At 39.5% G+C, this 72,089-nt stretch overlaps 3 long non-coding RNA genes across 3 annotated transcripts; all 3 read right to left on the bottom strand.

The window, feature by feature from the left end:
• Positions 1-24,711: 24,711 nt before the first annotated feature.
• Positions 24,712-26,480, bottom strand: LOC141598306 (uncharacterized). Its single transcript, XR_012523410.1, has 2 exons — positions 26,386-26,480; positions 24,712-24,910 (listed from the first exon to the last, which is right to left on the bottom strand). It is a non-coding gene; the product is annotated as an uncharacterized LOC141598306 (long non-coding RNA).
• Positions 26,481-31,044: 4,564 nt separating this feature from the next.
• On the bottom strand, positions 31,045-32,809 carry LOC141598305 (uncharacterized). The gene is made up of 2 exons (XR_012523409.1): positions 32,715-32,809; positions 31,045-31,243 (listed from the first exon to the last, which is right to left on the bottom strand). It is a non-coding gene; the product is annotated as an uncharacterized LOC141598305 (long non-coding RNA).
• A 6,331-nt stretch (positions 32,810-39,140) lies between these two features.
• LOC141598304 (uncharacterized) lies at positions 39,141-41,526 on the bottom strand. Its single transcript, XR_012523408.1, has 5 exons — positions 41,394-41,526; positions 40,689-40,983; positions 39,706-39,882; positions 39,526-39,585; positions 39,141-39,413 (listed from the first exon to the last, which is right to left on the bottom strand). It is a non-coding gene; the product is annotated as an uncharacterized LOC141598304 (long non-coding RNA).
• Between the last annotated feature and the right edge of the window lie 30,563 nt (positions 41,527-72,089).

Genomic DNA, 72,089 nt, shown 5'->3' with positions numbered 1-72,089 from the left:
GAAGTGATGATATTTTATTGCTCCTTTAAGGAAAATCCAAAATAACAATCCAATTGCATTCATGACATACATGGCCTTATGGCCAAACTTCCTCTCCTTAGCCTTAACCTGTTTGGGGAAGTTTAGTCACAAGGAACCCGAGTTAATTCAAATTAGCTATCCGAACAATAGAAAACATGCATCACTTAGTATAGTATAGATTGCATTCATATGTTATATATATCATATAGGACTTGCATTTAATTAAAGCATGCGTACATGTATTCATTCATTCATTCATTGCATTTGGATTTGTATTTCCTTTCAAGAACCTTAAAAATACAAAAAAAATGTCCTTATTTTTCAATAAAACTTATTTGAAAAACCAAAAACATGTTCTTTCCTTTTCAATTTCCAACTCCACTATGTACATTGAGAACAATGTCCAAAATAAGTGTGGGGATGAAAATATACATTCCTTAAAAACCATAAATATTAAAAATTTCGAAAAATGATAAAAATTTCAAAACACAAAAACATGTTCTTTACGTTTAGTAGTGTAAAAATTGTATGTCACATAGGGACTACACCACATTCGAGACATCTTTATGGGATATATGAAAACCGCATGGTATGATCGTTTCAATCTCCTTCCTCCCTACTCTTATGTTAATGACAATGTGGTGAATTTTTGATGATGCGGTTTATATCTATGTGATGTTAGGAGTATACATTAGATTAATTGTCATATAGTTAGTAGAAGCATATGCATTAGACTTGTATATATGTTAGTTGCATCATGGCACGTAGTTGCATTTAGGAAATATTTTGTGAAAATCCCTAACTGAGAAGCTTGACAAGTGTATATAAGGCTCTTGTAGATACTTTTTCTCCTTGAGACTTATTTGCTAGAATACGTTCAAGACACCCAAGGTTGTGTCATACTAGTATCTTTTGTCCCATGAGCTAAGGCCTAGTCAAGGTTTTCATGTAAGTCATCTATCTAACCCTATGATGTGAACGGATTTGGTTAACTTTTCTAGGGGCTTGATTGACTTGGTGGTTTGGCAACCCAAAAATCATTTTCATTAATAAGTTTGAAGTGCTCATTTCAAAAGTTTTGTGATGTGGAATCGTTTTTATTGCCAAAGAAACCTCAAGGGTTTTGAATTGTTGAATTGCCAAGAAATTTGATGGAGGCGTACCACTTCGATGTGCTTTGGAGAGGGATCCAATGAATTTGGCCCCCACCTGGTTGTGAATTCAACCACCCAAAGACAGAGTGACTATCACCCCGAAAAGCTATTGTTTAGAGATTAACCAGTTGCCTAATAAGCAATTGGCGAAAGCAAAGGACATTAACAAGAAAGGAACAAACCCATCTTAAATTTTGAAATGTGAAATGCGGAAGTTGAAATGAGGTCAAATGAGAATGCTAGTCAAATCCACTTTTGTTTAAATGACTTGAGCACTTCACTCCCAAAAACTTTTTGCTATGCCACCTTGTTGAGCTTGGGACGATCCCTGGCCTTTACACTTGTAGAGAATCCGAGATTTGTCATGTCATATGCCACTAACATCATAAAGATCATCATTCCACCCCATCCGATCGCCCTTGACGAATGCATTTAGCGATTGTGGACGAAAGTGGCCTTGTTTAATACCACTTGGAGGTGACTTGTTTGTATCCACTTAGACTTAGTGGCTTGGAGAACTAGTATCTATGATGGAGTGTGTACCCTTATATTGCTTCCCTTTTAGTTGATTTCCACCACTTAGATGAGGAAAGTGGTGATTCGTTTTGTAGATTCATCCTTTGTCTTGTTTATGTGCTTCATGTTGGATGCATCGCCATTTTGGCAAACCCCACCTTACCTTGCAAGAAGGCATTATACCTCATGAATGTCTTATTGTGAATTGAAGGGGCGGAGTGAGATCCACTAATTGTCTCATATCGGATATGCTATTAGGTCCAGTTTAAATAAGGGTCTTGGTTTTGATCACCTATTTACTCGGGACGAGTAAAGGTTTGGTTTTGGGATATTTGATGTGGTCGTAAATAGCGCACTTTTAACTCCTAATTGAATCTCGTTTCGCATGCTTTCTTGCACTTATTAGGGTAATTTCGGCGTCTTTCGCTTCCTATTTGCTTTTTATTGGATTTTAGCTCTTTTGTAGGAAAGGAAGCAAAATGGGCAAAAATCGTGCATAAACGAAGCATTTAGGAGCCTAATTGACGGTACTAATGACCAAGCATGAAGAGGAGATGGAAACAAAAGACTCATATCAAGTCTTTAAGGAAAATTAGACCAAGTATTCCCCCCCCCCTACCTAGAAGGATCCCCACGGATTCAGAGGTAGCAAAAGAAGAACAAGGCCAAAACAACCGAACTTGGGCGGGCTGATAAAGGACCCGGGCGGATTCAGGCAATTCGGGCGAGCTCCTGGAGAATCCGGACGGATTCCACGGCAAGGATCACCAAGTGCAAATCCAATCCGGTTGGCTCCTTGGGCAATTTGGGCGGCTCCCTCAGACGACCTCCTTGCCCTCCAAGCTTAAAAATATCTAATTAGCCTCTAATTCTTGTATTAGTATAAATACCCGTCATTCCCCATTACGGAGAAGATACTTTATTTAGAGGGTTAATTAGGATTCATTTACCTTAATCTTTCCTTAATTATTTTTTAATCTTTCCACATTCAAGCTTAGATCTAGTCTTATTGTTGAATAATTCTTGGGTTGTATTTGAAGAAGGTGATAATTCTTCATTAATCAAAGGGTTTCTTCTTTATTTCCTTCATTATTATTTTTCATCTCCTTAAGTTGCTATAATTCTTTACTCTTTTACTTAATTACTTGTTAATCCTTGTTAATTACTTTACTTTGTTCATAATGTTTCCTCTTGCTTTGATGTTTGACACCATTAATTGCATGATCTCCATGATAATGAGTGAGTAATCCTCTAGCTAGGGTTAATGGGGGATTAGGGGATAGTTAAAGGGTAGATTCATTTTTCAATGAGTTTATTTGGTTGATTAAATTGTGTTATTGTAGTTCTAGCTTTAGTGCACATGTTATGATTGATGAAATGCATGATTGACGACCTTGCATGATTTTTACATTTTTAACAATCCTTGTAAGATATAAACCAACTCGAGGATTCTTAGACCATGCATTAAGACTAGTAGAGAGATCGGGTATACGGCATAAGCTAACCCAACTCGACTTATGTGTCGTAGGACCAAAACTTCCGGCCCTAGTCTACCATGACTTTGACCAAAATAACCACTCTCATTCCCTTGGATATATTACTTGATTAACCCTATGATCACATGTGTTGGGGCTGGTGTCCTCTACAGTTAGTGCAAGGACTTATAAATCTCTAAAAGGACCAAAGGGTATACTTTTGTATTATCATCAGTTGGTCCACGTTTATCAATAACGGTTGGCTTGCTAGATAAGTTTGACGTTATTGTCATACAGATGGCGGTGATCAACTGGTCCCTAAAAGTCACACCTATAGGATACGTTTGAGAGATGTGACGGTATGAAAATACAGTCATGTTGATGCCAAAGTTGATTAAGCAGTTAGTCGGAGTTATTGACTAATAATTAGTCAAAACGCGATGTTGAGATATTTTATTTAATACGGATTAAATAAAATTGGCTAAGGCGAATTAAACAGTTAATTCGTAAATTAAATATAAACGGTTATATTTAATTAATGTATATTGACTTAATTATAAAATATTGTCTTTGTCGGACATGTATTAATATATCGGCTAATCCTTGTTACTAGACGATGTTTTAATAACCGATAACCGATGACGATTTATAATAAAACCGCGTCATATACATTTAGCAATTTCGACTCGGGCCTCGAGTTAAAATTAAGAGGAAATGAAAGCCCATTTCCCCTCTAGGCTCACGGTTTGGCCGAATGAAGGAACAAAAGGAGAGCCTCTCCTCATTTGTAACCGAATCATTTTTCATTTGCAAAGATATTAGGGTTTTGGAGGCATTTTTCCTCTGAAATTTCTAGATCTCACATCGTAAAATTCACAACAATTCTCTCAATATTGCAAGGCAATTAGAGAATACATTTCTAGCACAAGGGCATAGTCTCAGACGGTCTTGGGTGTATCGATTAGGAGGAAATCTACTTTGATTTCTGTTCTTAGGCCGCATCTCAAAGGACCCAAGGTTATTTCTTATGCTTTATCGTTTCTTTGTTGTTTTTCGTTTATGACAATAAATCACATATTAAATTTATGTTATAGTCCTATAATTTAAGGGTTTTATACGGATATTAACCCACAAGTGGTATCAGAGCGAGGCCACGTAAATTTTTCTATGTGATTTTCATCAAACGAATTTGAATCGATAAATTTTTGTTGCATAAAACCCACACGGCTGATTTTTTTTTGCACGGCTGAAATTTTTTTTTTGCACGGTTGTCATTTTTTTCTTGAAAACCGTGTCTTGATTTTACACGGCTGTTTTTCTTGAATTCCGTGCCATGTCTATTTTGTTGTTTTTGTAAACCGTGCTAATCAGACGATGTTTGGTATTCGATTTGTTCTTTGCATATTGTTCTTGTAATCGATATTCATAACAATATGTTAAAGATTCATCAATTGTGGTTTCAATTCTATACGGATTAGGTTAAATTGCAATTGGTTTTTAACCAATCGATTTTGTTTTTCTTGTTGAGGCTCTCGTTTTTTTGTGTACCGCTGGAATTTTTTTTTTTTGCCTTTTGAGCTCTCGGCATTTCAGCTCCAAAATAAAAAAAAAAAAAAATTTTTTGGGTAATGTTCACGGCCTGACGTGAAGAAAAAAAAAAGTTTTATTTTTTTGGCCTTAACATGTGCATAATACGGATTTTATGCATTCGCTTGATAGTGAAACGGTTCACTCACGTACCATTTAGTTATTTTAAAGCGATTTAAAGTAACGGATTGTAATGAATTAAAATTAAGTTGATTAAAGCGGTTTTATCACATAATTTTAATTGTCTTTGGTGGTTTGGATAAATTTAACATAATTACGGAATTATGTCACGAATAAATTTTATTTAGTTGATGCATTTTATTTATCGTTATTTTGTATGTTTTGAATGCTTTTATTACGTATTTTTTTACAAACGGTTGTAACTTAGTGTGGCCTTAGTAGAACGTGTTACCGTAATGATGGAACACGGTCTTGGTTGTATTTTGAGATCTCGTATCTCCATTTTGATTTTTCCCTTGTAATTACAGTTTTTATTTAGAATGTAAATAGGTTTATTTTTGTAAATTTTAATTGTAATTTTGAGAAGACCAAAGATGGAGATCGGATGCTCACTCCTTTGCATGGACAAAGATGGAACATCAAGACAAGCTTCTCGGGTCCAACAGTGGATTCCAAAGTTGTATTATGTTCTTTTTACTAGGATAGGCCACACTAGGAATTTTTATTTACGTTTTGCATTCTTTTATTTATTTTTCGTAACGATAGATTGCATCATATTCCGCCTAAAAACCAAACCACCTAATAATTGCATGAAAACTGACTCATATAGAGGTCACGCGTTAGTTTTCTATGACATTCTTATGTCACACGATCAAGTTTAAGCCATCACCTAATATAATTCATTCACGTAATGCTAGTTATTCGTTCACTTAAAATGAATTAAAACTAAGTTGATGGGATCTTCCTCGTATAAACAAAAATTGAGAACAGTCTTTATAGGTCAAACTCCAATGAATCCCTTCTTCGTCGGTAGGCATAATATGACCCCTTCTACGTCGGGTAAGTTGGAACTGATTGACTTATTTTATCTCAACACTATGGTCACTCGTACGATCCTGTGATCATGGTGGACTATAGATAGGATTTACGGAAATCTATCGACCAAGAGTTCTTACGGAAGAACTAGCTAAACAGTTGGCTTATCAATTTACGGAAATTGAGTCTTGGGATCACTTGTATTATTCTTGAGGGAGATCAATTATGCAAGTGCAATGAGTCTACACGATTAAAATGAATTTTAAATAGACTTAAATCACCTCGATGAGTTGCTTATTTCGTTTTTGTTTTTCTTTCTTTTTCAGCGTAGATCACTTTTTAAAACTCCTAATAACATAATGGCTTTCATCCTCGATGACCCAATGCCAAGTGCCACATTGGACCGTGAGTCCTGGCTTCGGATCTTTATGAATCAGATGAATCAGTCTACTAGACTGAAGAATGATGGATCAAACTTCGCGGAATGGGAGGCGGCATTACGGGTGCCGCCACCGCCGACGGGAAGCTCAAGTATCTGACTGAGCCCCTCCCGCCAGCCTCAGGCCCCACGGCTCGAGTTAACGAGGTCTCCACGTATAGCGACTTCGTCATGGAAGCGGGTGCGATTAAAAACGTACTCATTGTTGCAATGGAATCAAATTTGCAGAAACGCTTCATAGCCCAAGGTGCAAACAAGATTTTCACCACGCTCACTAAGGAATTCTCGAAAGCACCGAGAATCGTGACCTATGAGCATACCACTCGCTTCTTTGATGCGAGACTCCAGAAGGGCCAACCGGTTAGCCCACACATTCTCAGCATGATTGAGAATGTCGAGAGACTGGAGGCGCTTGATTGTAAAATCAGCGAGAACATCGTGATTGACCGCATGCTTCATTCACTCCACGATGGTTTTGCGCTCTTTAGAGCGAATTACTATATGAATGATTTGAAGAAAAGTCCTCATGAACTACACTCCCTTCTCGTACAGACCGAGAAGGACATGAAGTTCAGTGGGAGCTTGAAACAGGATGTTCTCGTTGTGTCAAACAAGGGCAAGGGTAAGGGCAAAGCTCAGACAGACCTAGCAGTAGGCAAACCGAAGTTCAAGAAGTCAGGGTCAGGTAAGAGTGGGCCTGGTGAGGCAAGTAACTCATCAGGCGCGACAAAGAGCAAGACCGAAAACATGGAATGCCATCATTGCCACAAGACTGGGCATTGGAGGCGTACATGTGATTGAGATTAACCACGGAAGTTTCGGAACTTGGGTACTAGATACCGGTTGTGGTTCTCATCTGTGTAATCATGTGCAAGGGCTCCGAAACATCGAACCCCTCGTAAAGGGTGAGGTGGACCTGCGTGTCGGGAATGGAGCACGAGTGGCTGCCGTCTCGAGGGGAACATACGTGATCCAGCTTCCTAGCGGATTTGAGTTATTTTTATATAACTGCTATTATGTACCCACTCTTTCGAAAAACATTATTTCAGTTTCTGCACTTGACAAACTTGGTTTTTCATTTGTAATAGAGAATAATACTTGCATTTTCTCATTACACGATATTATTTATGGCAAGGCAGTCTCCATGAACGGAATTTATGTTCTAGATCAGACCACCGAAATATTACACGTAATGAATAAGAAGTTAAAGGTTGGTGACAAAGATCAAACGTATCTATGGCACTGCCGTATGGGACACATTAATGAGAAACGCGTAAAACAGCTCATAAAGAATGGAGCTATCTCGGCCTTTGATTTTCAATCATTTGGCACGTGTGAATCATGTCTCATCGGTAAAATGACTCGAATTTCCTTCAAAGGTGTTGGAATGCGCGCTGCTGACCTATTAGGACTCATACATACGGATGTGTGTGGGCCTATGTCAATCACGGCACGAGAAGGCTATAGGTAATTCATCACTTTCACGGACGATTTAAGTAGATATGGCTATGTCTACTTAATGAAGCACAAAAGTGAATCCTTTGAGAAATTCAAAGAATACCAGAATCGGGTACAGAACCTACTGGGTAGAAAGATTAAAACATTACGTTCAGATCGTGGTGGCGAGTATCTTTCTAACGAGTTTGATCAACACCTTAAGGACTGTGGGATTGCCCTACAGTTAACTCCACCTGGAACACCTCAGTTGAATGGTGTGTCCGAACGGAGAAATCGAACACTACTTGATATGGTTCGATCCATGATGAGTCACACCGTGTTGCCTGACTCATTATGGGGTTATGCTCTTCTGTCAGTTGCTCTAATACTTAACCGAAGTCCGTCTAAAGCTGTTGACAAGACTCCATATGAATTATGGAAGGGAACGGTCCCTAACTTGTCCTTTATACGTGTTTGGGGCTGCGAGGCTTATGTCAAGTGGAGACACGAGGATAAGCTCGGCCCGCGATCGGTCAAGACATACTTTATAGGTTATCCTAAAGGAACACTTGGTCATTACTTTTATTCGCCAACCGAACAACGTGTTTTTGTTGTGGCTAGTGCGACATTCTTAGAGAAGGAATTTCTCGAGAATGCAAAGAGTGATAGAACTTTCGAGTTGTCGGAGGTTCCAGAACCAAATACCGAGCAACCATTGGAGGAACCAATTCCTTCAATCCCGGCTGCGGTGAATATTCCTGAGGAACCTATGAGGTCGGGAAGAGTCTCTATTCCTCCGGACAGATACATTGGTATGGTTGAGGAACATGACATAGATGACATTCTACTCTTAACGAGTAGTGAACCCGCAACCTATAAAGGTGCCATGACTAGTTCTGACTCAAAGCTATGGCTTGAGGCCATGCAATCCGAGATGGACTCTATGTATAAGAACAACGTATGGGATCTTGTTGACTTACCTGCTAAGGTTCGTCCCCTTCAATGCAAATGGCTTTACAAGATAAAGCATTCTGTGGAAGGTCAACAAGATATCTATAAAGCACGACTAGTTGCTAAAGGTTTCACCCAAGTGCCAGGTTTGCACTACGATGAAATTTTTGCACCCGTAGTCATGTTGCGTTCCATTCGGATTATCTTAGCGATTGCCGCTTTTCATGACTATGAAATTTGGCAGATGGATGTGAAAACCGCCTTCTTAAACGGTTTTTTGGAGGAAGAGTTGTACATGGTATAACCCGAAGGTTTCATCGATCCAGAACATCCTAAGAAAGTGTGCAAGCTTAAGCGTTCTGACACGTCTGTCGCGTACCTGTCAAAAATAAACCTAACGGTCTCAACTAAAAATGTAGTAGAGGCAGTCGAGTATCGAATCCTCAGGGAGGTAATGCAACTACAGCTATCTATTTCTAATCCTAAGGTAACAATTGGGTTTGATTAATTTTTGGTTCTAAACTACGGAGTGGAAAGGAAGAGAAATAAGGCAAGAGCAGTAAAGCAAGAAGATGATTTAAAACTATCAATAAGAGGGAGACATGTCGGGAATTCGGTTCACTACGGTAGTTCAACAACTTGGCAAGAAATGACTCGGATTTAACTAATGTGAGACGGATATTAGAAGGTCCTTTCGGTCCACTTCCCACCCTAAAATACCACTAACTTAACTTTCGTCCTCATTAGGGTAGTCTACTGTTTATAGCAGGCCTATTTAGTCCAATCTTTCGATCCAGGATTAATTGTAGCCAGATTAATGGGTGACATAGAAGCGTGCACTCAACTAGGTCGAGAATTACAGTTATATTGCTATAGTGACAGAGTCTCTTATGTCAATTCGTCTAATTCATTCACTACGTCGTCATTATTCTACCGCAGATCCCCTAATCCCAACATGAAAGGGTTTAGCTACTCATATTCGTAATAAAACTAACAGCAGACAAGATTCAAAGCAGAAGACATGACGAAATAATAGTAGAATTCAATAACGGAAATTAGGGCAGAAAAGATCAATAACATAACAAGAATTAAAACAACAAAAAGGTTAATTATTATTAAGAGTAGAAAGGAGATTACAATCTAAGCGATTCCGGCGTAAAGAACAACCGAGTCCGAGTGAAATAATCCCAAGATGCAAATAACAGTGAAGGAGAAGAGTAACGTAGGGAAGAGTAGCAGTAGTTCTAATGTGAAAATAGTAAAAGAGATAGTAAAAGGAATAGTAATCTAGATGACTAATAACCTAGTAAAAACATAGGTTAAATAGCAAAACCCCTAAGTGTTTATGCGGAAATAATAAAACACGGACTGATTAAGCCCACGAAGTCAAAATCCTCTCGATCGAGTAGGCTTAACCACTCGATCGACCAATGTCTCAGCAGAAGGCCCTCGATCGACCAACAGTCACTCGATCGAGGCTCGGATCATGTGCATCGTACTCGATCGAGGAAGGAACCTCTCGATCGAGCCTCTGGGAGCCTTGGAACTACTCGATCGTCCACCAAACAGCTCGATAGACCACTTGGGTCTTCAATTCAGCTCACGTCTTCACCCAAATGCTTCGTAATGCGTGCAACGACACTTCCAAGTGCAGCATCTCACTCTGGGGCAATCCCGTCTCCTCTAAATGCATGCAAAAAGGACGAAATGGAGCATGGTTCCGCTACTTTCGCGATCATTCCTATAAAAAGGACAAAATACACCAAAGTAGCCAATTCGGGGCAAAGTACTATAAAAATAGTATAGAAATGCATAGAAATACGTGCTGAAATAGGCCAAAAAGACTATACATTAGGCACGTATCAAATCTCCCCAAACCAAACCTTTACTCGCCCTCGAGTAAACTCAAAACTAAACTAATGGAACGGAAATGATAACTCAGAGCTAGCTTAACTTGTCTACTTGAACCACTTTAATGCAAAAGAAATCAACAGTTAAAGCTAGGCAAATCAATACGCAAACGAATTATAAGTCGTTCGTAAATAAAGCCGACTTATCGACCTTGCAAGACCAACAAAATCGGACTCTCACGTGGTCACTCTTCTCTCATGAAGCAAAGGGCAAATGTCATATGTAAAAGAGAGAAGAAAAGACAGTCACTCGCCTAACTGCGACCTACATAGCATGCATGCAACAAAAATGAAAGACAATTCAAGTACTAATGCACACACTCCAACCAATAATGTCCGTCACAGCCGAGGGCTTACAAATAATAATATGGGAATAGTGAGGTTCAGGTGAGAAAAGGCAAGACAAGTTATGGAAATGTGGAGGTAAAAGCGTCAAGCTAGTTCCTAACAGGACCATGATAAACCATCCGAATCTCAACTGTCTGAAAGACTAAACACAGGTGCCCTTCACTTGGCACAAAACTCACTAGTCTGAAAGCACAATCTCCTCAAAAAATATAGAATAAGAGTGGAGGAGCTAGACGGTCACAAAGTTCCCTTTTTTAAACACCGTCTGAGACAACTAACTGGAACAACCAACCCTCTCGTCGATTGTACATCTTCGAACATCTTCTCAACTCTGACAAGAGGGTCCAACTTTTTCACAACTTCTTCTTTCTTTTGTACGTGAATCTCAACATTTTTCATTTTTTTTTCTCTTTTTTTTTTTTCTTTTTTTTTTTTCTTTCACGCTTCTCTGTTTTTTTTTTTCTTTTTCAATATTTTTTTTTCTTTTCCACTTCCTCCTTCCTTAATACAAACACCAACTCCAAACGGGAATTACGGACCAAACTGCAACGGAAAACATACCACAAAAGGACAGACTAACTAGCTTGACTGGGCAGGCTTAGTTTGGAATGTGGCTAATGGGTCAAAAAGGCAAGTTTTGGTCAATGTGGAGCTAAATGGGTGAAAGATGTAAAGAAGGGGGAATTTGCAAGACCCTCCCTGCATGTGACACCAACCGCAGACCCGAATATGTGCATTTAACAAGAAATTGAATGTCATAAATGTGCAAATGAGACGAACATGCTATGCAAGGAGTACTATTCTCAAAATTCCTAATGAACTGGTCATGAATGGCACCAGTTATGGCTCTAAAACTCAGAATTTTTAAGTAGTTTGCCAATTTATCAGGTCAAGTCTAAACAGTCAGCTATTATTTGAACAGAAATTCGTAGACTATGCGTATGACAAAGCTAATAACTATCAATGAAAGTGCAAGGCTTAAGCAAAAAGACAAGTTAAGTGCAATTTCATCACGGGAATCTACCGTTCCGACTCAACCTAAATGCAAAAATAAACGTGAAATTTTTGAGTTTTTTGGAATTTTCTAATTTTTTTTTTTTTTTTTTTTTTTTTTTTTTTTTTTTAAAACAACAAATGCAAACTGAAAAATTAAACATGAATGCAAAACAAATGCAGATGCAGACTCAAAAGGATGCAATACCCTCCCCAAACCAAAACGGACAACGCCCTCGTTGTCCTCCAGCATACACCAGCAGAAAAATGGGGGATGGGGGTATACAACCAATAAAATAAAAATAAAAATAAAGGAGACGAAATAAAAGGAGTGAGAGGACATACAAAACACGAACTTCCCCAAACCAGCCAGAAAACTGGGGAAGTGAGTAGACCAGTAGCTACTCGTCGTCGGCACCGCCGTCTCTCAGGTACTCCGACTCAACAAAACGGTTTCCCCAAACCAGCAACAAACAAGGGGGAGACTCAGTCGTCATCTCCATCCTGATCCTCCGGACCGGGTACGAACGGAGGGTCACTCTCCTCCTCTCTGGCAGCTCTCGCTGCCGCCTGCTCTGCCCGTAACCACACCTCTCGTGCTACCGCTGTCTCCTCCGGCTCCTCCTCTGAGTCAGAAGGTAGTGGAGGGTACCCGTCCGCTGGGTATCGGTAGAAGGAAGGATGCGGCCACCCCTCTGGAATCGGTCGCCGGGCTCGGATGTGGAACTCGTAGAGCGGGAATACAGCCAAAGCCATATCCCGTCTCATCTCAGTAACGTACCTGCACAGATCCGAAAGCGCGGCATCACGACGCCCTTGGTCCATGACCTCGGGCGCCTCTAAAGCAGGAGGGCAAACAAAATTGGCCGGAAAAACCGAACCAGAAGAAGGGTCAAGTGGTGGTGGAGTATGAGTCTGAGTGTGTGAGGGTGTAGGCTGAGGCGTGGGGGTCAGTCCAGCCTGGGCCTGAGTCTGAGCCTGAGAGCTAGAAGATGCTCCGGCCTCCCGCTTCCTCTTCTTAGAAGAAGAGGGAGGGGTGAAGGTAAGGTGGTAGGTAGGTGGAGGTGGCCTCGCCCCCTCAGCAGCAGATGAGAGCGGTGAAAGTGGGGGAAGGGTAGAGCACGGCAAGGTAACAGACGTGGAGCCACAGATCTTCCACGTCCTCGCACTCCCCTTCGCCTTTGGGAACCAAGTCAAGACAGCCATGGCCTCCAGGTCAAGATGAGCCATCTGATCAGGTGCAGTGAGTCCGGGCTCACTGGGGTAAAGGTGGCGGGCAATCCTAGTCACCAGCCCGCCGCAGACAACTGCGGTCTTGACCCGAGTCCCAATTCCGTTCCAATGCTGAGCTACCAGATAGGCAATGTTTAGAACAAACGGGGTACCGTAGTCAATGTTGAGGTACCCCGCGAGAATCGCTAGCTCAGTGTTGGTCACGTTATTGGGCTCAGGGCGCCCAAAAATGGTCTCTCCTAACAGACGCAAGTAATAACGGGGCGCAGGTAAGTGAACGTGAGCTCCCTTCCGTGTCTGGAAGGGGGTGTGAGAAAGAGCAGCCCAAAGTGGCTGAAGGAGCTCTCGAGGTGGGGCAGTGGGACCGTCACTAACTAGTCCCAAAACCTGCCCAAACTTGGCCACGGTCCAGTGGTGCGACTCATTGCGGAGTCGAAAGTGAATGCAGGAACTGGAGTGGTCAGCAGTGTAAGAGTCGGTGTCAAAGGAATAGGAGCTAAAGAACTCGTACGTAAGGGTACGAATGGTAGCCTCCTGCATGGTAATCAAACCCGACATACCCGTCCCGTTCAACAAACTACAGACCTCCTCGTAAATGCCTAAGGTCTCTAAGTCAGTCCGCGCAAGGAAACGGGTGGAGGAGAGAGGGCAACGAAGTAAGGCGGCTAACCGTTTCCGGTGAGCCTCTGAAGTGAAACGTACCGTGGGCATCTTCGGTAGAGGTGTGAGTGCGCTCTCCCCTGTAGCAACAGCCTCAGAAGGGCTGGAAGTGACGGCTAACTGGCTAGCCTGCGGGTGTGGCCTCGGTGGTACCATACCAAGCTGCGGGAAACGGGGGATGAATCCGCAGTCCAGCCAAGAGAAAGGCCTGGTGGAAGTAGTGCTAGAAGCAGGAACTGTAGTGGTTACCAGGGCAGTAGTGGTTACAGCAGGGACCACTAACTCGTTCCCGGACGAGCTGGACGAGCTGGAGGACGTACTGGTAGAAGGCAAAGAACTCGCGTCCATCCTGCAAAGTATCAAAAGGCACGAATAAGAAAGGATGCTGCTAACCGTGGCTAAAACAACCGCTAACCAACATGTGACAGCATAAAGAATGGCCCTATTAGTCGAAAAATTCGACTTCCAGAATGCAAAACCCAACAATTCCTCAAACCTCGAATTACAGCATGTGAGTGGTGATAAAGTGACAAAATATGACCGCTAAGAAAGACTGAAATCAGCAAGGAACAGCATGCGGCAACATACAGTCTACTAGCAAGCGAAAAGCACTCACGGAACAAAAGTCCCAATAATTCACAGCGTATACGGGCGTTAGGGGACGGCAACAGCAGTTAACAACAGCAGTAAGTAGGCATGGACTGAAGTTAAGCAAGCAAGGCAACATAGAGGCCGTCTAACAGTCGAAACACTCGACTTACAGGAACCCTAATCGCGGAATTTGCGCAAAATTCGAATTAAACATGTAGACATAGCGAGGAATTGCGAAAAGATCATCAACAAGCAAATTAAGGGCATATAAACACGATCAAATCGAAACAATTCGACTAGACATGGAATTTTCGAGCCCTAATTCAAAATCACCTCAAAAATTCGAATTAAATCAAGAGAAATTGCAAAGAGTGTGATAGAAACACTTACTTGATGATGATTATCCTAAAACAAGCAATTAAACTTCAAAAACAAGCAAGCAAGGCGGATTTTTTATCGAAAACCCGCGGAACCCTAATCCCTCTTAAAAACCGTGAAAACGAACACAAAATAAGGGGAAAACAAGGGGCTATTGAAGAATTAAGTGCTAGTAGTAGAATGTAGGTGGTGGATTTGATAATTTTGGGCAAAAATTGGGGATTTGGGGGAAATGGGAATCGCAATTAAGAGGGAGTTAGGAGAGATTAGGGATAAAAATTAGAAATGAAACTGAAATAAGGAGTTAAGTATAGAAAAACTCCCGTCTACTGTTCATTTCACTCGATCGAGTGATTTTAAGTCACTCGATCGAGTACTTTTTGATGTCCCTCTGATCGATCGAGTAACAGTCCCCTCGATCGACCTGTTCCACTTTGGCCTTCCTCGATCGAGTAGCCAGCAGACTCGATCGAATCAATTTCCATTCGATCGAGTACAAAAGTACTCGATCGAGGACTTCCTCGTGTAGACTTCTTTGAATTTCCGTCTTTACTTCCTCGAAATGCGTGCATTTCCCCAAACCTGCGTAAAACATATCCAAACACATCCCAAATACCAAATACGCAGCAACACAGTCTATAGTCTTAGTCTATGCTAAAAATTGTCTAAACTAATTGTCCTAATTAAAAACATAATAAATAAATTCAAACGAAATTCAAACGAATATCTATTACAATTTGTTACACGGGGCATTTCCCCGTTTAATTCCCATTAACCTTCAGTAGCCCCTTCGTGGGCTTCTGACTGGAGGACGTCACTTCAGCGATACTGACTGTCCTCTTTGATTTCCATGAGCTTGAATTACTGTTCGCAAGAGGAGGTGGAACATAGTTCCAGTCTATGTAGGTGCGAACTGTCTTCGTTCTCGCCCCTCTGTCATCTTCTTTGGCATCCTTGGCTCCAGTTTGATTGATAATGGTTGTACCACGTCCTTTGACAACTCCTTTCTTGCCTTCATCTGTACCTGCAGTAAGGAAAACAGACGAATGTTCCTCCTTTTTGCTCTCAGTATGAGGCGGAGGGTTAGCAATAATAGCAATATTCTCCAAATTTTCATCCGGAGTGTCAATAATAGGGTCAACAGAAGAAAGGGCATTGCAAGGCTGAGCTTGCATGGGAGCCCTCCGGAACTTGGACTGATGAAAAGTCAGCTCCTCGTCCCCTACCTGGAAGGTCAAAGTCTTCCCCCCGACGTCTATTACTGCACGGGCAGTGGACAAAAATGGTCTCCCTAAAATGATAGGGGTGTGCACATCTTCGGGGATATCTAGGACGACAAAATCGATGGGAATAAAGAACTTCCCGATCCGAACAGGTACGTCTTCCGCTACACCTAGTGGCCGTGATAGACTACGGTCGGCCATCTGGACAGTCATGTTGGTGCAACTCAGTTTTGTCACACCAAGTCTCTTAGCTAGAGACAAAGGTAAAACACTTACGCTAGCGCCTAAATCGCATAGCGCATTATCAATCAATTGCATACCTATGTGACAAGGGATCGAAAAACTTCCCGGGTCTGATTGCTTAATAGGTAGCTTATTTTGAGACAGGGTTGACCCCATCTCAGTCAAAGCTACGGTCTCATTATCATTAATGGTCCTCTTACGTGCTAAAATCTCTTTCATAAATTTTAAATAAGAGGGTACCTTGGTTAGCAATTCAGTGAACGGCACGGAAACTTCCAAACTCTTCAAAAGCTCAACAAATTTGCCAAACTGTTGATTGATCCTGGTATTCTGCAGCCGCCTCGGGAAGGGAACAGTAATTGGAATCTCGAGTCCCTTATTCCTCGCTTCCAAAGTGTCTTCCGGAGCAAGTTCGGTATCCTTTGGGCGCTTCTTTCCTCTCGAACGAGGCCTTTCTGGTAATTCCTCGCTTAAACGAGCACTAGCAGGCTCTCGAATAAGCTTCCCGTCATCAATATCACTCGATCGAGCAATGTGTACACTCGATCGAGCACCTTTTTCAGCAACTTCAGTCCATCTTCAGCTTCCAGTTCACTCGATCGAGCAGGAAGACTACTCGATCGAGGGCTTTCCTCACCAATTCCACTCGATCGAACACCTGATTTCAGTCGATCGAGTAACTGCTTTGTCGTGAGCCCTTTTTTCTTAACAGGACACTGTTCATCATCAGTTACAGCATTTTCCAGGTCTGATTTCTTCATTTCTGGTCCCTCATAAGAAAGACCGCTTCTCAACTCTATCAAATGTACCGTCTCGTTTGGGTTCTTCTCATTTTGAGTCGGTAAATGACCCGGCTTCCTCGAAGATTGATTCGCGGCGAGTTGGGCAACTTGCGTCTCAAGTGCCTTTATGGACGCGTCTCGCTGTTGATCACTTGTGCTTCTTTGTTGATCACTCGCATGAAGCTGCTTTGTAATAGCTTGCATCATAGATTTTAACTCGCCCATTTCACTCACCCCACTTGAAGATGAACCGTGGTTAGGAGGGTTAAAAGACGGAGGCTTCTGATAGCCTTGTTGCTTCTGATGTGGAGGGATATATGGTTGTTGCGACTAATTTGGAGGGGCGGTGGGATTGAGTACGTTGTTCTGATTGCTCCACCTCAAATTGGGGTGGATATTTGGCTCGTAATGAGTGTTGTTTTGCCTGTAGTGTTGAAAGGCAGCACATTGCTCATAAGGACTTGGACAATATTCAGCGACATGTCCTTCTACCCCACACCTCGTACAGACGAAAGGACCGTCTGTCATAGCATTAACCTGGTACATCCCTGGCTTGAGAGCTCCCCCTAGTTCATACTTGTCGAACCTAGCAGTAAGGGCTTCTAATGCGGCCACTGAAGAGGATTCAACGGCTCTCCTTTGGTTTCCTCTTGAATTCCCGTATTCAGCCCTATGAGTGGCTAAATCATCTATGATTTTCCATCCCTTAGTCGGCCCCAAGTTGTCAGAAAATCGACCGTTGGCTGCCGCATCTAGTATAGCCCTCTGATCATCATATAAACCATTGTAGAAATGGTTGCACAGACTCCATTTTTCGAAACCGTGGTGCGGTATGGTTCGCACTAGTTTCTTAAATCGAAGCCATGCCTCGTGGAAATTCTCGTCGGGCCCTTGTTTGAAACTGGTTATCTGAGCTCTGATGGCTATGGTTCTCGAAGCAGAGAAATACTTCTTATAAAACGCTAATGCTAGCGTATTCCAATCCGTTATGCCGTGAGCAGCTCGGTCTAAATCCCTGTACCACTCCCTTGCAGCATCGCGGAGTGAGAAGATGAACATAGTTTCCTTGATCGATCTGTCACGCCAAAGTGGGGGAGGTATGGAGCAGCGATAATCAATGAAGGTCTCCATATGCCGAGCCGCATCTTCCTTCGCAGACTCCCGAACCGGTTTTTCTCGACCATGCTAATGTAAGACGGCTTCGGTTCGAACTTCCTAGCATCTCCTGCATTCGAACCCTTTATAAAGATTGTCATTTTGTGGGCTCGGAGTGACTAGCAATGGTTGCTTCCTCAGCCATTTCGGGAAATTCTGGGAAAGTGATAGACTCAAGTGATAAATCGGAAACTGGAGAAGACGGCGGGTTGTCTTCGAAAAGCTCGTTCTCGTAAAAGTTACCACGAGAACTAGGCTCTTCCTCTGCCTGTTGCTCTTGAAATAGTCTCCTTTTTACGCGCAGAGATCCCTCAATCTCGGGATCAAAAGGTAGTAGTGGACCACCTTGCGACCTGCGCATAAGACGAAACTACAGACAAGATATGAGAATAGTCTAAGGAACGATGTTCCTTAAACTACAAAAAGAATTAAAAATAAAACAGCTAGTAATTAAACAATTGCCTCCCCGGCAACGGCGCCAAAATTTGACACGTCTGTCGCGTACCTGTCAAAAATAAACCTAACGGTCTCAACTAAAAATGTAGTAGAGGCAGTCGAGTATCGAATCCTCAGGGAGGTAATGCAACTACAGCTATCTATTTCTAATCCTAAGGTAACAATTGGGTTTGATTAATTTTTGGTTCTAAACTACGGAGTGGAAAGGAAGAGAAATAAGGCAAGAGCAGTAAAGCAAGAAGATGATTTAAAACTATCAATAAGAGGGAGACATGTCGGGAATTCGGTTCACTACGGTAGTTCAACAACTTGGCAGTAAATGACTCAGACGAACTAATGTGAGACGGATATTAGAAGGTCCTTTCGGTCCACTTCCCACCCTAAAATACCACTAACTTAACTTTCGTCCTCATTAGGGTAGTCTACTGTTTATAGCAGGCCTATTTAGTCCAATCTTTCGATCCAGGATTAATTGTAGCCAGATTAATGGGTGACATAGAAGCGTGCACTCAACTAGGTCGAGAATTACAGTTATATTGCTATAGTGACAGAGTCTCTTATGTCAATTCGTCTAATTCATTCACTACGTCGTCATTATTCTACCGCAGATCCCCTAATCCCAACATGAAAGGGTTTAGCTACTCATATTCGTAATAAAACTAACAGCAGACAAGATTCCAGCAGAAGACATGACGAAATAATAGTAGAATTCAATAACGGAAATTAGGGCAGAAAAGATCAATAACATAACAAGAATTAAAACAACAAAAAGGTTAATTATTATTAAGAGTAGAAAGGAGATTACAATCTAAGCGATTCCGGCGTAAAGAACAACCGAGTCCGAGTGAAATAATCCCAAGATGCAAATAACAGTGAAGGAGAAGAGTAACGTAGGGAAGAGTAGCAGTAGTTTTAATGTGAAAATAGTAAAAGAGATAGTAAAAGGAATAGTAATCTAGATGACTAATAACCTAGTAAAAACATAGGTTAAATAGCAAAACCCCTAAGTGTTTATGCGGAAATAATAAAACACGGACTGATTAAGCCCACGAAGTCAAAATCCTCTCGATCGAGTAGGCTTAACCACTCGATCGACCAATGTCTCAGCAGAAGGCCCTCGATCGACCAACAGGTCACTCGATCGAGGCCTGGATCATGTGCATCGTACTCGATCGAGGAAGGAACCTCTCGATCGAGCCTCTGGGAGCCTTGGAACTACTCGATCGTCCACCAAACAGCTCGATAGACCACTTGGGTCTTCAATTCAGCTCACGTCTTCACCCAAATGCTTCGTAATGCGTGCAAGGACACTTCCAAGTGCAGCATCTCACTCTGGGGCAATCCCGTCTCCTCTAAATGCATGCAAAAAGGACGAAATGGAGCATGGTTCCGCTACTTTCGCGATCATTCCTATAAAAAGGACAAAATACACCAAAGTAGCCAATTCGGGGCAAAGTACTATAAAAATAGTATAGAAATGCATAGAAATACGTGCTGAAATAGGCCAAAAAGACTATACATTAGGCACGTATCACGTTCCATTTATGGACTTAAGCAAGCTTTAAGGAGTTGGAATCATCGTTTCGACCAAGTGATAAAAGAAAATGGATTTACTCGATCGGTCGAGGAACCATGTCTATATATCAAGTCGAGTGGGAGCAAGATTGTCTTCCTAATATTGTATGTCGATGACATACTCCTGATTGGGAATGACATACCTCTCTTAACTTCGGTAAAAGTATGGTTGAAAAACCATTTCCAGATGAAAGATCTGGGTGAGGCACAAAGAATCTTAGGCATCCGTATCTATCGAGAAAGATCACGTCGGATGTTATTTCTCAGTCAGGAGTCTTACATAGACAAGATCCTAGAGAGATTCAGCATGACTACCTCCAAAAAGGGGTTTCTCCCTATGGCTCTAGGGGTGCATTTGATCAAGTCTCAGGCACCAGAGACACCGGAAGAGAAAGAGCGCATGACACGGATTCCTTATGCCTCGGCTATAGGATCAATCATGTATGCCATGATATGCACACGTCCAGACGTGGCATATGCATTGAGTATGACAAGTCGATTCCAACAGCATCCAGGTGAATCACATTGGATGGCTGTCAAGAACATTCTTAAGTACCTACGGAGGACTAAAGATTGGGCATTGACTTATGGAGGCGATCAAAAGCTATGCGCAACCGGTTACGCAGATGCTAGCTTCCAAACGGATCGAGATGACTCAAAATCTCAGTCTGGATTCGTTTTTACTCTTAATGGCGCCGCTGATCGGTGGAAGAGTTCCAAACAAAGTGTTACAAAGAGATTCTAAGACCGAGTCCGAGTACTATGCCGCGTCTGAAGCTGCAAAGGAAGCGATATGGATGCGTCAATTCTTACAAGGACTATCTGTAGTGCCTAGTTCGAATGACCCGATCACCATCTATTGCGACAATAGAGGTGCCATCTTCCAAGCTAAGGAGCCAAAGTCTAGCAACAAGTCTAGACATGTACAACGGAAAGCTCATCTAATCCGAGATTACGTGGAGCAAAAGGAAGTAGTGATAGAAAAGATTGCTACAGATGATAACATAGCAGATCCTCTCACTAAACCATTACGACAAGATAAGCATGAAGGGCATGTTAATTCCATGGGAATTAAACGTGTTCCTAAGTTATAGTACTCTTTTATGGATTAGATTCATTCCCTTATGTACTCTATACAACATCATCGTTTTGATATTTATATATTTTGTTTTTCATGTGGTTTTGTACGACAATTTTGAACACCACAAAGTGAACTGAACAAACATTATATTTTTGGTCCTTAATTGCCCACGTGAGCTGATAACTCAAGGTAATTATTTTGTGACGTTGGTTGATGGTGGGTTCAACGAGCCATAAGTCAAACGTTTGACTGACCAATCACAGAGGCGAGTTATACGGATATCTCGTAGGACACAATTGTGACATCGACGTGGAGTCCTAAATGTTTTATAACATTCGGTGCCAGGTCGTGGATAGGACCTCCATGGTGATCCTAAGAGTCGATTCTTTTGACTATCGACTGTCTCTTGAGATTAAGGTAGATTTTGGGTGACTTTGGTTTCTTTCTCACGGTCATCCGTAACAGGGGGCCAAGTAGATTTTATCTGGGTCATTTCATGCTGTGCTTAGTTCGGAAGGAGTCTAGTTGAAGGAAATATTCAGCCTTTATCAGGTACTCGATATTTCTCAGGGCCACTCGAGGAGCTGTAACTGAAATGCATGGCCATGCTCGAATACGAATTCGTTTTATCAGTTGAGTTACTCTCTAGTCGGGGAAACCACTCTTGATACAGATCGATTGTAAAATACGACCTTTGCGGATCCGGATCTGCAAATTGTTTTACATTGAATGGGAGAAATTTTAAATGAATATGAGAATCGGTTATCGCACATACACTTGTACGGACAAGTGGGAGATTGTTGGAGGTGGTGTCCTCCAGTGAGTGCGGATAACATCATTGCACGTACACTTGTACGGACAAGTGGGAGCTTGTTGGGGCTGGTGTCCTCTACAGTTAGTGCAAGGACTTATAAATCTCTAAAAGGACCAAAGGGTATACTTTTGTATTATCATCAGTTGGTCCACGTTTATCAATAACGGTTGGCTTGCTAGATAAGTTTGACGTTATTGTCATACAGATGGCGGTGATCAACTGGTCCCTAAAAGTCACACCTATAGGATACGTTTGAGAGATGTGACGGTATGAAAATACAGTCATGTTGATGCCAAAGTTGACTAAGCAGTTAGTCGGAGTTATTGACTAATAATTAGTCAAAACGCGATGTTGAGATATTTTATTTAATACGGATTAAATAAAATTGGCTAAGGCGAATTAAACAGTTAATTCGTAAATTAAATATAAACGGTTATATTTAATTAATGTATATTGAATTAATTATAAAATATTGTCTTTGTCGGACATGTATTAATATATCGGCTAATCCTTGTTACTAGACGATGTTTTAATAACCGATAACCGATGACGATTTATAATAAAACCGCGTCATATACATTTAGCAATTTCGAGTCGGACCTCGAGTTAAAATTAAGAGGAAATGAAAGCCCATTTCCCCTCTAGGCTCACGGTTTGGCCGAATGAAGGAACAAAAGGAGAGACTCTCCTCATTTGTAACCGAATCATTTTTCATTTGCAAAGATATTAGGGTTTTGGAGGCATTTTTCCTCTGAAATTTCTAGATCTCACATCGTAAAATTCACAACAATTATCTCAATATTGCAAGGCAATTAGAGAATACATTTCTAGCACAAGGGCATAATCTCAGACGGTCTTGGGTGTATCGATTAGGAGGAAATCTACTTTGATTTCTGTTCTTAGGCCGCATCTCAAAGGACCCGAGGTTATTTCTTATGCTTTATCGTTTCTTTGTTGTTTTTCGTTTATGACAATAAATCACATATTAAATTTATGTTATAGTCCTATAATTTAATGGTTTTATACGGATATTACCCCACAACATGACACCCTAGTGTGTCTAAACAATTGTTCACACTCATATTTACATACTTGCTTGGTTTTCTTTTATTTACATTTGTTTGCTAGTAGTTATTAGTTAATCTCTTACCTTACCAATCAATTACGACAGCCCTTGTTACTACCTTAAACAATCCATAACTTTCATAATACAAAGATACCGTCCTTTGGGTTCGACCTCTACTTACTACATGCTAAAGTTGTTTATTGAGATATAAATTTGGTTTCATAGTGGACAACGTTGCAACGCTATCACTAACCTCTCTCTAAAGCCTAAAAGCCCTCTCAAATCTCTCTAGAACCTTCTCCATACACACTAACATGAAGACCAACCTAGATTTGGAGGGATTATTCGCCAAGCTTGATTCTTTATCATTCCTTTCCACTAGTAAGTTGTCACTCACCCTTTTCCTTTCATTTTTTTATGTTAACCCAAATGCTAGAATTTGGGGTTTTTAATGAGATTATTAATTATAATTAGTATTATGAGTAATTAAAGGATGTTAATAAGGGGTTTTATATAATAAAAGTATATAGAATGTATTATGATAGTGATTATGTGATTTATATAGGATGAGATGGGTTTATGAGACAGAATCATGTTGGGTTCGAATAGCTTATGGAGTATGCTAAAAGGTAGGTTTATCCTACATGGTTTTGATAATGTGAATACTTGTTAGTGTGTCATTTTTCATTGTTTTCATGGCATAAGTCGTGTTGCATCATATTGTGGTATTTGAGGATTGTTCTGAATCTCGTGTAATGTTGGAAATGCATTATAGCATGATATTGAGTTATGATGTCTCGAAGAGTCGGGATATTTGAGGAATTTGTGTTAATGGCATCTCTGGGGAGTGTGTCTCATGATGAGGCGTATATTGGCATGATGTGTTGCATATTGCATTTCATTGTGGTTATCGTATGTGTTGGAGGATATGATGTAGTGTGGCGGTGATATATTATCGTTGAGAAGATGTAAGGCGGTTAGGAGACCGTCTTACGCTTGGGTCGGCTCTTGGAGATTCCCACTCCAAGAGGGATGTGCACGTTAATGACTTATGTATGGAGAGGCTCGTGTGGTGTCACGCCGCCCGGCAGGGGTCCGGTTAGCGCCCGGGATCAGTACCACAGGTGTGTCCCGAATACTTCTTTACGGGCTGCGGTTCGACTGTTTGGTGGGCGGTGCTGCGGTGCCATCACCGGGTTGTTGGTACGTTTGGGTGTGTCCTGTTACCGGTGTGGTGGTTGCGATGTTGTGGTGGTTGTAGAGTCGTGTCTTGTGTATTCCTTTGGCATGTTCATATTTACATACCGTATCGTGTCTTAAGCATTTATATTATTAAAACTGGCATTTGTTGGCTATGTGTAAATTATCACCTATTTCCTGGGTGGCCTCTGTTGGTCCATATGATATTTCTGATCATATAGGGAGAATACTGAGTACATGTTGGTTTGGTGTCACGTTGTGACACCCTCATTTATTGCGGAAAAGTAAACACGTAATTCTACAGAAAAACTGGTAGGATATGTTTGTAATTGGTTCAACTAGCCAAAAACCTGTAATTTCAAAACCTTTCTAAACCAATCACAACATTTCCAACATTCCCAAAAGCGGGTGCCAAAACCTGCAAAGCTAATGAACTACTTTACATACATAGCTAATGATAAGAAAAAGTAAAGATACAAACCCAAAATAGAAAAGGGAGACATATGTCCCTAAAATGTATGTGACATAAAAAGGGTTTAAGGGTCACAATGAAATAAAACCAGTCTAGGTCCCAAGGTTACTTTGCTCGCTAGCTCGTCCATGTACCCCATATATGCATCACCTACCTGTCATTCGCATTTTATACAAATACGAAAGCCACGATCGGTGGGGAGTAACTCCGAGTTCTCCCAGACCCACGAAATGTCATAATTAATATAACATGTAAACATAAGAATATGAATACGAATCACACACTGCCTTAGCATATAGATGCTAAGGCAATCGTGCTTATCATGTGGACAACAATATAACAACACATAGTCCTAGCATGTGAATACTAGACCGACTCATACTACACTATCATGTGAATCACATAACATCCAGGAATCCAAACTCTATCAACCATAGCCGGCTTGCATCTCACCTTCTATGATTCATAGAATCATCAAACAAGAAAGGGCAATATAACAAAGACAGGCATAAGTTCTTAGCACCGTCAATAGTCACTTTGTAACTCAAGTCTATACCACGAGGTAGGGAAGGTAATCGAACCGGTATCTTGGCTCAGCGGTTACTATTAAGAAAACATGGCCAAGAGACAACACAACCCTAGCCTAAAATCTGCGCAGACCTAGACATGCGGATACACACCACCGCACCCAAGACTCACAACTTTTTTTAAAACAAAGTGAAGTGAGTACCCTAAGGACACCACCGAAGGGTCGGCTAGTACTTAAGCTGACCCCATACTTTCAAAATAAGTACCTGAGGTCATGCCCCAACTTGGATAAACATCCACTAGTCAGGAACACAAAGGCTATCAAGCAGTGAACATATACTCGTCAAAGACTATAAAGACCTATCTATGATGAAGGCCGAAATACTCACCTAGGACCTAGTCACAGCTAGTCCCAGCTTGAATATTTTAGCCCACACCACCCAAGACTCACCACATAAGTCAAGTAAGACACCCACTTAACCTTAAGAGGGCAAAAAGTCCTACTTACCAACATAAATTCTAACATTCTATCATGTGAAAGCTATATAAATGTCTATTTACAGCATACAATCCCAACAGTTCCTCAATAAGAATTCAATACTAATTTCCAATCCTAGCAATTATAACAATATAAAAGCTTTAGGGGAAACTAGGGCCATTTCTACAAAATAAGAAGCTATTTAAATTCAACTAAGTAAATAAGAAGCTATTTAAATTCAATTAACTACGCATGTGAAATAGAGATATATTAAATGGCCTAAAACAAGAAAAAGGCCGATTATCTAATTCATTCAACCGAATTTTTACCCGCAACCCCAGCCCTGCGACAGGTACGGGTTAAATTGCGGCTGACCAATCACTCAATTAACTGACATCGCATCAGTCAAAGGGACTAAGGCTCAGTTTTCGGCACAATCAACAAAACATGGCAATTATTGCTATAAAATTCATTTCCATACTAATATGTGAACTTGTACTTACAAAAGGCATTAATTTGACTCATATTTTCATGTGAAATAAACTACTCAAATAACATTCACAAAATCATACAAGAAAACAAAGAATGTGACATTTATTCGTCGAGTAACTCGGAATAGTTACCTTACGCTAGCAAAGAGACAAGTAATAAACTTGAGAAAGCTTCTAAAACCCAAAATTACTCTTCATCTTCAACCACATATGAGTCACCTAAAATAATTATGTGAAAGGACGATATTAACGAATTATCGTTATATAAAATATGAGACGGAAATTAATTTAATTATATTTTAAATAAACCAAACTAGCGTCAAAACAATATATAGATACGGCCCAAACTCGTGACTTAGCCAGGCCACGCCTTAGGCCACGGCCAGAGCCACAGCCAGGCCAACCTTATAATAGTCACTCTCGTCCCAATAATTAATTCAATCTCAACTCTCTACCCCATCTCTCTCATTACTCCGTCCTACTCATTACTCCGTCTCATAATATAATACTCCATAGTAACCAGATTTCCATCTCAATTTCAATATCGATATTGTCAAATATTCCATTAAAGGAATTGCTCAACATTTAGAGTATAACTCCAAGCTACTCATCCACTGGCCAAGAACAAAGGATACGACAATTAAAATATAATACCAACCAAATTCCAATAAAATAACTCAATATGAGAACTTGTTTCCAAAATCCCAATTCCACGTAATTAATCACAAATACCAACATCAGTAAAGTTGGTTATGATAACTATCACCTTGATAATGCCAAAGCCTTATGATTATCATCGTTTAGATCCTCGTCTTCACAATATTAGTGTTTATAAAGCCCAAGCTTGTGAGCGTTCAATCCTTCTCGCTAATATCCCAAACTCTCGTGCTAACCAAAGCAAACTATTTTTAACCCGTCTTACAACTAATTAACTTAACAATAGGAAATATAATAGCTAGTATTATAAATAATTCGAGTAACCTATCACCGTTACCTTTTTCCGATTGAACTAATCATTTATGACTAACAAATATTCTACTGCACCGTCTATTTTAGTACATACAACCGTCTTATAATAAACAAAGCTAAAAATATAAATGGGTTTGTAAAAATACATAACGAAAATGAATTTTACTTACATCGGAATGACGAGAATGACGAGAGGAGCGCTATGGAACAAAAATAGTTGAAAACGGATGTGAAATGAATCGTCGGTATCCATTAAAAATAGAAACGTTGAAAAGGAGAAAAAAAGAACATAAAAGAAGGTAGAAGAAGAAGAGTAGACGTGAGGGGATGAAAATGAGGCAGCAGCCTGCCAGCCTGCTATTTATTATACGTACGTTTCTTCGTCGTTAAGAAATTTCGATCGTTATTAAAACCGTTTCGAGTTAAATTTAACCGGTTTAAGAAAGAGTCTCAGTAATAAAACGGAATCAATAATAAATAAATTTAATAAGTGAAAATAAAATAAACTTAGCCAGCTAACGGAAATAATAGGAATTCGATTCGAATCGGAGTTATTAACGATTTTTTTTTACGAAACTAACGGATATTAATAAAAATTGCTAATTTAGTGAAATAAGCTCAAAATAGCTAATTGGACGGTTTTGTTCCCAAAATCCATCTCGGGTTCACTTAAAACAACTTTCATAAAGACTCGTAAAGAAACAGAAATTATTAAATAAATAAACTCGAACTAACTTCAATAAACTCGAACTAACTTTAAATAAACTTATTAATGATTATTAAAATTAACGTATCGAATTATGATGAAATTAATTAATTAGCTAAGCATATATATATATATAAATCGTTAAATGATGTAATTAAATTCAAAATAGCAATTAAAAGAATTTTATCCAACTTAATAAAATACGGGGTGTTACAATCACCCCATCTTTTAAAAAGTTTCGTCCTCGAAACTTGAAAGTATAAATGAAAGGTTATAAAAATAAAACTGAAATTGGAATCGGTAACCAAAACATTTAAAAGGTCACTTATCGTAAGAATCAAAATTCTTTCAAAAGTTTCAAATAAAATTTTACGACAGAACCAGTTCTTATCAAGGGAACGACAGTGTTCTCGTTACGTATTCAAGAACATCACATTCCAAATCAAAGATAAGGTCAAAGACAAATCATTTGTATAAATCAAAAAATCAAAATACTTTCGAAAACATTAATGAAGAGTTTTCAAAAGTATAAGTCTCATTCATGGAACGAAATTGCCCTTGTCGTGCACGCAAGAGCGCTAACTTTCCAAGTCAGAGACAAATTTAAAACAAAAATTATTCACGACAAGTGTAGAACAAGTTATTAAACGTTTCTAATAACGAGTTCTAACATCCGATCAACGTTAAAATCAAAAGAAAAGGAAATCCATTCAAATTTTCTTTTGCAAAAGCCAAAATGGAAATAAAGGTTTCACCTTTAAACTCAAAGGGGAATCAAATTCCTGAAAATATAATATTAAACTTTGACAAAGAAGTCATAAATAGACCAAGGTTAATAGAAATTGGATAAAATTTACAAAAATCTCAGGTTTAGCAACTCAAAACCATGATAAGGAAGTCTATACTCAAAGAACAATTAGAGAATCAAATCGAATTTTCATTTTCCAAATCTTTACAAGTAGGGAAAATTTTGTGAGGGTAACATAAATTTTTAACAACGAACCAAAAATAGTAGTTTGAAATATTTAGAAATTGTGTGAAATGAAAAGTAAGTTAGACATCATAGATACAAGTATGCTAAGAGGGTTCAAGCTTAACCAACAAAAGAGGTATGATGAACTTCCTAGGGATAAGAATTGAAGTCAAATTTACAAGGATGTCAAAGATAGAGTTTCACCAGATACGAGTGTCAAACTTAAAGGAGGAGCAAGATGAAGCGAGGAAAGAAGGTATGAACGGTAACGCTCATGATCAAGGAGAAAAGAAAATTAGACAAGAAGGAAACGCCACGTACTCGAATCTCAAATAACAACATCACCCTAAACGGTTTGAAAACTTCCCAACGACAAAACTTATGACCAAAACACTTCCAAGGATTTCCTCAAATCATTTATGTTACTTCATCCTAATTTATCCCCTAAAACATGGTACTCCACTATAAGTGTGACTTCATCACTCCAAATCCCCAAACATCCACCAACATCTTCCACAAGATCAAGGTCAACTGGTCAAGGTTTCCAACAAAGCTATACTCATATCCAACTAGTGTCAACTATAGGTTTCTCAAAAAGTAAAACCCTCAATCAAAAATCCCAACACCAGGCTCTAAATTCCCAGAAAAGGTTCCTCAAATATTCCACAAAGTTCTCATTTCAAAATAAGGTAGTAGCATGCCAACCCAAAGTCTGAAAAATCAATAGAATCTCGAGCCCTTCTATCCTTTCTAGTTACCAAAACAAGTGCTAAGACTTCCCAACAATGTAGCTTACTCTAACTCTCATACCATTCTTCAAGTAGTAATCAATATCACTCACTTAAACCAACCAATAATCCCACATTTAACATTTCTCACATGGGGACACAAACATTAAACCCTCATATCCAAGGCAACTACCAAAGTTAATCCCAAACTTGACTTAGTCGATCCTATATCCTCAATTTCACCATTTAATTTTATCCACCTTAGGTCAAGTACTAAGCACTAGTATCCCAAACATAAACAACAAAGCCAAGTTCTATAACTTTAATCACCCAGGCAACTCATTCCTAACACAAAGAATCTACCAATCAATTATACTCACTTTGTCAAGGAACTAGGTATAAGAATCACTAAGTATGTCTCATCACCTTACCTAAGTCTTTCTAACATCACATCCTCTCAAAACCAGGGTTAAGGGTCAGACACAAACAATCTCCTCAAAAGTCGAATTTTCCAACCAAGGTCAACATTCCTCAAAAGAAAGAGTATTATCTAATGGCGTTAAGGGAGGATAAGCAAAGAACAAAGGACAAGTTAGGAGTACAAGCGTAGCTTTTAAAGTAAAACAGAAGGGAGTTTAAAAGGAGGATAAGCACCAAGAGATTAAGAATAAGGCGAGATACAAAAAGAATAAGGAACATCTTCAAGGAAGGAAAAACATTCTTCAATACTTGAACAAATCTTCAATCTTTGCAATAGGCACTAAATCTTGATCTTCTTAAAATATAAGTGTCCTTTCAATGGAACGGAGATACTCTTGGCGATCACTCAAGAACATCAATATTCCAATTCAAAGACATAAAAATACATTTTTACACCAACAAATGATAAAACTAATTATCAGACGTCTCCAATAACAAGCTTTAACACTAATTGACGTTAAAACCGGTGAAAAAGATTAAAATATTTTTAAAACCTTTAGTTCAAATTTTTTTTTTTTTTTTAAAAAAAGCAATAACTCCATTAACTATAAATAAGTTCACGGTCATTGATCTAAGAACGCAACAATTATTAAATGACAATCAACAAACATGTTAGTACCTAACAAAGAGCAAACACAAAGAGACTACAACATAAGGTCCTAAATCTACCCATCTTACCCATCTCTCAAGTTTATTATTTTAAGGTCAAGTTATTTATATTGGGGTGCACAAACGTGCGTCGGGAGCAAATATGCTCTGATACCAACTGTGACACCCTCATTTATTGCGGAAAAGTAAACACGTAATTCTACGAAAAATGGTAGGATATGTTTGTAATTGGTTCAACTAGCCAAAAACCCGTAATTTCAAAACCTTTCTAAACCAATCACAACATTTCCAACATTCCCAAAAGCGGGTGCCAAAACCTGCAAAGCTAATGAACTACTTTACATACATAGCTAATGATAAGAAAAAGTAAAGATACAAACCCAAAATAGAAAAGGGAGACATATGTCCCTAAAATGTATGTGACATAAAAAGGGTTTAAGGGTCACAATGAAATAAAACCAGTCTAGGTCCCAAGGTTACTTTGCTCGCTAGCTCGTCCATGTACCCCATATATGCATCACCTACCTGTCATTCGCATTTTATACAAATACGAAAGCCACAGTCAGTGGGGAGTAACTCCGAGTTCTCCCAGCCACGAAATGTCATAATTAATATAACATGTAAACATAAGAATATGAATACGAATCACACACCGCCTTAGCATATAGATGCTAAGGCAATCGTGCTTATCATGTGGACAACAATATAACAACACATAGTCCTAGCATGTGAATACTAGACCGACTCATACTACACTATCATGTGAATCACATAACATCCAGAATCCAAACTCTATCAACCATAGCCGGCTTGCATCTCACCTTCTATGATTCATAGAATCATCAAACAAGAAAGGGCAATATAACAAAGACAGGCATAAGTTCTTAGCACCGTCAATAGTCACTTTGTAACTCAAGTCTATACCACGAGGTAGGGAAGGTAATCGAACCGGTATCTTGGCTCAGCGGTTACTATTAAGAAAACATGGCCAAGAGACAACACAACCCTAGCCTAAAATCTCTTGAGACCTAGACATGCGGATACACACCACCGCACCCAAGACTCACAACTTTTTTTAAAACAAAGTGAAGTGAGTACCCTAAGGACACCACCGAAGGGTCGGCTAGTACTTAAGCTGACCCCATACTTTCAAAATAAGTACCTGAGGTCATGCCCCAACTTGGATAAACATCCACTAGTCAGGAACACAAAGGCTATCAAGCAATGAACATATACTCGTCAAAGACTATAAAGACCTATCTATGATGAAGGCCGAAATACTCACCTAGGACCTAGTCACAAGCTAGTCCCACTTGAATATTTTAGCCCACACCACCCAAGACTCACCACATAAGTCAAGTAAGACACCCACTTAACCTTAAGAGGGCAAAAAGTCCTACTTACCAACATAAATTCTAACATTCTATCATGTGAAAGCTATATAAATGTCTATTTACAAAGATACAATCCCAACAGTTCCTCAATAAGAATTCAATACTAATTTCCAATCCTAGCAATTATAACAATATAAAAGCTTTAGGGGAAACTAGGGCCATTTCTACAAAATAAGAAGCTATTTAAATTCAACTAAGTAAATAAGAAGCTATTTAAATTCAATTAACTACGCATGTGAAATAGAGATATATTAAATGGCCTAAAACAAGAAAAAGGCCGATTATCTAATTCATTCAACCGAATTTTTACCCGCAACCCCACCCCGCGACAGTACGGGTTAAATTGCGGCTGACCAATCACTCAATTAATCGACATCGCATCGTCAAAGGGACTAAGGCTCGGTTTTCAAGCACAATCAACAAAACATGGCAATTATTGCTATAAAATTCATTTCCATACTAATATGTGAACTTGTACTTACAAAAGGCATTAATTTGACTCATATTTTCATGTGAAATAAACTACTCAAATAACATTCACAAAATCATACAAGAAAACAAAGAATGTGACATTTATTCGTCGAGTAACTCGGAATAGTTACCTTACGCTAGCAAAGAGACAAGTAATAAACTTGAGAAAGCTTCTAAAACCCAAAATTACTCTTCATCTTCAACCACATATGAGTCACCTAAAATAATTATGTGAAAGGACGATATTAACGAATTATCGTTATATAAAATATGAGACGGAAATTAATTTAATTATATTTTAAATAAACCAAACTAGCGTCAAAACAATATATAGATACGGCCCAAACTCGTGACTTAGCCAGGCCACGCTTAGGCTACACGCCAAAGCCACGGCCAGGCCAACCTTATAATAGTCACTCTCGTCCCAATAATTAATTCAATCTCAACTCTCTACCCCATCTCTCTCATTACTCCGTCCTACTCATTACTCCGTCTCATAATATAATACTCCATAGTAACCAGATTTCCATCTCAATTTCAATATCGATATTGTCAAATATTCCATTAAAGGAATTGCTCAACATTTAGAGTATAACTCCAAGCTACTCATCCACTGGCCAAGAACAAAGGATACGACAATTAAAATATAATACCAACCAAATTCCAATAAAATAACTCAATATGAGAACTTGTTTCCAAAATCCCAATTCCACGTAATTAATCACAAATACCAACATCAGTAAAGTTGGTTATGATAACTATCACCTTGATAATGCCAAAGCCTTATGATTATCATCGTTTAGATCCTCGTCTTCACAATATTAGTGTTTATAAAGCCCAAGCTTGTGAGCGTTCAATCCTTCTCGCTAATATCCCAAACTCTCGTGCTAACCAAAGCAGCTATTTTTAACCCGTCTTACAACTAATTAACTTAACAATAGGAAATATAATAGCTAGTATTATAAATAATTCGAGTAACCTATCACCGTTACCTTTTTCCGATTGAACTACTCATTTATGACTAACAAATATTCTACTGCACGTCTATTTTAGTACATACAACCGTCTTATAATAAACAAAGCTAAAAATATAAATGGGTTTGTAAAAATACATAACGAAAATGAATTTTACTTACATCGGAATGACGAGAATGACGAGAGGAGCGCTATGGAACAAAAATAGTTGAAAACGGATGTGAAATGAATCGTCGGTATCCATTAAAAATAGAAACGTTGAAAAGGAGAAAAAAAGAACATAAAAGAAGGTAGAAGAAGAAGAGTAGACGTGAGGGGATGAAAATGAGGCAGCAGCCTGCCAGCCTGCTATTTATTATACGTACGTTTCTTCGTCGTTAAGAAACTTCGATCGTTATTAAAACCGTTTCGAGTTAAATTTAACCGGTTTAAGAAAGAGTCTCAGTAATAAAACGGAATCAATAATAAATAAATTTAATAAGTGAAAATAAAATAAACTTAGCCAGCTAACGGAAATAATAGGAATTCGATTCGAATCGGAGTTATTAACGATTTTTTTTTATGAAACTAACGGATATTAATAAAAATTGCTAATTTAGTGAAATAAGCTCAAAATAGCTAATTGGACGGTTTTGTTCCCAAAATCCATCTCGGGTTCACTTAAAACAACTTTCATAAAGACTCGTAAAGAAACAGAAATTATTAAATAAATAAACTCGAACTAACTTCAATAAACTCGAACTAACTTTAAATAAACTTATTAATGATTATTAAAATTAACGTATCGAATTATGATGAAATTAATTAATTAGCTAAGCATATATATATATAAATCGTTAAATGATGTAATTAAATTCAAAATAGCAATTAAAAGAATTTTATCCAACTTAATAAAATACGGGGTGTTACACACGTGGGAGACGGGACGAGCTACGGATACTTGGAGTCGAGTTACGGAGCTAGATGTTAGACGCCACAGATAGTAGTTGAGTTGTGTAATGTATTTTCACAATTTTTATTCATTTAATATTTAATGTAGTTCACTAAATATGTTATTTATATATATGTTTCTTAATTTTATTTCCGATTTCACTGTCTCGGTATACCGAGATGGTGACATCTCCCGATTACCTTGACCGGGTAAGAAGAAGGTGTTACAAAGTGGTGTCAGAGCAACGATTTTGGAACCTAAACCAATGAACCCAAATGAATCTAGGAGTCTAATAAAATGAATTCGAAATGTGTACAATAGAAGGTCGGCTTTGGATGAGTAGGCGCCCTCATTTCAAAACTAAATCCTATTGTCTTAACCAGTAAAATAAGGGGTAGTTACAAGTATGGGAGAACACTATGTCAAACATGATGTGAGTACGTGTATGCTATAATGAGTTGATAATTTCTTGCATGAAATAGTCATTCACGTGGTATATGATTATATGTGAAAACTAGATGAAAGGATTGATGTGTATAACATGTGTTGGGAGTGTTTATTATGTGCGGGTGTGTGGGGTTATTAGTTCCATTATTTAGCATTTTGATACCGTATAGGTGCTTGAGATTTGCTAGTGTTATCGTTAGAGTACAATCTATAGTGGCTACTAGTAGGGTAGTCACGAGTATAGATGTAGTATTTTGGAGACAGTAAGGGTGATGACGTGTGATATAACTCAGTATGAGTCACTGATAGCCGGTGGACTCTCGTACCTTACTCTTTTGTTTCAGGGACGATACCTTTTATTCCGACTCGGAAATTGCTAGCTATTAAGGGAGCACCCAACCGAGTGCGAGCCAACACTACGCCGAGTACTAGACACTCGTCCGAGTGGTCCATGGTACTCGATCGAGTGGACCATCTTCAAAAATCTGGAAATTTTTTGGAAATGGATCACTCGACCGAGTGGACTCGATACTCGACCTAGTGCCGATTTCTGGGCAGCTATTTTTGCCAAAAATCGTGTTATACTCAATCCTTATCTTTTTCATTCTTCATATCTTCAAACATCAAAATCTCTCTAAAAACATTTCAAAAACTCTATTGTTGTGTTTTGTTGCTCGGATTCAAGATTTCTACTCCATTTCTCTTCCTTAACTTTTACTAATTAAACAAAGTAAGTGATTTTCTTTTTCCTCTTATTTTTCCCAATTTGATTTTGTTTAGATCTACTCTAATTTCTTCAAGTTTTGCCACTTATTTGCTTGTTTATGTTTAATTTATGGTAGTAAACAATTTTCTACACCATTATTGTTGTTAAATATGAAATTTTCATGTTGAAATTTTGCCCAAATTCATATGTGTCGAAAATTAGGGTTCATAAGACAACATTTTGATTTTGTGTGTGGTACATGGTTTAACTGTTCATCAAGGGATTAACTTTTGTTGTTAATGCTAGATCTTACCTTACATTTGAAATTTTGTCTTAAATTTTCGATAATTATGATGTTCATGCCCAAATTTTAATTTTCATGTGTAAATCTTGGTTTAATTGTTCTATAAGATTATAACTTTTGTTAATAATGTCGTGTGTGGTCTTAAGATTTGAAATGTGTCTTAAAATGTCCCCAAATTTTCAAAATGGGTAGTATTTATACCGAAAGTTTTGATTTTCATGTTTAATTCTTGTTATAATTGTGTCACAAGACTTCAATGTAGTCTTAAATTGTGTCAAAAACATTGATAATTGCTAGAAGTGTTATATATTGCTTTGAACTGGGTTGAAATGTTGTGTAATTTCACAAGAATTTCAATTTTTCCGGAAAATTTCTTTCTTGAATTAGCTTTTGGTCTGATTAAATTCAAAGGAAACTATTCCAATTTTCATCTCAAATTTTTGTTAGTAGACTATGCATGTTGAGAAACTTCCAAAACTCGTCTCAAAGTCGTCCAAAATTCTCATCTTTTCTATCCGGAACATTGTTGTGTGAATCGGCTTTGTGGCATGTCAAGGTGTAACAATCCCATAAGTCGGGAGGCCTTTCTCAAGGCCACCCTAACCCATGAAGGTGTCACATAATTTGGTTTCCCAAGTTTGTAGTGCGAACAAACGAAGTAAAGCAATTTAACATAGATAAGTTTAGTGTTAAGATAATTAAGTTAAGTTTACATATTCGGGGATTCAAATAGCAGTCCCAAGTCATACAACCCAATCGAATAAAAATGGAGTTTAATAATGTCAAAAAGCTAGACAACAAGAAATGGCAACAACTAAGGCGAAGACCGCTCCCAAGCCTCCAAGGTATATATGCACTTGCAACCTGTCAAGCCACTACTCTCTATATGAGCAGAAATCATCATATGGTTCACCACAGATATTTGAAAACGCTTTGGTTAGCTCCAATAATACAAATGCCTACTAAAATGATACGAAGGTGACATGATAAATGCTTATGATGTGAAATGATGATGTAACAATGCAAATTATCAAAACTCCATATCGCCTCCATATCAAACCCGATGACGGCATCACAACACCATCACTCACAGCCGGACCGAAGTCCGTAACAAAGTACTCGGGACACACCCGTGGTACCAGACCCGGGCGCTAACGGGATCCCTGCCAGACGTCGTGCCTCAACCACAAGAGTCCCTCTAAACTCGAATCATTAACGTGCACGTCCCTCTTGGAGTGGGAAGCTCCAAGAGGCGACCCAAGGCTAAGACGGTTTCCCAACCATCTTACGTCTCCTCAACAACAACCAGCATGATACTCCCAAATCCTCCATTCACCACCTCCAACATCCACAATAAACCAAGTATGCACAAGATGTCAAATAAGACTCTCCATTCAATATTAAACCATCTTATGACAAGAATCCACATATTTACCAATAAACTAACTAATCAATTGACAAACTTCCTAATTCATGTTATAATGCAACTAAGTGATATCATGATGCCAAATTCACTTATCCATTCACAAGTTAAGATGAACACCCAACATTAGTATGCAACCAAACCCTAATTACTTACTTACCAATGTTATCATATGAAACTACCACATGTACTATGTAATTCATGACAACTAATGCAAGAGCAAACACATATATTATCAAAGCTAAATAGGGAAACCCTACCTCTTGTAAATCTTCAAGTAATTAGGCAAGTAAGCTAAAAGGACTCCTCAATAAAGTCTCATCCTACACAATTATTATTTAACTATCGCCACAACATGCTACAATAATAACAATACTAATTAACCCCTTTTATTAATCCCACTTAATTAGTTAAAGCCCTAATTAAAATCCAATAAGACAACGTACTAGAGAACTAGCATTTGCTTAATAAAGAATAAAGGGAAAAGAGAGAATGTATACTTACAAATGTAAACAATTGACAAACGGTGTGAACTGGAGAATCAAATCTTCAAAGTATGGCAAGAACTTCAGTGGATAGAGTTTATGAGAGGATTTTTGGGGGTTTTGAGAGATAAGGGAGATTGGGTTTATAAGTGAAATTGAGCGGAAAAATCTGAAAAGAGTGCTTAACTATCAAAGCCCAAACACAGAAAAAGGAGTGAGCAACGGCACTGAGTCGAGTGCTCGGTAAGGTGGCACTTGATTGAGTGCACTTCACTAGGTCAAGTGCACCAGCCACTCGGCCGAGTGATTCACAATCAGAGTCTGGTAAAAAGTCTCAATGGCCACTCAGTCATCCCACTCGGTCGAGTACTCAGTTGTACTCGATCGAGTGCAGCACAATAAAATTGCAGGATATTACACAAGGCCATCAAGAAACTCCTGAAGCAACCGTGGAAGGCGACCTCACTAAGAACTAGTAGCACCTTCCGTGATTGAAGCTCCGGTGTATCCGAGCATCGAGTTATAGTGTGAGACCGAAAGAACATCTTTCTTGCTCTAGCCCGTAGACCTATTGCAGTAGGAGCTGACCAATAGAACTCTACAGATGACAGTCCAGCCCCAGCATTAGCCCAAACATAAACTGCACAGGTCCTAAGGAGGTTCACAAGGTCAAGTTATCAATTGCCAAGCTCATTTCAGATTAGCAGCAAAATAATAAGGCAAAGGGTAAATGAGATGTCACTGTGAGTAAAGCAATTTTCCTAAATTGTTCAAGAAAGGGCCAAAGTTGAGAGCTCGAGGCAATTGGAAGAAATAAAAAGATCACAAGGCATCTTTTTGCTAGACAACAAAAGTAATTAGGAGCTTTGAAATCTCTGAGACACTAGTAGAATTATACCCTACGGTAACGGTTGTAATAACCTTATAATGTCGGTTTTCTAGCGACGTGATTGCTGGGGTCATATTTTTTTCGTGCCGGTTGTAAAACCTCCACCATAGGTAAGCTACAGTGGCGGTTGCAATTCCAGAATCGCCACTATAGGGTTACCTTTGGTGTCAGTTTTAATTCCAGAACCGCCATTATAGGCTTATATATGGTGTCGGTTTTAAAGCAAGAATTGACATATTAAGAGTAAGCTATGGTGTCGGTTCCCAGTTCCCCATTTAAGAACAGCCATCGTATTTTCGTTTTTTTTTTCTAAAAATAAAAAAATAAAAAATTTGCCAGCGAAATTTTGACAATTTTGACAGCACCTCTGAAATTTGACAATATCCGAATATAAATATTAACGCAACAATACTTGCATAATATTGCAATCATCTACCCAACATAATGATACATATAATGTCATAGAAACAACCTTATATCTCATCTAACACAACAATAATATCAATGTTTACCAACATGTATAACCTCGTCAACAACCTCAAGCTATGCAAGCAACAATTCAGATCCAATAATCTAATCTATGCTGCATGTTCTCTAAACATTTTGTAGCCCACACCTCTTTAACTTCATTCATATCCTCATTTGACATGGTTGTTGAATCTGCAATAACCTACATTTTAAAAAAATTGATTAAAAGAAAAATATTGTCGAAAAGAAAATAAATAAACTATTACAAGAATATCAAGAACATAATCAAACTGTACAAGATTATGCTTTGTAACTTTCGCCATTTTGAGCCCACCAGTCTAGAACTCATCTTCAGTTTATTGCACCGTAGTGCGCTGAAATTCGGGACGGATAGTGAAAATTAATAAAAAGGTCACAAGTTTGCTTCAAGTTGATTATTAGATAAATAGTAGGAGATTCTGTAACATAAATGGAAGCGGAGAATAAAAAATTACAACAATCTTGTAGCCGCATCTAAACTCTGTTGCAATTCGTAAAATATGATTCTGTTCCTGTGCTGTTTTAATATTCTCCTTCTCATCTTGTAAAATACTGGCTCACTATCAACACCACGTCCTGGTTATCATCATATCCATACATAATTGATGTAAGAAGAGGTATATAAACCACTCCTAAGTCCTAAGTAGATAAGTGGAGCAAATAAAAGCAGTAACTCGATAAACCACGACAACTAGATTCCTCGAAAGTGTGTCCTTGTATGTTTGATACAACACCAGTACCCCAGTTAATGTAGATAAGTGGTTGTTGCCAGCTACTTGCCCCAATATACTGAGCTCCAATGGCACCCTAGAGCTGTATTGGTAGTTTCAGACTTTCACGACGCAATTTTGGGTTCATTCAGTTGTCAATGTTGATGCCTCTAAAAAACGACAGAATTTCTTTTGAAATCTAACATATAACTTGTCCAACAACAACATTACCCCCGTGCCTCAATGGCTCTCGCAAATTGTGGGGTAAGGGGGGGGGGGGGGGTCGGATGTACGCAGCCATACCTTATGTTAGAAAAGCAAAGAGGCTGTTTCCGAATGACCCAAGATGAAAATTGCGTCGAGAACTGCATTGAAGGACTTCTACTTTACAAGAGAAAGAAGCGCAACCACTTTAGTAATCCATTTTGTTTTACTCCATCATAATCCAGAACCAAAGAGTAATGAGTCTTTTGCTCCATTGGAAATATTGAGAAAGAATTATCATCTAATAAACTAGGATAATTAACCAAACATGGGAACAACATAAAACCAGCTAAGGAGGTTAAGATTAGTAATACACAGCCCACAGAAATTTTTGCAATAGACAATAAAACGCCACGTAAATTTATCTGAAAAGAAAACAAATTCTAAGACACAAAAAATGACAGCTAAAACACTAAAGCAATCTTTAAATTAAATGGAAGGCATAACGACGAAGCAAAAAATACAAAACCTCAAAAAGAAGATAAAGGAATGCAGAATATAGTAAAAAGATCAATCTTGCACAATTAATCGACGAACCTGTCACTCATTAAATTCAAACTAAGAAAATATTAAGAAAAGAAGAAGATACCCAGAATGAAGGGACAATAGAAGAGGCAATCTAGCAAGAGCATGACATGATTTGGTATTTACAGGATGCATAAAATATGCATCTCTACAGATAGCAACTGGCATATTCTCCAATGACCAAAGGAGAAACCCGCATCAATGTGGAATGAAAGAAGGTGCGGCATATCATTCCTGAAGTGATATAAGCAATTAATCAATCTAACCATGACCATTAATGAATAAAATAATCTGAAAAGCACAATCAAAACATGAATATATGTCTACATAATGTCAAAATAAAGCTAGCCAATCCAAAAATCTAACCAGGTTCATTTTGCAAGTGTCTCATTTGTTTTGATGTTATTTAACAAAGTCTATTTAACGTAGTCAGACCATGCAACAATAATGGTAAGCAATACTTTCGAATATTAATCCTGCTACAAGCTAGCTGACTAAAACAAGGAAAGGGAAAGACCTAAATAAACAAATCAAAAGCAATTAAATAGATGTAGGAATAAGATGGTGCACATTGCCTAAATACTTAACAGGTCCAAAAACGAACGCAAAAAAAAAACAAAGGAAGAAATGAGAAAAATAATTACCTAGCCTACAGTCAACATCATGCAGCAACCAACACCATCAATTCAGCAACCAGCAGACCAGACTGCAGGCAACAGTCAGCAACAGTCGATAGCAGCCAGCAGCAATGGCTAGCAGTAACAGCAGCACGCACTACTGTGGACAGAAACCTAGCTAAAGCCTGCACCAGAACAAGCATAGAGGACTGGCAACTACTGTGGACAGCGGGGGCCACGGGGGCGCTTGGGAAACAAGCGTTTGCATTTTGTATGGAGTCGCCACCAATTTTTATGGGAAATTGGAACCGTTCGAATACCTCGTGTCATGTCAAGACACAAAGTAAAGACATGAACACTAAGCAATCGTTACCCTTAGCATTCTATGTCTAGAATGACTCTCGTGGATGCCAATGAACACGAGTGTTCACAGATATCTGGAGTAAGGGGTGAGGGTACGTATTAGGAAGCTCTTTTGATCGAACACCTAATCCCGCCCGCCTCGATAGCGGCCTCTACTAATGATTAGGGAAGTTATTTGTACTTGATATATCGTCGGCTATATGCATGCAATGCAACATCCAAGTTTTAATCCTAGCATGTGAGAATTAGCTAAGTCGGTTGACAATTAGTTTAACATACAATTAGGTCGAAGTAGGATTTAATGTTCAATTACATGTGGAAACATACAAGCAATAAAAGAAAATACAATAATTATGAATTACAATAATGAAAATTACAATAATTACATTGGGATAGGCGATTTATGTCGAAAATACCTTTAAAACGGATAATTTGAGAAAAAGGAATAAAGGAATAGAAAGAAAGAATCAAATAAATTAACGAACAGGAATTAGCGTGATAATACGATTAATAGTTAGTTAATTACGTAAACTAATTACACTACGTCAAGGCAGAAACGGAGTTCAGAGACAGAACTCAGCCAGGAACAGGCGCAGCAGAGCCGCGTCCTTTGGAATAGGGGCAGCAGACGCTGCGTCTGTTCCGTGGCTCAGTTCTGGCTGTGAAGCCGTAATTGCAAGCCGTTAGTGTTAATTGGTGATTTAATGATTAATTGATGATATTTACTCGGATGAAAGTGATTAATAAGTTATTTGACATATGAATGGGTCATGAAAACAGTAAAACATGAATGAGACGGATTGAAACGGATTAATACATGATGGAATAATGACAGAAGTGAAAAATATTAATGAGTCAAACAAATTAATTCAATTAACTAGGTTAGATACGATGGATTAATGATGAATATACGATGAACAGATGTAAACTATATCAAAGACGAATTCCAGAGATTCAATATGGGAAAATTGAACCCCTAAAACCCGGAATTGAATTTAATGACGAAAACCCGCAAATATTGATTATAAGGGATTTAAGTCGGATTTAACAATGAATTATACGAACTAATGATGATGATTAATGACATACATGTGAAATTATTATGTGATCATGATGAAGAATTAACAAACAAACGAAACAAATAAAAGAACTTTGACGAATAACAGAAGACGAACGAAGAAGAAAGGAAGCAGGAACTGCGGCAGCCTCACGAAGAGGCGCAGCAGGAACTGCACTCCTTCAAAGAGGCGCAGCAGTTGCTGCGTCCTTTCTCGACGGTTATCTACTGGAAATCCGTAAAAAAGAGGTTTTAAAGCATGGTTTTAGAAATCGGTTTTAATGATATTTTCGACGTAAACCTTACAATTGATTATACAATAAATAAATACAATAAATAAATAAGGATTATACACCCTCAGACTTACATGTTGACGAAACGAGAAGGACTAAGATATCGATTAGCGATGCTCGACGCGAATGCAAAGAAAGTGCCCTCGTAAGAGGAAAACGATTAATTAATTAAGTTGATTATTGTGTAGTTGGTCAAATTGGTCGGTCATGCAAACGGGGAGGCTGGTACTCAAAAGGATCCGAGCTTACGTGGTCGAAAGTTCAAGCACGTAGACGCCAAAAAGTAAGAACAAAGTCTAGAATGCAAAGGGAGAAGAGAAGGGCGGACACTCGCGTGAGAAATATGAGGGGCGAAGGCTCCTATTTATACTAATCACGTGAAGGAATTAGGGTTTCAGAGACTCTTTGGAAGTGAATCTCGGAATGATATGAAAAAGATACGAGAAATATGTAGAAAAGGGCCTGGGAAGAGGCGCAGCAGCCACTGCGTCCCTTAGAAGAGGCGAAGCACCTGCTGCGTCTGTTCCCAAGTGGTTTCCTCCTGCAGAAGAAAGATTTCCGTGTTTGAGTTATGGTAGGACGGAAATAATTCGGTTTTCCTTAATATCTTATGTGAATATTACGGGAAATTGCTTACTAAAAGATAAAATTTATGAAATATGGAATAGAAATATCCGGAACATTCCAGAACATTCTGACTCGGGATTTAACGGTTATCAGAAAATGGAGACGGTTTTAGGCCCGGACTCCGAATGTACTCTAATTACTGTCAAAACGACCGTATCGGGACGTAGATGACAACTAAGAGGTAGACATTAATATTTGAGCAATCACTTGACGATAATCTTACGAATTGTCACAAATCGTTCCGCGTACCAAACATGCGGCCCAATCATCACCGGGTGGTTTGCGGGAGGTGCAGAAATGAGGTATCTACAGAGCCCCCACTTTGACTGAGGCTTGGACAAGGCGAAAGTCAAAGTATAGCCATCAGGTCAATCGAAAATTACAACCTGACGACTATGGCGACGCGAGGCGGCTCAAGGGGTCTGAACCAAGGACCTGTCGTCGGGAACATTTTAGAGTCTGTCGACTATCGGGGAGGGTCGTGTAAAGTCCATTAGACTACGTAAGGAGGCTCGCCAGCCATAAGGAGAGACCATACCTGAGACTTCTTCTCGAGATGCTTCCGGGGTGCGTAGGAGCTAAGGTTGGGCATGGGAGCTAAGGGTAAGACCTAAAGGATACATAAGGATTGGTGCTAGGGTGTGGGACCCTAAAGGAGAGCATCGTCGGGAAGGAGGCCTAAAGTAAGTTCAACTTAAAGGTAACTAAAGCTTGGGTATAGGAACTCTATTGGTTTGGGAACTTGAAGGCTTATGAACCTAAAAGGATTGGGATCCTATAGTCAAAAAAATCCTAATTTCGGGTCTACGAACCTAAGAAAGAAGGCTTTGGTTTGGGAACTTCTGGAGAACGACACCTTTGTCGCACTCTGCGGGGGAACAAGAAATATTGTGAGTAGATGGACACAGGCGGGAATTGCTGAGAGAAAACTGCCTTGGGTAGTCTTCGAGAAACAATTGCGAATAGCAGGACACATGCGGGAACTGCTGAGGGGAAATCTGCTTAGGTAGATCGTCAATCCTTACGTCTTGAGAGAGACAGTACGTCCGCTTACTCTCGCTAGAGACACGATTAGGAATTGATTCTTCTTGTCATGAGAGGGAAAGTATATCCGCTTACTCTCGTTGGAGACATAACGAAGGTGTGTTGAATTCCGTGAAGGAACCAATGCTCGTTGCGACAAGCAGAAGGTCTTGGAAGGAATAAATAATGTGCGGCAGTCTGCTGCGGTCTTGGAAATGCGGGTCAGAATGAAAGAAAATCGCCAAACGGGCCAAAAGAATGAAAATAACACCGGGGAAGAGGCGCACCAAAGATGGGCCCACAAATAACGAACTCATAACGAATTTTTGAAAATTCGTATGGAGGGAACAAAAGGAAGAGGCGCAGCAAGAGCTGCGTCTCTTGGAAGAGGCGCAACAAGAGCTGCGTCTCTTAGAAGAGGCGCAGCGCCTGCTGCGTCTATTCCCCAATTGGGCTTCCCTGCGTAAAAACGCGAAAATCAGGAGGCTTTGTATTCATTTGCTCGAAACATAAATCACACATTTCTCTCTCAAATCTTCACCATTTCCGCCAAGGTTTGATTCAAAAGCTCGCATTAAACATGACTAATCGAGGTATGTGTCTCAATCTTGCATTAATCTTCTACATTTGTCCAATTTTGAGCCGAAAAATCTAGGGTTTATGACCCTTTCGATCGAAAATTTTGGGGCTTTTCCCCCAAATGAATTTGCCTTGTCAAATTGACACTGGAAATGGATAGTAGGTAGTGTTAGGAACATAACCATGTATTTGTTTCGAATTTTCATCAAGTTTTGAGCCTTTGAGTAAAATTTGAGACGGTTTTACAGCTGAACCGTAAATTGCTTCGAAAATATCCTTAGGATTGCCCATTTGCGATGAAACATGATATTTGGGATCCTTGAATGATGGGTAAACTTTCTACCATCTCGGAATTTTGGTTTGTGATAGCTTTTTCAGGACACTTTTCTAGGGCATAATCGCCATTATAGCGAAATGCTGTCGAAATTTCGACTCGAACCCGGAACTAGGCTTCGAATTAGGCTTGACTTGACCCAATTTACCACATGAGTGATCGGGTAGGTGGGAATATGGCCAAGGATGGCAAGAAAAGATCGATTTCAGGGCTTCCGAAGGCTCGAAAATCCCTTAACCAAGGCTTGTCGTCATGTGACGCGGCCTGAATTTGCTTTAATGTTGCAGGTGATGAGGCTTCTACTTCTGGGAGAGCTCCCATGGAGATCGACGCTGCTACTGTCGAGGAGGCTTTGGAGCAGGCCTTCACCGCTGCGGTGATGGCTGCTGGGGACGAGGCTCACGAGGAGGAGGCCGTTGAGGAGGAGGAGGCCCCGAGACGGGCCAACGTCGGACGAGGAGGTCGTCAGCTGAGAGGGGCTCCCGCGTGGGCTGAGACTTGGGAGAGGAGGCACCTGGTGTCGGCTGCAGAGGGTCACCTGTCCTACAGGACGGTGAAGAGTTTGGTAAATAGGAATTCACTACTCACTACTCATCCCTATTCATTTTTTATCCAAATTTCTTTCAAATTTCCTTCAAAACTAAAGATAGCTTTGTTTCAAATCACAATAGGAGGCCGGGAACATCAGGTCGTTCTCGGGTTACACGACAGCGATGGAGCACTACGAGCGGCTGTCGGCGGAGGAGAGAGCCATGATCGAGCGTGGAGCGTTCGGTCCTTTGGTTCAGGTCTGGAGGGATATCGCGAAGAGGAAGTTGCGGGCTAACCTTAGCCTCGTCCGTGCTTTCTTGGACCGATTTTGGGATACGACTTCCACATTTCACATGCCTTTTGGTGAGGTGGGAGTCACTCTGGAGGACTACGGCATGATTTCTGGTCTGCCGTGCGGGACCGAAGAGGTGGTGTGGCCGGAGACTGCCATGAGGGCGGACTCGGCCGAGGCGAGGAGATTGATCGGCTGGAACTTGTCGCCGAAGGCTGTTACCGTGCCGGGTTTGATACCCAGTTCTTACGTTCGAGACTACTTTGCGGGGAAGACCCCGGCGCTGGTGACGATTGAAGGGAGGGAGATGGCTCCTCCTCCCCTGTACAGCTGAGCAGAGGGCTCGTCTATGGCTCTGGTGGTTTCTGTCTTCGATTTACCTCGGAGACAAGGGCGAGAGGCTGTCGACGAAGCTTCTTCCCTTCCTTTCTAACCTGAGTTCCCTAGGACATTGGGACTGGGTCACTGCTGGTTTCGCGGTCCTCATCCGCTTCATGAGGGCCATGGTTTGTCCGGAGTTGATGGAGAAGGGGACTTCTCCTGGTGCTGTCGGACCTGGACTGCTGCTGGAGGTACGAACCTACCTTTAGACCAAAGTAAATTCCTTTCTTTATCAAATTACGGAAGATCGTCATTGATTATTTTGCTTTTGCATGCGTGGGTGTACTCCTACTTTCCGAGTCTCGCGCCCAAGAGGTCGGAGCCGTTGGAGAGGGCCTATCCCGGATTGGGTGATGTGCCGAACGAAGAGCAAGCGTTCTTCTCACAACGTCTACCGGCGGGACGTGAACGCTCTTCAGCTGAGTAGCATGAGTATCCCACTTATATTTGCTCGTGCTTCTTATATTTGCTTTTAATTGATCGTAGGAATGATCCTTTTTATCTTGTCACAGTGGGTGCCCAGACCTTGGGCGGAGTACGCCGGAGCGCCTCCTTTCATGGCTGAGATCCTTCGACCTAGGAGCTCGAGCCGACTGCTGTTGAGGACGTCGATGGGTCCTGTGTGGTACTTGGGCGAACGCTTGGCTCGTCAGTGCTCGCGGGGCGTGTTGACGGTTCCCGTCGATCCTCCCAGGACGATGTTTAGGGAGCCTTCTGAGGCTGAGAGGGAGGCGGACTTGGCTGGTGCCAGTGGTGACGCCCTTCTTCTTCCTGGTGAGGACTACTCGGCGTTCCTTTACGGGAGACTGGCGTACTGGCCGGTGGTGGTGAGTATCTTTTATTTTTCCTTTTGATTTGATTTTTGAGAATGATGAAAGATCATCGATTGATGAGAACCATTTGTCTTTGTAGGAGGTCGAGGCGGCGGGCATCGAGCCCCCAGAGTACCCCGAGACCCTCGAGTACACTGACGCGACCGGGAGGACGACGATCTCCGAGCTGCGTGACTTTGACGTAGCCGTGACGGATGCTGGCCTGGACGATTGGCAGCATCTGATTCGGAGGGTGAGCCTCTAATCTGTATATCCTTTGTGTAATAACACATTTGATTGAATTTGTTCAATTGTTGAGAATTTCTTTTTGAAAATGCAGGTTGCGCCGTCTCGGTTTGTGGCGTTTTGGAGGGTGGCCAACCGGCTACGAGCTACTGCCGTCGAGGCACTTGTCGGCGGTCGAGGTCGTCAGGTATGAACCTTACACCTGTTTCCATTTTTGATTTTTGATTTTCTAATTTTGCTTGAATTGATTGACATGAGCCAATTTATCGTTTAGGGTGACCGCGAGCTGGAGCGAGAGTTGGCCCAGTCTCGAGAGGAGACAGCTCGCGTGTTGAGGGAGCTCGAGGTTCGGGATGCCGAGATCGCCACTCTTGTGGCGAGAGTTGCAGAGTTGGAGGGCGCCCAGCAGTAGTTTTGTGTAGCTTTTTTGTTTGTTGGCTGTGTCTTGTACATTTGTACATTGGGACTATCATTTTGAACATTTTTGGACTTTGTTTGGGGCTCAAGCCCCCAGTTTGTACATTTCCTCCGTTTGGTATATATACGATGGCATGAGTGCCTTTGTTGCTGGGCTGTGTTGCTTGTATCTGCAGGTTAGTTTCGAACAGGTTTGGTAGATGACGGTTTACGCCGTCATGCTGCCGAAATTTACATAGAAAAACACGCAAAGCATACATTTTTATATACATATGGCCTTAATTAGCGCAAAATGAGAGACTCAAAACAACGCGGAAAATGCAAAAAATGCAAAAATTTTGCCGGAAATGACCGGACGGTAGGGAGGGTTACCCCCAAAAAAAAAGAAAAAAAAAAAGAAATCTATAAGTTTAGAAATGAAATTAAAGAATAGAAATCAATATATAAAGTTGAAATTAAAATGAAAATTATTTCCTAAAATGAAAATGAAATTTATTTCCTTAAAATGAAAATGAAATTTATTTCCTAAAATGAAAAATATACAAGTGTGATATAATGGCAGAAATGTCGATGTCGCCTCGAAATGCGTGCCCGCGAAATTAGGAAACCTGAAACATGGTAATCTTCCCGTATTTACCAAAATAATAACCTGTAGGAATAGGAAATTATTTGTTATGGAATTAGGAAAGATCCAACGCGGAAAATCACCGAAGTGAAGCTCGGGAAGAGGCGCAGCAGGTGCTGCGCCTGTTCCCAGGTTGTTCTGTTCTGACGGATTTTTGGAAACAGCAATTAGTATAAATAGAAACGTTGATGGAGCGTTTATTCACACAAATCTTCCGTCTCATCTTCGTCTAAATACACAAAATTCTTCAAAATAAATTCTCATCATGAATACTTTGGAGATCCGCTTGAAGGAATGGACCAACGAGTTTTCAAATATGGAGAAGCATGATATGGGCTCTTATAACTTTGGATCGTTGTTGAGTTTGAAACTCATAAAGGTTGTGAAACCGTTCTTGGATGCTTGCCTTGACTATTGGGACCCAAATTACCATGTTTTTGCGTTCCCTGGAGGTGATATTTGCCCCTTTCTGAAGAGATTTCGCTATTGGTGGATGGGACCCCGAACATTTGCCTGCCATTCCTTCCACTTCTCAAGGGTACAAAAGCAAATTTAGAGATTTGCTCGGATTGACTAGACTTGAGGTGGACCGTCTAGTTACCTCAAAAGGTGTGAGAATGTTGGACTTCATAGATCGATTTATCAATAGGGCCGACCCCACCGTTTCTCATGTTGCTAGGCGGAGGGCATTTGGCTTTTGCTTGTTGCATGTATATGTCTTCCAAGGGCATGTTGATGAAGACTTGAGAGGTGATCCCCGTCTTCTGGGCCTTGTTGAGCAGATAGAACTGCGTAGGAGCCCGGCTTGCTTATGCTTAGGAGAGATTATTTTGGGTTTGGATAATAGGAAATCCAACCGTGATCTGCCATTCTTGGGGAGTCCCGTCATTCTGCAGGTAAAAGACATCTTCTTTTTTTTTTTTTTTTTTTTTTTTTTTTTTTTTCGTTTTTTTTTTTTTTTTTTGGTTTTTTTCGATGTCTAATACCCGCTTTTGGTAGGTTTGGCTTATGGAACGGCTCCGATTGATCGAGCCCCCAGTTCATGCGCTTTCCTATCATGCTCGTTCGATTGCGATGAGGACGCGATTGTACATGGTGGACTTCACCCGGGTTTGTGATTATTGGAAGAACAAGCTAAGGAGCGATGATGGTCCCTTGATTAGGTGGGTCGTACCGTGGTGGTGCCTCAAGTCTGTCACTGGAGTGTCTTCTTTGGATCCCACTAGGTCGGTGCACATTCCTGGATTGGAGTTTATGGTGTGCATCTTCCCGGAAAGGCTGATGAGACAAGTTGGGCTGAAACAGACGATCCCGAGGCTCGATACCGTCCCGCAGACTGCTATGGCACTTACTATAGAGAGCCGAAGAGAGTGGGCTATCAAATGGGCCCAAAGAAACATGTGGTTCTTGAATTTCTCCGCCAATGCTTTATGGGTGTCGGATTCTTATCTGCGGTGGAGAAAGGCTACAACTTCGGAAGAGCGGGAGAAATTGAGGAAGCGCGAGCCTATCGACTACAAGGTGCGCGAGGGAGAGAAAGAGAAGGAGAAGCATCTGACAGAGGGAGAAGAAGAAGCTGGGTTTCAAGTTGTTCATCCTTCGAAGAAACCGAAGACTACTCATGTCGCAGAGATGGTGATTGGCAAGAATGGAAAAGCTAGACCTCGAGAAAGGCCGTTGGTGATTAGGTCTGAAGTGGCGCAAGAGCGTCCGGCTCGAGGTCGTGACAAAAAGTATGACAAGAATGACAAGGGCAAGGGGAAGATGGAGGAATAGCCCAAGTCTCTTTATTATTATTTGATTATTATTATTGTTGTTGTTGTAATAAAAAGGAGGGATTTTTAGAATCCTAGCCTATTCTATTTTTTTATTATGTAGCGTATTATTATTAGAAGATGAATGGAATAAAAAGGTTAAGTGGTTATGAAACCGTTGTGATTTTCTTTTTATTATTCTTGTCGAATTTCAAATGCAATGCAAATGTCCTTCTATTTACATTTTAGATATAATGGGTTGAATCCCGTGAAGGATTGCCTACGTATTCACTTAAGAAAGCGAAATCAAACCCTTGCGCGTAGTTCGAATAAATGTAAAAGAATAATTGTTCTAAGCAAGAGCTTGTAATGAACTTAGAAAAGAAGCATGAGCCTTTGCTTACTCTGAAGGTGCGAATTTAGTTTATTTGATGATACAAGGATGACAAATTTGTCAAAATGCAAGAGCATAGTGACATTAGCTTATTTCAGCTTGGCCAGGGGCCGTTTATTTAGTGCCACAAGAGCGACACGTGGGGTTACGCGAGGCGCGTTTTTGTTCCTATTCTAGGCATAGTAACGTTTCAGTTGGTCAAGGTTTGTGGGGTTTGAAAACTCATTCCCGTCTAGGTCTGTGATCCTAACCGCACCCCCGGGAGTATGGATTTGACTAGAAATGGTCCGGCCCAATTAGATTTGAATTTTCCCCGTGGGTCAACAGGTAAGAGAGCTCTAACCTATTTGAGGACTAAGTCTCCTTCTTTGATGTTCCTTGGCCTAACCATTTTGTTGAAAGCCCGTTTGATACGTGCTTGATATGTTTGGACATTATGCAAGGCGCGCAGCCTGCGTTCATCCAGGAGGATGAGTTCTTCATACCTATCCCTTTTCCAATCGGCTTCCGGGATTTGACTTTCGAGTAAGATACGCAAGGATGGTATTTCTAGCTCGACTGGTTGTACAGCTTCCATGCCGTAGGTCAAATAGAAAGGAGTAGCCCCAGTGGGCGTCTTGACAGATGTACGATACCCCCATAAAGCAAAGGGTATCTTGCTTGGCCAATCTCTATAGTTGTCTATCATTTTCTTGAGGATCGTGACAACATTCTTGTTCGCCGCCTCTACCGCGCCGTTAGTCTGTGGTCTATAGGGCGAAGAGTGGTGATGCTTAATCTTGTATTTGGCTAGCAATTGCTCAGTCTCGGCCTGGAAATGTGATCCATTATCGCTAATGATCTCATGTGGGCACCCATACCGACAGATGATGTTGTTTTGTATGAACTTTGCCACATTTTTAGCTGTAAGACCAGTGTAGGAAGCCGCTTCTACCCATTTGGTAAAATAGTCGATTGCTACTAGAATTAAACAGTGACCTCCTGTTCCGGCTGGGGTTATCTTCCCGATTATGTCAATTCCCCATGCAGAAAATGGCCAAGGAGATGTCATTGTATAGAGCAATGAAGGAGGGACATGTTGCACATTCCCGCAGATTTGGCAATTGTGGCAATGTCTTACGTATTTGATGCAATCGGATTCCATTGTGGTCCAATAATATCCCAAACGTGTGATTTTCTTTGCCATCATGGGCCCGCACATATGAGGACCGCATTCTCCGTCATGGACTTCTTCCATCACCTTTCGTGCCTGTGAATGATCAAGGCAACGTAGGACTACACCAAGAGGTGTTCTTTTGTATAATTCTCCCTGCATGAGAATGTATTGGGAAGCTAGTAGGCGTATAGCGCGTTGTCCCCTCTTGTCCATATCTGGTGGATATGTACCATTAAGCTTAAAATTCAGGATTGCTTGGAACCAGGGTTCCTGCGCGATTTCCTCTTCATCGGTAATTTGGTGGACATAAGCCGGCTCTGACCGTCGTTCGATGCACAAAGGCGTTTCCACCATGTGATCTGGCATATTAATCAATGATGCAGGTTTCGCAACAGCGTCTGCAAATTGATTTTCCTCCCGAGGTAGGTGTAGGTAGGTTACGTGATCAAAGAATTGAGCGACTTGGTCTATCCTAGCCTGATAAGGTGCGAGGCTTTCGCTTCGGATTTTCCAAGATCCTGTAACTTGGTTAATGATTAGTGTTGAATCCCCATGTACTCGGAGGTTTTTAATGCCTAAGCTCACTGCCGCTTGTAATCCAATGAGACAAGCTTCGTATTCTGCAGCATTGTTTGTCACCTCGAAGTCGAGTTTGACAGTAATTGGTGTATGCTCACCTTCAGGAGAAATGAGCAACACTCCTATTCCGAATCCTCTTAAGTTTGATGCTCCATCAAGTACAGGTCCCAGGAGTCTACATCAGTTTGGAGTATATCCTCGTCTGGAAATGACCAAGTATCTATTGTTTGTGCGTCATTGATAGGATTTTCTGCGAAGAATTCGGCGACGGCGCGACCTTTTATAACTTTCAGTGGCACGTATTTGAGGTCGAATTCTGAGAGCATCAAGGTCCATCTTGCTAGACGTCCGTTGAGGACGGGTTTCTCGAAGAGGTATTTGACTGGATCCATTTTTGAGTATATTTTGACGGAGTAGCTAAGCATGTAATAGCGTAGCTTCTTTGTTGCCCACACAAGAGCGAGGCATGTCTTTTCGAGTTGTGAGTATTTGCACTCGTATTCCAAGAACTTCTTACTAAGGTAGTAGATAGCTCTTTCTTCACTTCCTACAGTTTGTGCCAGCATGGCACCCATGGCCGTTTCGGTTACTGTGAGATATAAACCAAGAGGTTGATCTCGTTGTGGTGGCATGAGCACTGGTGGTTTAGCCAATATCTCCTTGATCCGGTCGAATGCCTTTTGACAATCGTCATCCCACATGGTGTGCTCTGTTTTCTTGAGTTTCTTGAAGATAGGCTCACAAATCATCGTAAGTTTCGATATGAATCGACTTATATATTGCACCTTTCCTAGGAATCCTCTGACTTCTTTTTCTGTTTGAGGTTGTGGCATTTCAATCAGAGCTTTGATTTTGGAAGGATCTATTTCTATACCTCGTTGTCTAACAACGTATCCCATGAGTTTACCAGATGTTACCCCGAACGTGCATTTCTGAGGATTGAGCCTCCATGTTGTATTTTCGTAGTCTTGCGAAGAACTTGCGAAGGTTCGCAATATGCCCTTCTCTTTCCTTGGATTTGACAATCATGTCATCTACGTATACCTCAACTTCTTTGTGCATCATGTCATGTAGGAGCGTAGTTGCGGTGCGTTGGTATGTAGCTCCGGCGTTGATCAACCCGAACGGCATTACCGTATAGCAGTAGGTTCCCCATTGGGTAACGAATGCGGTCTTATGCATATCTTCCATGGCCATCTTGATTTGGTTATAACCCGCATACCCATCCATGAAGGATAGTAATGCGTGGTCCGCAGTATTGTCTACCAATATGTCGATGTGAGGTAGAGGGAAGTCATCTTTTGGACTTGCTTTGTTTAAGTCCCTAAAGTCAACACAAACGCGGATTCTCCTATCCTTCTTGGGTACGGGTACTATATTAGCTACCCAGTCAGAATACTCGGAAACTTTGATGAACCCGGCTTTGAATTGTTTGTCAACTTCTTCCTTAATCTTTAGAGCCCATTCCGTTCTCATTCGTCGAAGCTTCTGTTTCACAGGTTTGAAACCTGGCTTAATCGGAATCCTATGTTCAGCGATATCCCTGTCGATCCCTGGCATGTCTTTGTAGGACCAAGCGAAAACATCTTTAAATTCATTTAGGAGATCTATGAAATCGGCCCTTTCGGTAGAGCTCAAGGTAGTCCCTATCCTAAGTTCTTGGGGTTCTAGTTCGGTTCCTACGTTGATGGGTTCGGTGTCCTCTATTACTGGTCCCCCTTCCCCTTCCTGTAGTATTTATTTGGCTACGTAGGGAGGTATTTCGATTGAGTTTGGGTCTTGGTCATCCTCAGTATCATCGTAAACAGAATTTCACTCTAGATAACACAAAGAGTAAGCAGAACCTGATTTATTCATATTAAAATTTGAGTAAAGTTGAAACAAAGAAGCCAACTGATCCATGGTCGGTGGCGGCAAAGGACAAATGGTTGGGGCATTTCCCGAACTACTGTGACTACTCGAGACTAAGCTAGGAGAAACGAAGGGAGTAGGGATGACGACAGGAGTAGACTCTCTAATGACTTCTCTAGACTTCGACTCTGACTCCGACTCTGACTCGAACTCATCGTCTTCTGGTTCTCCTTTGAACATCTCTCCTTCTCCAGTGGTGAGCTTGAAGAGTCTTCCTTGATTGTTGGTCCATTTGATAGATTTTCTCCATCCTTTTGCTGTTTCGCGTCGGTTTCTGTGATTAACGCGGTGGGGTTGAAGCGATCGTCTTGAAGTATCATAGTAATGATCTCATCCTGCACGGCCCTAACGAATCGATCTTCTCCAAACAATAGGCTAACAGCTTGTTCGTCTAAGCAAGGTGCTTGACGGTAGGAACCGTTTCTGGAGGGATGAAGTATCAATCGTGAAAGATCTCGATTCCGGCTAACTTCCTCTCGAGATAATGCCAAGGTTCGGGAAATCCGTGAAAGAGTTCTAGACTTCCTTCTTGAACAAAGTACCCATTTAAAGTAGGGAGATAGGGCCTCATTTGGACTCCTACGTGCTTGCGGTTTTGGACTTGGGCGAGCATTTCGAGGACCTCCTCTTTTGTAGGTTTGTACCCTAGTCCAAGTGGTATCCTTGTTGAGTTGTCTTCCTTGTATGGTGCGAAGGTATTCTTCCGAAGAGGGTTCAAAGGCATTCCAGGGAAGTATCCCTGGGATTTGAGTATGTGGTTGACCACCAAGTTAGAGTAGGGATTATAGTATAAGGGTGCCAACTCACTTTCTATGACACTTACACTTTGGAAGCCCCCAAGTTCGTATATAGGATCCGCAAGGACTTGATTGTTCGACTGTTTTTCGATTATTGCCTTGATGGGTGACGAAGTGATCGTCACTACTTTGCCGTTTAGTGGGATCTTGATCTTTTGATGAAGGGTGGATGTTACCGCTTTGGAAGCATGAATCCAAGGCCTTCCCAGAAGTATGTTGAAGGAAGCCTCGATGTCCACTATTTGGAAATTAACCTTTCGTTCAATTGGCCCTGTGGCTATGGTTAAGTTAGCAAGTCCTACTACTTTTCGTCGTGTATCGTCATATGCACGCACACCTTGATTGGTAGGGGTCCAATCCGACTCTTTCATGCCCAGCTTGTATGCCGTTTTGAGGGGTATGATGTTGACCGCGGAGCCATCATCCACCAAGGTCATTGGCACATTCTTCTTTAGACAAATGACAGTGATGTATAGAGCAATGTTGTGACTAGCGCCAAAAGGTGGCAAATCTTCGTCTGAGAAAGTAATAGGATTACTTAGCTTAGGTGATTCTTGGAAGACCAAGTTGACTACATCTTCAGGAGTGGAGTTGTGTGCTACGTTTAGCTTGGCCAAAGCTTGCAGTAAAGCTTGGCGATGTGGGAATGAGCTTGCTACTAGTTGCCAGACTGAAAGATCAGCCTTTGTTTTCTGTAATTGCTTGAGCAAATGATCAGCGGAGTCATCCTCATTGTCATTTGGTGTAACAACGTTGGTTGGACCGTTTTGAGTAGCGTTTTGATATGGACGACCCGAACGAGTTAGGTGGTCCACATCTTGGTCTTCACCATTTTGGACTATTTCTTTGACTAGAGAGTTTTCAATGAGATACTCGTCCTCATCATCATCGGCCCAAACCCCATTGATTGCAGCTAGTTCCCTCATTCTCACGATATCATCTTCTAGTCGTATGATTTGATCGACTAGTTTATCAACCACGGTGATTATTTCTTGCATAGTGGCATTTTGAGAGAAGATTAGTGGCACATGTTCTTCGGGTGTTGCGTTGGGATTGCGTAGAGTTGTTACCATGTTTTCTAGTTCCCAAACTTGTCTATCCACACTCCTTGCCCATGTGATGAAGTCGGAAATGGTAGGGGAGATAATAGAGTAGAGCCCTTCATTCTCGATTGCATAAACTTCATTTTCGATGGGAGAAATGAGGTGTGAGCAATCTAAGGTAGATTCATCACTTGTGATCACTAGAACTCCAAGAGGATTCTGAGTGTTGTTGGGCTTACCTCCCGGTGGTATTGGGAGTCGACCATCTTCAATCATGTCTTGAAGCACGTTTTTCAACTTGTAGCATTTTTCTGTGTCGTGCCCCTTACCCCTATGGTATTCACAGTATGACTTTTCATCCCAAAACTTGGACTTCCTCTCGGGTTCGGGAGTAGGTCCAATGGGTTGGAGTTTACCTTGTTTCATTAACCTTTTTAGAGCGTTAGAGTAGGTGTCCCCAAGGTTTGTGAATTTCCTTGGTGGGGTAGTTTTCTTGGATGGCTCGAGAAGGTTAACTTCATCGGTCTTGCTAGTAGAGCCGTATGAACGACTTGTGGGCCCTTGATATCCTCGACCTACCGTTTTGGATAAGAGTCCTTTACGGATGTCATCTTCAATCCTTGTCCCTAGTACAGTCAAGTCCTTGAAGGTTTTGATGTTTTGGTATCTCAAATGGTTGGCATATATGGGCTTAAGATTATCCACAAACTTCTCCACAAGAGTAGCCTCATCCGGGCGTTCAACTAGTTGAGTGCTAGTTTTCCTCCACCTACTTAGGAAGTCGGTGAATCCTTCTTTGTCATTTTGGGTAAGAACCTCTAGAGTACGCATGTTGACTTGGATCTCGGCATTATCCGCATATTGCTTAGAGAACTCGATTGCAGCATCTTCCCAAGTAGCGACCTTCTTGTGATCTAAAGAGTAGAACCATTGTCTCGGGATGGTATCAAGAGATGAAGGAAAGATCCTTAAGAACATCTCGGGTTTGATGCCTTTGATAGACATGTAATCCTTGAAGGCACGGATGTGGTTCAAAGGGTTCTCGTGTCCCTTGAACTTAGGGATATCCGTCATACTAAAGTTAGTTGGCAATTTGGAATTGACGGCCTCATACTTGCGATTATTCTCCCTATAAATGTCATCACCCTTAAGGTACATCAATTGCTCCTCTAGGTATTGGAGTCTTTTCTCAGCTACAGTCATCCCTATGGGAGGATTCTCATCCCTAGATTCATCATCGGAGTTACGTAGTACTTCATCTTCATGAGGAGGCAACCTTCCCTCTACGGCATAGATACGGCCTTCGATGAGCTCAAGGCGGTCATAGGTTTGTTCTTGGGTAGCTTGCATTTGGGCTAGCGCGGCTAAGATTTGATCATTACTATTTTGAAGTGGGTTGAAGTTTGTTTCATCACTTGATCCGGGCATCTTGGAAACTGGATAAGAGATCGGCGACGAATCAAAACACGATCGACCATTCTAACACACTTGCTAAAAAGAAGAAATGTTTTGACTCGTTAAGTGGGTGTGTGCCACTTGTGTTGAGTGAGTTTTGAAGAAAGACAAGGTCTTTGAAAATGTGTGTCCTAGTCAACTATGGTGGAGTTGTAGGAGTGGACTCGAAGTGAGGTTTTGAAATGGGCTTGTGGCCCGAATTTTGACACGACAAATGGACAGAGTTTTGACCGGATTTTACGCTAATTAAAAGCCCATTTCGAAAATTTGCTTGAAAATGGGTTTTGATTTTTTTAAAAAATCGTCATGGTTTTGTTTAGAAATGGTGATCATGTAAGGTATACACATTTATACAAGCATTATAACGGGATGCTGAGTGCATTTAGAAAAGGTTTTGGTTTAAAGGGTGGGTTGCCATACCGAACCGTCAAACCCGAAGTCTGTGGAGAGGCTCGTGCCAAACAAGAGTAAGGCCGATTCCTAGTCCATTTCCTCAAGTAGTGAAGGCCCTTGATACAAACAAGAGTAAGCATCATGGTATGGATGACGTCAATCACTATCCATCCTTAGGCCCAAATAAGAATTAGGACCGTTTAGACGGGACGATTGGTCGAATGGGTTGGGTTGGGCCTAGGAAGGCCGAATAAAACGGTCTAGGAAGACCGAGTTATGAAAACCGACAATTGTCTTGTACAAACTATTCCCTAACCTTGTTCAAGTTTCACCCTTGGCTACACGTAAGTGTATTATCCCCAGCCGGAGTCGCCAAACGTGGACAGCGGGGGCCACGGGGGCGCTTGGGAAACAAGCGTTTGCATTTTGTATGGAGTCGCCACCAATTTTTATGGGAAATTGGAACCGTTCGAATACCTCGTGTCATGTCAAGACACAAAGTAAAGACATAAACAGTAAGCAATCGTTACCCTTAGCATTCTATGTCTAGAATGACTCTCGTGGATGCCAATGAACACGGGTGTTCACAGATATCTGGAGTAAGGGGTGAGGGTACGTATTAGGAAGCTCTTTTGATCGAACACCTAATCCCGCCCGCCTCGATAGCGGCCTCTACTAATGATTAGGGAAGTTATTCGTACTTGATATATCGTCGGCTATATGCATGCAATGCAACATCCAAGTTTTAATCCTAGCATGTGAGAATTAGCTAAGTCGGTTGACAATTAGTTTAACATACAATTAGGTCGAAGTAGGATTTAATGTTCAATTACATGTGGAAACATACAAGCAATAAAAGAAAATACAATAATTATGAATTACAATAATGAAAATTACAATAATTACATTGGGATAGGCGATTTATGTCGAAAATACCTTTAAAACGGATAATTTGAGAAAAAGGAATAAAGGAATAGAAAGAAAGAATCAAATAAATTAACGAACAGGAATTAGCGTGATAATACGATTAATAGTTAGTTAATTACGTAAACTAATTACACTACGTCAAGGCATAAACGGAGTTCAGAGACAGAACTCAGCCAGGAACAGGCACAACAGAGCCGCGTCCTTTGGAATAGGCGCAGCAGACGCTGCGTCTGTTCCGTGGCTCAGTTCTGGCTGTGAAGCCGTAATTGCAAGCCGTTAGTGTTAATTGGTGATTTAATGATTAATTGATGATATTTACTCGGATGAAAGTGATTAATAAGTTATTTGACATATGAATGGGTCATGAAAACAGTAAAACATGAATGAGACGGATTGAAACGGATTAATACATGATGAAATAATGACAGAAGTGAAAAATATTAATGAGTCAAACAAATTAATTCAATTAACTAGGTTAGATACGATGGATTAATGATGAATATACGATGAACAAATGTAAACTATATCAAAGACGAATTCCAGAGATTCAATATGGGAAAATTGAACCCCTAAAACCCGGAATTGAATTTAATGACGAAAACCCGCAAATATTGATTATAAGGGATTTAAGTCGGATTTAACAATGAATTATACGAACTAATGATGATGATTAATGACATACATGTTAAATTATTATGTGATCATGATGAAGAAATAACAAACAAACGAAACAAATAAAAGAACTTTGACGAATAACAGAAGACGAACGAAGAAGAAAGGAAGCAGGAACTGCGGCAGCCTCACGAAGAGGCGCAGCAGGAACTGCGCTCCTTCAAAGAGGCGCAACAGTTGCTGCGTCCTTTCTCGACGGTTATCTACTGGAAATCCGTAAAAAAGAGGTTTTAAAGCATGGTTTTAGAAATCGGTTTTAATGATATTTTCGACGTAAACCTTACAATTGATTATACAATAAATAAATACAATAAATAAATAAGGATTATACACCCTCAGACTTACATGTTGACGAAACGAGAAGGACTAAGATATCGATTAGCGATGCTCGACGCGAATGCAAAGAAAGTGCCCTCGTAAGAGGAAAACGATTAATTAATTAAGTTGATTATTGTGTAGTTGGTCAAATTGGTCGGTCATGCAAACGGGGAGGCTGGTACTAAGAAGGATCCGAGCTTACGTGGTCGAAAGTTCAAGCACGTAGACGCCAAAAAGTAAGAACAAAGTCTAGAATGCAAAGGGAGAAGAGAAGGGCGGACACTCGCGTGAGAAATATGAGGGGCGAAGGCTCCTATTTATACTAATCACGTGAAGGAATTAGGGTTTCAGAGACTCTTTGGAAGTGAATCTCGGAAAGATATGAAAAAGATACGAGAAATATGCAGAAAAGGGCGTGGGAAGAGGCGCAGCAGCCACTGCGTCCCTTGGAAGAGGCGCAGCACCTGCTGCGTCTGTTCCCAAGTGGTTTCCTCCTGTAGAAGAAAGATTTCTGTGTTTGAGTTATGGTAGGACGGAAATAATTCGGTTTTCCTTAATATCTTATGTGAATATTACGGGAAATTGCTTACTAAAAGATAAAATTTATGAAATATGGAATAGAAATATCCGGAACATTCCAGAACATTCTGACTCGGGTTTTAACGGTTAACAGAAAATGGAGACGGTTTTAGGCCCGGACTCCGAATGTACTCTAATTACTGTCAAAACGACCGTATCGGGACGTAGATGACAACTAAGAGGTAGACATTAATATTTGAGCAATCACTTGACGATAATCTTACGAATTGTCACAAATCGTTCCGCGTACCAAACATGCGGCCCAATCATTACCGGGTGGTTTGCGGGAGGTGCAGAAATGAGGTATCTACAACTACCTGTTTTTACCTATTGCTTTTACCTTACCTTTAGTTGACCTCATTTGTAAAATATTATCTTATGTTGTATGTTTCCTAGATGGATTTTTTGAAAGAATTATTAACCCTCTAACTAAACTCATTTAATTATAGATCTAAATTACTCATTGATTTAGATAAGGATCTAGTACATGCATAACATAAAATAAAGAGAAGAGCAAGAACAATGTTCCTTACATTGTAGAGATCGGAATTAGGGCACAAGTGAGGACTCCTTCCTCCACTTGTTCTTGAGCTACAAGGTTATGGATGATCTTCCAAAAATCCCAAAGTAGAGATTCTCCTCTTGATTGCACCAAAACTATCCCTTAAATCTAATAATATATTGACTAGATATGATTATTAGAAACCTTAAAATTAATCTAATATTATTTCTTATTACTACTTTAATAATCTAAAATAAATATTAGATCTTTGAACAAATGTATGTCTAAAACTAATTTTAGAGAGAAGAGAGAATGTGAGAGGAGGTTTTTTTAAAACAAAAGGTAAGAATGAATGATAAGAATAAGAACAATACTTATTCTTATTTGAGGGTGGAGAAACCGGTGTGAGGGAGTAGGCAAAGGAGCCAATGCACGCCCTTTTACTTTTGCAATTGTTCTTATCAAAATGAGTTAGGGTGTCGTCTAGGCTTAGATGGTAATCATTCTGTTTCTTAACAATTAAAAAACAATTAACCATTAAACCCTAAACACCCATAAAACCGGTGCCCCCATGTAATATGGAATCCATTTTATTTTTGTCAATTGTCCATTTGTCATACAATGTGTAACATGTAACATGTACCATGTTATTAATCATATTAATGCATATTTAACAATTAAATATCATTATATATATATATATATATATATATATATATTAATTTAGTTACATATAATAATTGGCTAGTAATTCATAATCACAAGTATATAAAATGGGTCATGTTAATATAATCTACAACATATTGTAATTATAATTAACCAATCATTCTTAATTTAATTGTTTCATAGACAAAGTTTTAGTAATATAACATTTTAATTACTAAAACGAATCTTATTTAATCGAATTACAATAAGATATATATTCTTACTCACATATGTAAATTGTTCAACTTTAAGGAATTAATTAATCTGTATTAATATACAATTAATTAATTTATCTATTAAGGGAATCGTCCTTTAGGTGTGACCTTAAGGGATCAATTGATCACCACCGGCAAACGACAGTAATGTCAAACTCTAGTCAGCCAATCATTACCGATTAATGTTGATCAGTTGACATATATAAATGAATCATCCCTTTACGTATTCTTATCATGAGTTTCAATAATGTGATCGCACTATTGTTGAGGACACATACTCCAACAATCTCCCACTTGTCCGAGACAAGTGTGCGTCACCAATGCTCTTGTCCTATTACAATCTCCCACTCAATGCAAAGTGTCTTGCTGGTCGTACTTGCATGTGATCATATCAAGAGTGGTTTCCTCGATCTGGAGAGTAACTGTCTGACCGGAATTATCTACCGTAGATACCTTCCGAGCGTGGCCACGCATTTTCAGTTCACTACTCCTCGAGTGGCCCCAAGAATTTAAATAACCCTGACAAGGGGGTGGACAATTCCTATCGCACTATTCCCTTCGTACAGCCACAGTTCATCATGGTCCAAAAGATACCCATTTGACTTCATTTACTACAGTCGAAGAGCATAAATCAAGGCCAATCAGAAACTGTGCCGACTTGGGCGAACAGTCTCTAGTCAAAGAATTGACTCAAAAGAATACTATAGTAGCTCTCGCCACGACCAGGCTATATGAATTACCAGAACTCTATAAGCGGTCACTGCCCGATAGAGTGTCCCTAACAGTCTGCCTATGTGATCGACTAGTCATCTCTTATGACCTTATGGCACTTGAACTTGCCATCAATCGACTCACACTCTAGTCACTTAGAGACGTCACCTCATATAAGTAACTAGGGGCAATTACTATGTTAATCCAGTTCACTTTAATAGGGTACAATATCTTCTCAACAACCTATTTGGATATAACAAAGTAATGGATGAGTTTAAGAAACTCAAACGATAAATGCGATTATCACACATGAATAGTCAATATCATATTACTACTTCATATCTTATAATCTAAAGTGCACTTTTTACACTTGTCAAAGTGCAATAAAAGCTTGGTTAGTGGACATACCATGTATCCATACAGTCCAACTTTATGAATTGCTTTTTCCTTCTATTCAATGCCATTTCTAATGTCATGAACTTCTCTAAGTACATGTCTAGACTTCTTCTTAGACTTGGGCTCTTTAACTTAAAAGATGCTCCCACTGTCATCATATAACTTGTGATAAAATACTTGGCGGAAGGATCTACCCATAGTCCCTTTATAAACCACCTTATCACAATGTACTCAGACTCCATTTGTAGAATTCGCAATGGTTGACCCTCAAACATGTTTTCTAGTCACTTGCTCCTAAGTCAATAAAATATGCCTAGGATTTCGATAAATCCTTACAAGTTTGGAAACTCGGGTTTGTATAACCTTTAACACATAACTCAGTATTGCATCCAAACACGAGAATAAATTTTTAGTTCTCCTTGAGAATTTAATAGACGTTCATGAAGGCTTTCCAATGACATTCATTTGGATTAACTTATTGTTGACTCATCATGCTCCAAGCATATGATTAATTTCGGCATGTGCACATTATGGCAAACATGATCGGTCTAATGGTAGAAACATTAGTAATCGATTTCATGCAATCAACAACTCTTAGGTTCAATGAATGACCATGACTCAATCATAGTGATTCCACTTTCATCGATATGAATAACCTTTCTTTTGTTGATTTTAAACAAATGAAGAATCTTTATCAATATAAGATTTTTACGCCAATATCCCCTCGTATTTATTTCAATAGATTAGGATATTATTATGCATTAAGCCTCCTCCAATTCTTTCAATTGGAAATGAATTTGCAAAACACTCCTTCATACACCATTCTCAATGTGTAATGTGTCATCCACATACAAGATGTGGAAAGCAATTAACTCCCACTGAGCTTCATGTCCAAGCATTTGCTCCCACTAAGCTTCATGTCCAAACATAACAACCTTAACAACCTCAACTCCCACTCCAAACATGACAACCTCAACTGTCGATCAAAACCTTAGGTTTATGTCATATACACATCCTTTTCTAAATACCCACTTAGAAAGTGGTTTTAACATCTGAATTATCCATTCTCATAATGAGGTGTATCAACGATAATTTGGATCTTAGCATAGTTACACTTTAACTTAGCTTTGTGGACATCATCATGTCAATCTATGCAACTCTTTACCATAAATTCCTATTTACTTTGGAGTGGTCCAAACAACTCTAAATAAATTTATTTAATTGCACAGATTCCATATTGGGTCGTAAGGCTTTTATGCAACAAGCTTGAAATTTCTAAGTATAACCACACAATAGATCATAATCTCATTATATAAAGAACACTTTTGGTCTCCTCACTAGTCTTAAGACTTACCCTAAGAACAATTTCTTTTGGTCTCCTCACTAGTCTTAAGATTTAACCTAAGAACAATTTCTTTTGGTCTCCTCACTAGTGCTCACTAGTTCCTTAAGAGTATGTTTGTGACTAATTTTCTCCCACTCTATCTTTTGAAAAATAGATCTATTTTCTTGAAAGATAGCTCTATAAGTCACAAACAATTTTGTACTTATGATGGTAAGGGAGCATTGTGTCACACATGTTGACCTTAAATGATCTATTGAAGACCTTGTAATTTAGCTTTTGATAGATTAATTCTATATATAAGCTACACAAGTCTTAGTATGAAGTGGTAGGACCGATTGGTTTCGTAAATTCCCAATTTGAGTTTGGAAACTCGGTTTGACTTTATAATTGATCTAACTTATATTAAATAAGTTGTGACATTTAGTCATAATACCATTAGGGAGAATCAATTCATTACCTATGTACTCTTTATAATGATCCAATCATTATATCCTTATAGGATCAATTAGAGTCTATCTATTTTACGTTATTGACAAAGTAATGTATAATGATAAGTTTTAAAAACATAAATTCCATAAACCGAATGACTTGGGTTGAAAGCCAAGTCATTAAAATCCATACAACCATTATTTGGAAAATGGAAATAAAACAAATTCCATGTCCAACACGGAAATCAAAAGGAGTTCTAAAACAACAAGTCAAAATACAACAATACTATGAAGCCAATACAAAATAAAAGCCAAGCTTCCATGGGTCATCTACTATGGGTGGCTACCTTAGCATCCCTTGTTGAAGATATTCCTCAAGCTTGCTTGTCCTTGCCTTTGTCTTTGCTCACATGCCCTAAATTACATTAAAAGGGGGTGAGAATCACAACTTGTATCTAAATACCAAAGTTGAGATTTATATCAATAACACAATAGATTTGAGAATTTATTACCTACTGGAGTCACACGTCCAGCTTTGACATCTCCCAGATACTTCGGGCAATTACGCTTCCAACGGCCCGTACCACAACAATAGTGGCACTTATCCTCGGAAGAAGCACCCTTTTTTGGGCTTGGATAAGATATTCCCAATAGCTTTCACTTTGCCCTTGTTGGGAGTAGGCTTCTTACCCTTGCTAGCGCTCTTCTTGAATTTCCCTTTGCTCTTATTATTAATATTGAGCACATCCTTGGTCGTACTCACATTTAGACCCATGTGTCTCTCGGCTTGCACAAGCAAGTTGTGTAATTCATGGAGAGAGGTTTTCATGGTTTGCATATTGTAGTTTACCCTAAACTGAACATATGCTTTGATGCGGTTCAAGGAATGGAGCACTCGGTCAATAACGATTTGCTCGGGAATTTCAACCCCTTGCAATTTGAGGGTCTCAACATGCTCAATCAACTTGAGCACATGAGGGCTAACCTTTTGACCCTCTTTGATGTTGAGCTCAAAGAATGCAGAGGCCGCCTCATATTGGATGATACTAGGTGCTTGTGAAAACATGGTCATAAGCTTGGTGTAGATCTCATAGGCGGTGCCTATCTTTATAGCATTCCTTTGGAGATCGGCTTCCATAGAGAAGATCAAGACATTCTTGATCGCGGACGATTCCTTTTGGTAAGCCTCATAGGCCTCCCTAACCGCGGCGGATGACCTAGCATTAGGTGTAGCGGGAGGACCCACGGTACGGTATTTGATCTTATCATCACCTTTCGCGGCCAATCGAAGTTGCGCATCCCAATCGGCGAAGTTAGAACCATTCTTTTCAAGTTTGCATCGATCCATGAAGGATCGGAGCCAAGAAACGTTTGAGAGAGGTGGTGCGGATGAAATAGGAGTTGCGGGAGTGCCGGAACTTGTCATTGCGATTAATTAAAATTGACTATAAAAAAGAAATGAAGGAAATAATTAACATTTATCATTTCACTTGTAAACATTTTTAACAAGGTTTAAAATTATGCATTTATAATGACCTCGCACCTAAATTATATAAATGATTCCGAGATCCATCTTCACACAAATATGGGCACAGGAAAACCGATACATCCCATACTTATGCAATTTTGGTGAATTAACTCTTTAATTGATTCTACTATAGAACTCTCGGTCGATGAATTTCATAAATTCCATCTCTAGCCCCGGAACATAAGACTAGTCTTTATATCCCGTTGAGTCCAACCAAATTTCGCGTGTAATAACGTTTTATTACCCCACTTATCCACTGAAAAATGAAAGTACCCCGGGAAACCGAATCTACCCCAAATGTCAAAGGGATTCGTGAGTCCTATTATTTGGTAAGGCTAATCTCAATTTTTAAATATGTGAGAGGTCTTGTCGATTTATTATTTATCATCTTTAAGTGAACTAAGTCGATGAATACTTGATAATTATAATTGACAATAGTCGCTAAGACGATAAAATATGCATGTGAAGTTATGGCGATTTGGCAATGCATGCAAACATATAAAGCAAGCAAATAAAGAAAAGTAAATTTCCTAGTATGGCCTTTCCTAAAATAGAAAATCTTATATTCTATTACAAATTCGGAAACCAACTCCTTTGGTCCCTTGAATATTTAGGTGATACGTCTCCCAAGGATAAACACCGTTTTGATCGGAACTCCTTTCCGAATGGCACCGTCTTTTGGAACCGCCGGAATTACAAATATTTAAATAATAAAATACATAGCAAATCCTATTATACATACGTAATAAAAATTAAATCTATTAAATTACAAAACGATGATGCGAGATCACAATTAATTACAACCAAACCGATATTCCCTTACATTACGGGTAATATCGATTAAAACTAAGGCCATAATAAGATAAAATTACATAATTCAAAATTATATAAATGAAATATGACATTCATCAAAGAAAAATGCAGCATTATAATATGTAACTAACATGCCAAAACATGTGCCAAATCGCCCTATTTAAACTTATATCGTAAATATAATCAGGTTTTATGGATATTCACGATCTTTAACTTATTAAAATCGCAAAATAATACTAAAATCAAATTTTAGTCCAAGTTAATTACCCTAACCTTTTAGGACTCAAAAATTAGTTATCACTTAATTTTTGACAATAATTCAACTTGATTTAACATTTATGCTCATAATTGACCTTAAAATCATAACTTTTATGAAATAAATACAAATTAAATTACAATAATTTCAAAATTTGAATTTTAAATTTTTGAACATTATGGAATATTTTCATGACACTCATAATGTCAAAAATTAAGGTTAAAATTTTCGAATTTGTTTCGAGAAAAATATAGTTGCGATTTATCAGTTTTATCAAATAAAACATCTAAAGCATATGAAAATTAATCTAATCAATGTTCCAACTTTAGATATGATATATGGGATATAAATGCAACCTTAACTAATTTTCTCATGCCATGTAATTCGTTTTAGCTATTTTTGCTAAAATAGTCACTATTTATGTCATCTTTACACTAAAAATTCATAAATCATGCAAAATGAATCGTGTTCATCTCAAATTTTACACACAGTGATTAAAATGTGAATGTGACAACAAATTAAAATTTCATGGCCTGTTTCGAAGTTTAACTATTTTAACCATTTTACCTCCATTTATTCCAATTTTTATCATATAAAAATCATAAATCATGCAAAATAAATCAAATTTATATGAAATTTTACATACAATAAGTAAAATATGCATGTGAGGTCATATAAAAATTTGAAGGTTATAAACTAAGTCTAATTATTTTTAGCATTTTAAATACCATTTTACTCATTAAAATGTAATAAAATTACTAAAAATCATTAAAATGAGCAATAAAATACCATAAATCATCAAAATGACAAAAATATATTTTATCACATGATAAGGACGACTGTCTAGCATCTATATGCTAAGGCATTGTGTGATTCGTATTCATATTCTTATGTTTACATGTTATATTAATTATGACATTTCGTGGCTGGGAGAACTCGGAGTTACTCCCCACTGACTGTGGCTTTCGTATTTGTATAAAATGCGAATGACAGGTAGGTGATGCATATATGGGGTACATGGACGAGCTAGCGAGCAAAGTAACCTTGGGACCTAGATTGGCTTTTTTTTTTATTGTGACCCTTAAACACTTTTTATGTCACATACATTTTAGGGACATATGTCTCCCTCTTTACATTTGGTTGTATAATTTGCTATTCGCGACTTTAGCGATGGTTATGTTGTGAAACCTCTAGTTAGACCTTGTATGTTTGACACCTTCCAATTTGGATATCTTTATAACAGGTTCAGGTTTTTAAAATTACAGGTTTTTACCCAATTGAACCTATTACTAACATATCCATGCAGTTTTATTCTAGAATTACGTGTTTACTTTTCCGCGATAAGTGAGGGTGTCACAGTAGGATTAGAATATACAACATGCAAAATGATTTCGTTACATTATCTAATAAACCACAAATTTTTAGTTTTATTTAAGTTACTATAACTCGAAAAAACTATAAATCGACTATGCTTGTAACATCCTATGCTCTGATACCACTTGAAAGAATTCTTAACCCTCTAATTAAACTCATTTAATTATAGATCTAAATTACTCATTGATTTAGATAAGGATCTAGTATATGCATAACATAAAATAAAGAGAAGAGCAAGAACAATGTTCCTTACATTGTAGAGATCGGAATTAGGGCACAAGTGAGGACTCCTTCCTCCACTTGTTCTGGAGCTACAAGGTTATGGATGATCTTCTAAAAATCCCAAAGTAGAGATTCTCCTCTTGATTGCACCAAAACTATCCCTTAAATCTATTAATATATTGACTAGATATGATTATTAGAACCTTAAAATTAATCTAATATTATTTCTTATTACTACTTTAGTAATCTAAAATAAATTAATCTAATATTATTTCTTTGAAGAAATGTATGTCTAAAACTAATTTTAGAGAGAAGTAAGAATGTGAGAGGAGGTTTTTTTAAAACAAAAGGTAAGAATGAATGATAAGAATAAGAACAATTCTTATTCTTATTTGGGAGTGGAGAAACCGGTGGGAGGGAGTAGGCATAGGAGCTAACACATGCCCTTCTATTTTACAATTGTTCTTATCAAAATAAGTTAGGGTGTGGTCTAGTCTTAGATGGTAATCATTGTGTTTCTTAAAAATTAAAAAACAATTAACCATTAAACCCTAAACACCCATAAAACCGATGCCCCCATGTAATATGGAATCCATTTTATTTTTGCCAATTGTCATTTTGTCATACAATGTGTCACATGTAACACGTAGAATGTTATTAATCATATTAATGCATATTTAACAACAAAATATCATATATATATATATATATATATATATATATATATATATATATATATATATATATATATATATATATTAATTTGATTACATATAACAATTAGCTAGTAATTCATAATCACAAGTATATAAAATGGGTCATGTTAATATAATCTACAACATATTGTAATTATAATTAACCAATCACTCTTAATTTAATTATTTCATAGACAAAGTTTTAGTAATATAATATTTTAATTACTAAAACAAATCTTATTTAATCGAATTACAATATATAAGATATATATTCTTACTCACATATGTAAATTGTTCAATTTTACGGAATTAATTAATCTGTATCAATATACAATTAATTAATTTATCTATTAAGGGAATCGTCCTTTAGGTGTGACCTTAAGGGATCAACTGATCACCACCGTCAAACGACAATAACGTCAAACTCTAGTTAGACAATCATTACCGATTAATGTTGATCAGTTGACATATATAAATGAATCATCCCTTTACGTATTCTTATCATGAGTTTCAATAATGTGATCGCACTATTATTGAGGACACATACTCCAACATTTTTAACCCTTGGATCATAATGTACTCAAACTGTAATCAAGGCTGACCTAAAGCCATTGCCTTTGTAATACTCCGTATTTATAAGTCTTGGGGTACTCTATCGAGTAGGCCTTACTCTGTCGAGTAAGGGTAAGTTGCGTTTTAGAAAAGTTTCTGACCTGTTGGGTACTCGATCGAGTAGCTAGGATACTCGATCGAGTAAGGGGGTACTCGATCGAGTACCTCGGGTACTCGATCGAGTAGCCGGCTTTACGGGGAGTTTTCTCGGGTTTTGTTAATTATGCGATTAAGATATATAATCTTTCCGTCATCATTCTAAACACTTTTACAAAAACCTAATTTACTGTTAAAGAGAGAAAGCAAGTTCATTCATCTTCTTAATCGCATTGTTAGCAAATCCCGGAGGTTGGAAGGTCAGTTCTCATCGTTGGTTATACCGTTGAGATCCTTGCGTCGAGGGTAAGATCTATGTACCCTTTTTATTGTCTTTCCTTTGATTTGGTTAAACCCTAATTTAGAGATTTGGAGGTTTATGTGTAGTATGTGATTTGGTAGCTTTTATATGTTGTATGATAGGAGGAGGGTTCATAGAGGAAGCTTTTGATACAAATGACTATTGATACCGTCGATTGTGCTTTCCGGTAGGATTTCCTACTCGTATTAGTCCCATAATGGGATATTGGTGATGTCTTAGTTAGTTAGTTGTGTGATACGATGATTGTGATTGTGATTGTGATTGTGTTTGTGATTGGTTTCTATGGCTCTCGAGATGCGTTCTCGGCTGAGTGGGGTCACTTGCGGGAGTGATCTCACGCCCTAGTTTCGCCCTTCGTGGAACCCGCCACGAAAGGGGATGTGCACATTAATGGGACAGGGTTATCGCTCGGTATGATGAGCGGGGCTTAGGTGGGAACGGCTGCGGTCCCCCATCGGCAGTGGTCGGGTCAAAGTGGACGATCAATGATGGAGATGATTGGAATTGGTTGGTGTGTGTGTGTGATGATTAAGTTTGTCTGTTTATCTTATTGTTGATGTATGTATTGAATTGTGTGATTAGTACTGACCCCGTTTAAATGTTTTAAAAACTGTGGTGATCCATTCGGGGTGGTGAGCAGTTATTGAGCAGGTGTGATATGACGCGTATGGGGATAGCTGTGATGAGTCATCACGTGGCGTTAGAAGTCTTCCGTGTCGACGAAGTCTAGTAGCTTTGATAGTTTTAGATGTAGACCGTATGAGAACCTTGTAATTCCTTTTATTAGTTTTGGTTTGAACATGTAATCACTTAATCTATAATTACTTTAAAAGTACGTTTCTTTATTGTCTTATGATATTCAGTACCTCGGGCAACCGAGATGGTAGTATCCTTATACCTGAGTGGTCATGGTAAGGGACTTGGAGTATGGGGGTGTTACAAATG

This window comes from Silene latifolia, chromosome 9, assembly GCF_048544455.1.
Source record: "Silene latifolia isolate original U9 population chromosome 9, ASM4854445v1, whole genome shotgun sequence".
Classification (NCBI taxonomy): Eukaryota; Viridiplantae; Streptophyta; class Magnoliopsida; order Caryophyllales; family Caryophyllaceae; genus Silene; species Silene latifolia.
The sequence above is the reverse complement of the archived record's forward strand: the minus strand, read 5'-3'. Positions and strand labels throughout refer to the sequence as shown.